Below are 72,089 nucleotides of genomic sequence, written 5' to 3' on the forward strand. Positions count from 1 at the left end.
TGGTCTGTGCCTGAGCGCCTCCAAACTGCTGTAGAGGGATTATTCTCCTGAGAGTCAGTCCTCAGTCTCCACCCAGGGAGTGATGATGTCATGTTTGCAGAGCACTTTGAACCTCCTCAGCAGAGGAGTGTGCAAACCCAAGACATTCCTCTCACACGACGTAAGACATAGCCATCATTACTTTTTTGTTTCACATATTAAAACTGTCCTTCTAGCTAGGCGAGCTCCATGGAGCCACTAGCAAAGAAAGAGATCTTCCATAAATGACCTTCATAGATTTTTCTGTGGAGTATTTTGAATAGTCTTTGTGCCAGCTAGCACTCTCTCTCTCACCTCTTTGTTCTTTCTTGTTAAAAATGTGTTTTTATTGATTTTTTTTCAGAGAGACAGGAAGGGAGAGGAAGAGAGAACGAGAGAGAGAGAGAGAGAGAGAGAGAGAGAGAGAGAGAGAGAGAGAGAGAGAGAGAGAGAAGAGGGAAACATCAACAAGAGAAACATGGATCGATCAACTGCCTCTTGCACTCCCCGGACCAGGGATTGAGCCCGCAACCTGGGCATGTGCCCTGATTGAGAATCAAACCTGCAACCGCTCAGTGCACAAGATGACACTCAACCAGCTGAGCCACACTGGCCAGGCCCTCATTGTTCTTTCCTGGAGTGACTGCCAAAGGGCAGGAAGAGAGAAATGAAGGACTATAAAGAGAAAACTAAACAATGATCCATCCTCTTCGCAGTCACTTATTCCCAGAAGGGTGCCTTTCCCACGTTCACCAAAAGAACCTGATTAAAGTTTCTGTTTGTATATTCCAATTCAATTTTACATACAGGGCCAGCCATCATCATTTTTCCCCCTCAAAGTGCTTACATCTTATAGTGGAGGCTGAGGGGAGAGTAAATTTTGATTTCAAAGGACATTGGTAATATTGGGGTGTTGCAGATAAGAAGGTAAAAAGCAAGTATTTCATTTAGAGAAGTCTCAGGTATGTCTCATTTCTCAAACTCCCTCATCTTAATCCCAATCCTTCCCCACCTCTTCATCTCTATCTATGTAAGACCTCTAATCTGTGATTCCAAATGGCCTTCCTTTACCTTCTTCCAAAAGCAAATCCTAAATAATTTAGGAACAAGGTCTGATTTGGGTCAGTAAGCATCAATTGTTCTTCCCTTTGGGCTCAATAACCATGAACTATCATTCAACTCTAGAAGGAAACCTCACCCAAAGGGTGAAGCCTTTTATTTCCCTCACATGCAAGAACCGCCATTCATAAAAATAATCAGACCTAGAAAACTACTGTGATAAACACACTTTCTGAGAAAGTCTGATTTCTCCTGGTATAGGGAAAATAATCCTTAAGATCCCAAAACAGAATTCCAGTTTCTACCAGCCGTTCAGTCTGTTGCCACCATGGTTTAGCAAAAGCACAATCTGCACTTCGTTATCCCATCAGATGATCAGCTAACGTCACTACCCCTTTATATTAAAAAACACACTTTCTCTCCCACACAACTGATTCAAGGGCTCCTTTAAGGTTTCAGTGGGAGACCCAGCTCCTGCTAAAAGTGCTTCTCCAATTACAGTGAAACTCCCTTCACTCTTTGATCTGTCTATCCATTTACTCCAGACTTCTGACTCTAGAAATCATTAAGTGGTCCTTCCTCTTTCATACGGCAAACTCTGTCATGCCTCATAATTGAGTGGGCACTCGCTAAATGAATGCTATAGTGCTCTGAGGAATAATACACTTCCTATTGGCAGCGAATCCAAGAGAAAACTTAGAAGAAAGGACTGTCAATGACCACTTAACAAGCCCGATTTTGGCTCCTATAGAAAAAGCAAACAAAGCGACAGCAACTCACTCTGCAACAGCAACCACTTGGCCATCTAGCTGTTGCCCTCCAGTCACCTGCCAGGCGGCTGGTCCCACAGAAGGTACTCCACCGGCCCTTGTTGGTAGATCGAATTGTAAAGTCATGAGATTGGTGATCTGTAATCCATCACCGATAGGCAGAGGCCAGCTGGGTTCCTAACAGTCTGGCTGTGCAGGCCTCTGACCACCCACAGCCCTTGGCTCTCTGACAGCTGAGCAATCTAGTTGGACTTCGGATGCCGGGCCAGGAGCGGGACCCACAGTGTGAGGAAGGGGAGCGCATTCTGGAACACTGGCAGGGAAGAATTCCAGTGTTGGCAGTCTTAAAAGGTCTCCTGGGAATTTTAATTTGCGGGCAGAGTGCAGAACCACTGCCTTCCGGTTTTCTAATCCTGGGCCCATATCTGTAGCTTCTTTGCTTATCTTTTATAGGGTGCCTGCTGATAATAACAACAATACTAAATGTCATTATTATTAACAATAGGAGCTAACAATTCCTGAGCCTTTATTACATGCACTTCTGATCATTTTCCAGGTGAAAAACCTGAGACATAGAGAGAGGTTAAATAACGTACCTAAAATATCAATTAGTAAGTGAGGGAACCAGGCTTTGAATCCACGAAGACTGGCTCCAGCACCTTCTCTTTCTTTTTAAAATTTTATTTTTCTATTACAGTTTACATTTAACATTGTTTTGTATTAGCTTCAGGTGTATGGCATAGTGGTTTTAGACCGGGGGTCCTCAAACTATGGTCCGCGGGCCACACACAAATACAAATATTGTATTTGTTCCCGTTTTGTTTTTTTACTTCAAAATAAGATATGAGCAGTGTGCATAGGAATTTGTTCATAGTTTTTTTTTTTAAAACTATAGGCCGGCCCTCCAACGGTCTGAGGGACAGTGAACTGGCCCCCTGTTTAAAAAGTTTGAGGACCCCTGCTTTAGACCATCATATACTTTACAAAGTGTTCCTCCAATATTTCCAGTACCCACCTGTCGCCATATATAGTTATCACATTATTGCTTATGCTGTACTTTACATCCCCGTGATTATTTTGTAACTACTAATGTGTACTTCTTATCCACTCCTCATTTTTCACCCAGCCCCCCAACCCCTCTCCCCTCTGGCAGCCATCAGTCTGTTCTCTATATCTATGAGTCTGCTTTTATTTTGTCTGTTCGTTTATTTTGTTCTTGAGACTCCACACATAAGTGAAATCATATGGTACTTGTCTTTTCCTGACTGACTCATTTCACTTATCATAATACCCTCTAGGTCCACTCACACTGTCAGAAATGGTAAGATTTCATTCTCTTTTTATGAGTAATATTCATATATATCCACATCTATTGATGAGCCCCTGGGTTGTTTCCATATCTTGGCTATTGTAAATAACACTGCAATGAACACAGGGGCAGCACTTTCTCTCCTAACCGTTAACTTACACTGCCTCTCGGCATTAATTCAATGCGCGAAGGCTTGCAGGTACCACCTGGGTGCCTTCCAGACCATGTACAAACATAATAACCTTCTCAGATAGTCATACTTACAAGTACACATATCTGATCTCACTATCTCTTGATCAAAAACTTTTGGTGGCTTAGTAACTGTTTATTAGATACAAATCCAAACTGTATTCAAATACCTTATGCACTTGTCCTCCCACCTTACGCCAATCTACCCTCCAACAATTCTGAATTACTTGCACCTCCTTCACCCCACCATTGAACCCTAAAGTCAGGCTCCAGCGTTAGGACTCTCCGCCCACTCTAGATATGACTGTTATTAGCATTGCAGCACCTCGTTAATGTGTTTCTAAAACAATTAATGGATGTGAAGACAAGACCTTCCCAAAGAGCCAGGTTAGAAGGACGCATATTCATTCATAAACTCGGCCTTTCAAGGAGTGTGAGCAATAGCGTAAGATAAAAGTAAACCATACAGTAAGTAAGAAAGCGTTAGATACATCCACTAACCACTCCCACAAAACTAAGCATTTGAAAATGGAAATTTCATAGTTAAATGATACCTACTGCATCACTCATAACTTGCAAATTCAAGTTATGTCCAAAAATGCACCTATACTTAGCTAGCCCAGTAGGGGCCACACAACCTCCATGTCCATAGAAACTCCTGTTATAAGAGTGTTTTAAATGCTCTAGCTTTCCATTCCAAAACCTCTGCAAATCACATTTATGACAAATGAGAACAATCAAGTTTTGGGCCAAAAATCATAGGGATTAATTATCAGAGTTTCTGGAAAGTAAAAGAGAATTGGTCCAGTGCTTTATTCCTCATAGAAAAACAAGCCAAACGCAACGCAACACTTTGCAAAACTAAAGGACACCAATGAGTTCACAAGGCAACCAGAATGTAGGTGTCCTCTACGGGGCTACTTCAGTTTAATTGTAAACTGTTTGTGGTTTGCTTCACATCTCCCAGGTCTGTGGATGGACCCACTGCCCTGATGCTTTTGTTGTTCAGAAAGAGACCATCTTTTTACTGGGCCATCTGAGTTCCAAACAATGTACCCCTACCCTTCTCCAGACAGAAAGCTCACACATTACGAAAATCATCTAACTTCTCATAAGTCTAGACCAGGATGTTTCAACTGTGGCAGCACTGACACTTTGGACCAAATACCTCTTTGTTGTGGGGACTTCCCTGTGCACGGTGTGATATTCAACAGCAGCCCTGGCCTCTACTGCCTAAATGCCAGGAATACCTTCCTCAAGGTACAGACACTAAAAATGTCTCAAGACATTACTAAATGTTCACTGGTGTTGTAGTAAAATATAGAAATATTTTTTAAAAGTTTTAAAATGTCTAAAAATGTTAAAAAGGTTTTTTTTTTTTTTTTTTTTTTTTTCTTTATTAAGGCTGACAAATGGTTTGTGAGCCTCTCCCTGAGCACCTGCCAGGAGCTGCTTCCTTAGTTGGGAATAGCCCCTTCATCTGGGGGGCCATTTTTTTTTTTTTTTGGATTTTTTTTTTTTTTTTTTTTTGGATAAAATATTACAAAGGGTATTACATATGTGTCCATTTTATCCCCCCGCCCTAGACAGTCCCCTAGCCTCCCCTATCCCCCAATGTCTTATGTCCACTGGTTATGCTTCTATGCATGCATACAAGTCCTTTAGTTGATCTCTTACCCCCCTACCTCCTGCCCCGCAACCCTCCCCGGCCTTCCTGCTGCAGTTTGACAATCTGTTTGAGGCAGCTCTGCCTCTGTATCTATTATTGTTCAAAAGTTTATAATGGTCTCTATTATCCATGAATGAGTGAGATCATGTGGTATTTTTCCTTCATTGACTGGCTTATTTCACTTAGCATAATGCTCTCCAGTTCCATCCATGACATTGCAAATGGTAAGAGTTCCTTCCTTTTTAGAGCAGCATAGTATTCCATCGTGTAGATGTACCACAGTTTTCTAATCCATTCATCTACTGATGGGCACTTAGGCTGTTTCCAGATCTTAGCTATGGTGAATTGTGCTGCTATGAACATAGGGGTGCATATATCCTTTCTGATTGGTGTTTCTGGTTTCTTGGGATATATTCCTAGAAGTGGGATCACAGGGTCAAATGGGAGTTCCATTTTCAGTTTTTTAAGGAAACTCCATACTGTCTTCCATAGTGGCTGCCCCAGTCTGCATTCCCACCAGCAGTGCACAAGTGTTCCTTTTTCTCCACATCCTCTCCAGCACTTGTCGTTGGTTCATTTGTTGATGATAGCCAGTCTGACAGGTGTGAGATGGTACCTCATTGTTGTTTTGATTTGCATCTCTCGGATGATTAGTGACTTTGAGCATGTTTTCATATGTCTCTTGGCTTTCTGAATGTCCTCTTTTGAAAGGTGTCTATTTAGGTCCTTTGCCCATTTTTTGATTGGATTGTTTATCTTCCTTTTGTTAAGTTGTATGAGTTCCCTATAAATTTTGGAGATTAGGCCCTTATCGGATATGACATTGGCAAATATGTTTTCCCACACAGTGGGTTTTCTCGTTGTTTTGTTGATGGTTTCTTTTGCTGTGCAGAAGCTTTTTATTTTGATGTAGTCCCATTTGTTCATTTTCTCTTTAGTTTCAAGTGCCCTAGGAGCTGTATCAGTGAAGAAATTGCTTCGGAATATGTCTGAGATTTTGTTGCCTTTGGATTCTTCTAGAATTTTTATAGTTTCCTGTCGTACATTTAAGTCCTTTATCCATTTTGAGTTTATTTTTGTGTATGGTGTAAGTTGGTGGTCTAGTTTCATTTTCTTGCATATATCTGTCCAATTTTCCCAGCACCATTTATTGAAGAGACTGTCTTGGCTCCATTGTATGTTCTTGCCTCCTTTGTCAAATATTAATTGAGCATATTGGTTTGGGCCGATTTCTGGGCTCTCTATTCTATTCCATTGATCTATATGCCTATTCTTGTGCCAGTACCAGGCAGTTTTGAGAACAGTGGCTTTGTAATACATCTTGATATCTGGTATTGAGATCCCACCTACTTTGGTCTTTTTCAGGATTGCTGCAGCTATTCGAGGTCTTTTTTTATTCCAGATGAATTTTTGGAGAGTTCGTTCTAGATCTCTGAAGTATGCCGTTGGTATTTTAATGGGAAGTGCGTTGAATTTATAGATTGCTTTGGGTAGTATGGACATTTTAATGATGTTGATTCTACCAATCCATGAACACGGTATGTTCTTCCATCTGTTTATGTCTTCCTCTATATCTTTTTTCAACGTCCTGTAGTTTTCTGAGTAGAGGTCTTTTACCTCTTTAGTTAAGTTTATTCCTAGGTAGCTTAATTTTTTTGGTGCGATGGTAAACGGGATTGTTTTTATAATCTCTCTTTCTGAAAGTTCACTATTGGTGTATAGAAATGCCTCGGATTTCTTGGGGTTAATTTTGTATCCTGCTACATTGCCAAATTCATGTATTAAGTCCAGTAGCTTTTTGATGGAGTCTCTAGGGTTTTGTATGTATAATATCATGTCGTCTGCAAATAAGGACAGTTTTACTTCCTCTTTTCCAATTTGGATGCCTTTTATTTCTTCTTCTTGCCGAATTGCAATGGCTAACACTTCCAGTACTATGTTGAACAGGAGTGGTGAGAGGGGGCATCCCTGTCTTGTTCCTGTTCTTAGGGGAAATGGTGTTAGTTTTTGTCCATTGAGTATGATGTTGGCTGTGGGCCTGTCATATATGGCTTTTATTATGTTGAGGTATGATCCTTCTACTCCCACCTTGCTGAGAGCTTTTATCAAAAATGCGTGTTGAATTTTGTCAAATGCTTTTTCTGTATCAATTGATATGACCATGTGGTTTTTTTCTTTCAATTTGTTTATGTGATGTATCACGTTTATTGATTTGCGGATATTGTACCATCCTTGCATCCCTGGGATAAATCCTACTTGGTCATGGTGTATGATCTTTCTGATGTACTGCTGGATCCGATTTGCTAAGATTTTGTTGAGGATTTTGGCATCTATGTTCATGAGGGATATTGGCCTGTAATTCTCTTTCATTGTGTTGTCTTTACCTGGTTTTAAAAATGTTAAAAAGGTTTTAAAATGTTTGAGTTAACTTTCCTGAAACCTAAAGCGTGATGTTAAGGACACATTCCCCACTGCCCTGAAGCATGTGTATCCCACAGATAAGGATTTGATCTTCGATTACTGACTTAGAGTGACTTGCTATGGTAGCCATATGTGTGAGGGATGTACTTCTCCAGATATGCACCTACGAGTGCACACCCTGATTGATAAGCACATGTAGCCCCTCTTCCTGTTAAGATTAACATGTATGCATTGACATAATTCATTGATAGCCACCTGAACTGCTGCGGGTACGAACAGGCTTTAAAAACGGGTCTTGACCAGCCAACAGTGCTCGCCTGTCCAGACAGCCACAAAGGCACATCCTTTTGACAGTCCGGCAAGCGATGTCACACTGTGCCGCTCCACGCTCCACTCCCTGCCAGATGACAGAAGAACAGCTAGTACCCTCCTGCCCCCCAATCAAGACACGACCAAGCTCTCTGGTGGGGAACGCTGGCCCCCTGCATCCCGACCGGACCAGTCCAACTGCCGGACCCCAGAGGACAGCACCACCGAGATCCCGTTAAGCCTCTACCTGCAGCATCAGGAACTTATGTGGGTAATAAAGTGCTGTGTGATTTGCAACTGCATATGTTTTATGTGGTGTAATTCCTCCGGCCGTTAGTTGAATTGTTTTGCGTATGCTTGAAACTGAAATTAAGGTTTTTGGTCTTTTCGGTCCTAGGCCTGCCCTTGGTCCTGCTTGCGTAGAGCAGCCTCTTTACTAGCAACTACTTGAATGTCCCAACACCTGCACGGTTAAAGTTTATCTCAAGGGAGGCATTGGATAAACACCCCAGATGCTTTCCCGGGATCTACTTGGGACAACTGGGGACATAACTGCTCCAGCTGGGAACCACTGGACTAACCTCATACTCAACTCATTTTGAAGTTTCACTCAAGCCATAAACTCTTTACCATATTTGACCATATTTTTCTTTCTTAAATTGCTCAAAAACAGTCTGTAAAATAGTTTTGGACTTGGGGGTTTCAAAAAACATATTCTTATTAGATCAGAGCCAGGGGTCCTCAAACTACGGCCCGCGGGCCACATGCAAATACAAATATTGTATTTGTTCCCATTTTGTTTTTTTACTTCAAAATAAGATATGTGCAGTGTGCATAGGAATCTGTTTATAGTGGTTTTTTTTTTAACTATCGTCCGGCCCTCCAAAGGTCTGAGGGACAGTGAACTGGCCCCCTGTTTAAAAAGTTTGAGGACCCCTGGATCAGACCCTCAATAAGGGTTCATTAGTAGTAAGTCCTCATTGAGCGTTTGAGTTGGGGTAGAAGTAGGAGTGAGTGTTGACCCTGCCAGCATGCAGAAGAAAGCAATTGTTTAAGACAGTCCTTACTAATACCTACATGCCTCTTCTGAATACTCTCCAGGAGGGGTCAGGCATGTTATTCCCATTGGATGGCCACATGTGTTTTGCTCAGTGCCTACAGTAAGCATATTATATCCCTCAAGAGGGCACCTGTGTCAGTTAGGAAGCAGGTAACAGAAAACTCAAACCAAACTGGCGTAAGCAACAAAAGGAATGTACTGGCTCAGGTAACTGAGAAGCTCTGCAGAATGGCAGCGTTCAGGAGACGCTAACCTGGGCTCAATTTGGATGCCATTTCTCTGATTCTCTCAGCCTCCTCTTCTCTATGAGTGAGTCAGTCTTCAAATTGGCTTCCCTCCTGGGGGCACAATGGCTACAACACTTCTGGCCTAATATCCATACACCACATTGCTTAGAAGTGCCTTTCGAATCAAGCCAAAGCCCTGAGCTTCACTGTAACTGGACCGACTTGGGTAATGTGCTAAAGGCTGAAATAGCCAATCAGTGTGCCCAGAAGACCACAGGCAGACTGATTGAGGCCCATGAATCAATCACAGTGGCTGAGGGAGGAAGTTATACTGATGGGTTTAAAAGAGTGGTTCTCAACATGTATTCCCTGACCAATGACATCAAAATCACCTGAGGACTTCTTAGAAATATAAATTCTTGGGCCCCCTTCTGGACCTGGTGAATCAGAAACTCTTGGGGTGGAGCCCAATAATCTGTGTTTTCACAAACCTTCCAGGTGATTCCTATGAAAACTGAAGTGTGTGATCCACTGGTTAGAGCATCAGGTCCTCCCTAGGGAATCCAAAGTGGGGAAAATCCCACTCATTTCACTGAGTTGCCACACAATTAGAAAATGATGACATGGAGGCCTGGGAAGTTGCCAGCAACTACTTCAGAAGGGGACATCTTCAGAAGGGGACAGTTCATTTCACTTCCTAGTTCCTATGGTGAAGCTATGGCATAGAAAACACATTAATCAGCGCTTCAAACTAACAAATTGGCTTGAAGATTGCTTCTGCTGCCCATATTTATTAGTTTATAGAACTTAAGGAGAAAAAAGCCCAACATTAACCTTAGCATTTTTTATGGAGAAATTGGACAAGTAAATATACACATATTTGAGAGAAGAAAGCTACATGGTAGTTAAAACTGCATTCAAGAAGAATTCTCTAAGAAAGTTTCTTAGTCATGGCTAACCCAAAGACTCATCTGTGGTCAGGTCACGCACACAGCTTCTTGGGCACTGCCCTCGACCCACAGAATCAGGGTCTCCAAGGGAGAACCTGGGAATCTGTGCTCTCAGCAGACATGACCAGAGATTCTTATGGATTGTGCATGTCTGGAAAACACTGTTCTAAGAGATACACCCATAGGACTGGGGAGAAAAACTCATAAAGGAGTTACATGAATATTTTTGGTTGCCAATAGCTTCTTCCCCTCCTTTCTTTATGTGTTCCCTCACCACCAGAGTCTCTATCTGTCCTTCCTCTGCTTCCCAAATAAATCACCCTTAACACCATTGACAGAGTGAACTTTATAAAACACACTGGAGGTCTGGCCTCTGATCAAATGCATCACAACAGCAGCTTCCTTCAGGGGCGAAGGGTAGGAGATGCCTATGTGGAGAAGCACCTTGGTGGATGTCTTACTGTGAATATTCCACTTCTTGGGCTCTACTAGTGGGCTCATGGATATATATATTTTTAATTTACAAAAGTAAATTAACAAATAATTAAATAAATAGAGCCATAACTGTACCAATTAAAATAATGTCAATATAATTCTGTGACTTGAGGACAAAATTAAATACATTTTTAAAAGGAAAGAAATAAAGTATGTTCATATCTCTGGGTATTGAAAGTATGCTTTTAAAATTTTATTTTTCTCTGCATTTTATAATAAATTGCATAACTTAATAAATTTTCTTATAATTAAGAAAAAAATGATCACAAGTCCTCATCATGGCCTATGGGATGAAGTCCAAAGTGTCAGCATGACATTTAAATATCCGTATCATCTAGTCCAGGGGTCCTCAAACTTTTTAAACAGGGGGCCAGTTCACTGTCCCTCAGACCATTGGAGGGCCGGACTATAGTTTAAAAAAAAAAAACTATGAACAAATTCCTATGCACACTGCACATATCTTATTTTGAAGTAAAAAAACAAAACAGGAACAAATATAATATTTGTATTTGCATGTGGCCCGCGGGCTGTAGTTTGAGGACCCCTGATCTAGTCCTTGCCTGTCTTCTGCCTCACTTCCCACCATTGAGCATACCTGAATCCCTTGCATTTTCTTTAATATTTGATGCTCTTTTGCTTCCCTTCCTCCTTCACCCCCTACATCAGTCAGGTTGATGCTAGGTCATGCTGAGGTAACAAAAACTCAATAGATGGAAAAAAAAAAGGGGGGGGTTTATTTCTCACTCATTCTGTGTTAGGGGTCAGTGAGAATTTTTTGTTTTCTCTAGAGACAAAGATGGTAAATATGTTAGAATTTGTGAGCAACACACGGTTCCTGTTGCATAGTCTTCTCTCTCGGCACAAATATATATATATTTGAGGCCACAGAGAACTTTGATATGTTGTGGTCTTCTTTTCACTTTACAGATCAAAGGCAGGCACAGAGATGCACAATGATTTTCCCAAGTTACACAGCCAATCAGAGTCAGAGTCAAAAGTTACGCTTCCCTTTGATTCAACAAAAAGCTATGGGACTGAGCATAGAGCAGCAGCTAAATTCACCAGCAGTTTATTTGTATCCCTTAGAGAGATAGAAAGCATAAGATATATTTGTCAAGTATGCCTTGTTTAACTTGTCATACACATTTGTAAACATGGGGTGGGCTGTTTTGTCAAAATGAGCTGCTGTGCAAGACCCCACCAATACATACACAGACTTAAGCCCTTTCACGGGCATTAGTCACTATGTGGATAACCTCTGGTCCTATCAAAGTGTATCCTTCTGGAATTTTCCTATCCTCTTTGTCTCCTGGACACAGTAAGTTGCTAATAAACATCCCACCTGACAACTAGCCTTGACAAATGCCCAGGAGAACCAGAACAAGGAGAATACAGCTAGGCAGTGCCCACAGCTTCCCATCTCAACAACAGAATAGAGCCAGAGCGCGGTCCTATTCAAATCAGCAGAGTTTGAGCATTCGTGATAAAAACAACTTTTTTAAAAACATAAACTCTTTATTTAAGAAGGTAAAATAGCTCAGTGTGCCCACTGTGTCCTGTTATGTCTAACAGATCACAGCAGGGGAAACTGTGTAAGAAAACTCAAGTGCCCAAAAAGCATTTCACGTGGACTCGGTACTGCCAGGCACACAAAGAATCCATCCTTTAGAGAAGTCATGCCTTTGCTCCTTTTTTCCGTCCCTGGGCCATGTAATTGAATATTACAAACTACATCAGGAAGAATAAACGTGTGTGTTTCCCCTCCCCCAAACAAGAAAAAGTTAAGCTTTTAATTACAGGCCCTCAAACTATCATTCTGTGCAATTAGCAATTAACTCTAATGTTGATGAGAGAATGCGGGGCTGCTGTGACAATTTCCCTGAGTTATTTTAGTCTGGTTCTATACAGGGGACAAGCCACAACCTGCACGCTCTCACCCACACTCTCACACACTTAAAGACACATTTAATTTTTAGCAAACATGGCATCTCGGCGTGCAATTGAGACAGACATCCCGAACCCCACATCAGGGCAGCCCGCACGTTTGGACCCCCTTCTCTTGACCACTTTCACTCACGTGGGAAGCAGAGGCCAGAGGGAGATGCTACCCACCAGCCTCACATTACCAGTCTCTCTCTGGGGCGCAGGAGAGGGTGGTAGAGAGATGGGTAGTGCCCCCTGGAAGCTGCAAGCCGCGTTAGTGGAAAGGCGGTGGCAATAGCAGCAATCGTTGCATCAGCGTTAACTGCTGCTGCTGCCCCAGCTGCTGCCGCCGCCGCTGCTGCATTTACTGTTGGCGGCTGCTGGGAGGGTACAGTCAGTAATGACTGTAGGGAGCGCACAGTTGCTGCGGCGGCAGGTTCCCTGGATCAGGAAATTAGGACAGGCATCTAGGATTGGAGGCGCGGGCTGCCGGAGAACCAACCAGCAGCCGCTCCGGGCCCCCGTGAGCTCTGGGGGACGTGCGGAGCAACCGGCCCCGGGAGCAGTCCGGGTGGCAGCGGCGGCCACGGCCAAGGCTACGGCTACGGCCACTCGCGCCCGCATGCTCACACTCGCACACACACTCACACCCCCCAGGCACAGGCACCTTAGGAGACCAGCGCATCCATGAGAAAGGAGGGCTGAATACCTCTCCCCCCGCCCCGCCGCCCTGCTGACCACTCCCCCTGCTGACCCCTCCTCGCTCCTCACCCCTAGCTCCAGCAGTGGGTGCTCGGCTGCGGGCTCCTCTCTCTTCGGTCTTCTCCTTGGTTCTCGACTCCCCACCCCCTCTTCCCTCCCTCTCCTTCTCTCCTGCACCCTCCCCTCTCCTGCAGCGCCTGCATTATTTCTGCCCACAGGCTCGGCTTGCACTGCTGCTGCAGCCCTGGGCGGTGGGTGGGTGGGAGGGTGGGTGGGCCAGCAGGTGGGGAGGAAATTGTGCAAGTTGTAGGAGAGGGGGGTGTCCTCTACTCCCCAGCTCCCTTTCCCCCCTTCTAACTCCTTCCCCTCCTCCTTTCCCCTCCTCTCTCCCTGCCCCCAACTCCTTCCTCCTTTCCGAAAGGCTGGTAACTTGTTGTGCGGAGCAAACGGCGGCGGCGGCGGCGGCAGCGGCACCATCCAGGCGGGCACCATGGGCACGTCCGCGCTCTGGGCGCTCGGGCTGCTGCTCGCGCTGTGCTGGGCGCCCGGGGAGAGCGACGCCACCGGAGCAGGTAAGTGAGGATGCACCCCTCCGCGGGCTGCCCGGACCCAGCCGCGCCCAGGGGCCCCGAGGCTCGGGTCTCCTCCTGCCCACCCCCCTCCTCGGAGGCACCTCTCCACTCTCCTCGCCTTTCCCCCCTCCCCACCCTGGTGGCGCCTCTGAGCTGTCAGCGTAGCCGCCACGGAGAGCCGGGCTTGGGGGAGAGTGGGGTTTGGGGTGTCCTAAAGCCTTGCCTGAACTAGTCTTCATTCCCTTACACTCCCTCCCACAGCTTCGCCTCCTTTTTCAGCCCCGCTTGGCGGGGGCGAGGGCATGTGGGCTTCTGAGCCGTTGAACAATGGTGCTGCCTCCCCTGCCAGGCGGAGTGTTAGCGAGGAGGCAGAGGGCCCGGAGACGTGCGCGGCAGCCCGGGCGCGCTCCGTGGACTTCAGGGAGGGGGTGGGTGAGGGTGGGCGTCTCTGGGGACACGGCACCCGGGAGAGGGGCCCGGGTGTCAGCGGGGGCTGTCAGCCCCCCGTGGCGCTGAGCAGGGCGCACGGTCCGTGGGCTGCAGCCCGTAGTCGCCCCGGAGCTGCTGGAAGTGTGCAGCCTGCGCACCCGGACTGACTCTCCCGGCGCCGGGCTGTCTCTCCCGAGTGCAGGTTAGAGGGCGAGTGAGGCTTGAAACTGGACTCCCCTCTAGGTGTTGCTCCCCTCTCCCCTGCCCACCCCGCCCGTGGCGGCGCTTGTACACCTCGTGGGTCTTCCGTTTAGCTGAACGGGGGAGGGGAGTGGAACAAAGACTTAATCAGGTTAGTTTGCTGATCCTTATTCCGGCGAGATTTCCTCCAGAGGAACTGAGTCCTGATCTAGTGACTGCAATTAGCCTTCGACTTAAACAATGGATCAAAGGGGATAGCGCGAGAGCTGGTGTGCGGCTGGGGCTTGTGCGGAGGGCAGTGGTGACCGCTGTCGGGGCCCCGGGGTCTGCCCCTCTGGGCCTGGGAGCCCTGGCTCTGCCACTCTCCCGACTGGGGACGCACAACTTTCCTGGGCAAAGACAGGAAGCCCCTCTCAGGGGACTCGATCGGAGCCCTGCGGTGATCTTGGCGGGACACCCAGGGGGCTTGCTCGCCAGCTCCAGGGGGTTGGACAGAACGCTGCCCCGTCCTCAGTGCCCATCTCAGAGTCCCCGGCTCGGGGTGCCTGGGGGCTGGGGAGACCCGCCGGCCTGCAGTCACGTGTCTCCCGAAGTGAGAGCGAACTTGAAAGTGTGTGGTCAGACAGCCTCTCTCCGGCAATACTTGGTGGTTGTAAGTCTCCGAACGCCCCCTGCCCTTTGGTTCCATTTGTCCCGGAGCGTGTGTGAAGCTGGGACGGACTTGTCTGCGCGCTGCGATTGGCTGGCCGCAGGGTCACGTTTAGGTTGGTCACATGGCTCTGCGGACTCGCAATTGAGCAGCCTGAGGAGTGTTATCTTTAAGGGAATGTAAAAACCCCACAGGCGGAGACCCACTGTTCTCGGGAATGCTTTCCCCTGCCGGGCCTCCTCGGAGAGCGCCCTGAACATGGCCCCTGACCTGTAACAAACCCGGGAGCCTGAAAAGCGCTGCTCACAAGTTTTCAGATTCCAACATTAATCATTAATGGATGAGCAGCACTACCTTATTAAGCCATTTTTCAGAATAGTGCCATGACTTGCATTACACTTTTCACACCATTTCCAGGACTAAGAAAATATACTGGAGCTTACTGATAACTGTCAGGAAGGTGGGAGAAAGCACTCATTTTTACTCCATGTTCTCTTTGCTGTGTGGAATTCTCTTAATTTAACACAGGCCTTTACATTGGAGGTTAACTTGATCCTATAAAATGCTCGGGATGTACTTACATTGTTGGGAACAGTCACCTGCAGCCATACGCTCACCTGTGTGAGGTGGGTGAGGTCACTTATGGAATGTGTGCCATGCCATGAAGAGAGGAGAAGCCCACGCAAGACTTAAATGCTTCAAAGGAAAGGAGGCACAGCCTTCCGACCTGGTGGGAAGTTGGAGTCTGCTGATGTAGGTACTGACAAACCAACCCAGACTGGCTCCTGTTTGAAGTTCAAAGTCCCAGGGCATGTAGGCTGACATCTGGCCCTGGTCTTCTACACTTTCCTCCCTGCTGCACCACCCCCCCTGCCCCAACACACACACACACACACACACACACACACACACACACACACACACTCACTCACTTGCGCACATACACTTATGGTGCTGGTCTAAAATATACTCTAGGGCAGGGAAGGTGTGCTCTAAGGCCCTGGCAAGGAACGTAAAGCAGGCTAAGGAGAGGAGTTAAAATTCAGTGGTGCAGTATACCTGCAAAATCTCTGAAATTCTACGACATTTTCCTCCAGCCTATGGAGTCAAGACTAGGATCTGGGTACCATAGACTTGTTAAGGCCAAAGCCCAGAAGAGCACAGGTTCTGTGAGAGCTATTCAGATATGGCTAGCAACAAGCAAAAGAGTACACAGCGCTTTTCCTATTGTGGGGGGGTGGGTTGGTGAAATGGCAGTGGTCATGGGCCTGGAGGGATAGGAGACTAGAGGGCAAGAAGGAAGTAACCCTGGTTCATCTGGTAGCACCAAGGGAAGGTGTGGCAATGGCCATAATTCTCATCTGGGCCAAAGCACGAGGACGTGAGCAGGGCTCTTTAAATGGGGGGGGGGGCGGGTGGGAGGGGGTCGTCAGGCAAGCCCGTATTGGCAGAGATAGCTTCTTGAGCAGCTTTGTGTCCCCAAATCGCCCCAAATTGGCCACTTCATGTGACATTCAGCCATGCACCTGTCCTGTGTCATTTTGATTCTTTGGTTTTATTGCCTGAGTCACAAGATACCTAAAGCCAAGTTCAGTGGAGCTGCCAACAGTTAAGACTTTGGGACAACAAAACTGCACATGTTAATTATGGCAGGTCTGTTAGAAGTGCTTCTGCCTTTGATACAATTGGATGGCCATAGACTCAAGTTCACTTGAGTAGTTTTTATAATTCTAGAAAATTTGAAAAGTAGTTACAAGCCCTTCTGACTCAGGAGGAGCATCACATTTAATGTAACAAGAACTCCTAGAGTAGAACATGGCTGTAAGATCAAGGGAACAGATAGCTCCCAGCCATACGGCTTTGGGTTTTGATCCAAAGACCAGAAGACTCAGAGCACAGCATAAATATATAGATACTCGTTAACTATCTAGACCATTTTCTATTTCTCACAGAATGTGAATAAAGCTGTCCTTCTCAATAGAGCAGTGGTTCTCAACCTTCCTAATGCCGCGACCCTTTAATACAGTTCCTCATGTTGTGGTGACCCCCAACCATAAAATTATTTTCGTTGCTACTTCATAACTGTAATTTTGCTACTGTTATGAATCATAATGTAAATATCTGATATGCAGGATGTATTTTCATTGTTACAAATTGAACATAATTAAAGCATAGTGATTAATCACAAAAACAATATGTAATTATATATGTGTTTTCTGATGGTCTTAGGAGACCCCTGTGAAAGGGTCGTTCGACCCCCAAAGGGGTCGCGACCCACAGGTTGAGAACCGCTGCAATAGAGGGAGTAGTGATCAAGTGTAGGCAGTCACCTATATGATTTTGAGTCATAATTAAATGTACTCTGGATGCTGACCTTTCTTTGGAAAGCTGCCTTCACATATTAGCCTGTAAGAAATTAAATGCGCCCAGCTGGTGCGGCTCAGTGAATTGAGTGTCATCCTCTGTACGAAGAGATTGCTGGTTTGATTCCTGGTGAGGGAACATGTCCGGGTTGTGGGTTCGATCCCCAGTAGGGGGTGTGCAGTAGGCAACCAATCAAAGTTTCTCTCCCAATGATGTTTCTATCTCTCCCCATCTCCCTTTCTCTCTCCCTAAAATCAATAAAGACATATTTAAAAAAGAAAAGAAATTAAGTGCCTCAGCAGGCTATGATAAGGTCTGTGATGATGCTTATAATAAATGTACCTGCCTTAGGAGAGCTTCTTGGTGGGCTGATGCACTGCTCTCCAGCTCTCCAGATGGTTAGTTGATAGCTTCAAAATTGCTTAGGATGTTCCCTTCTACTTCAAGTTAATCTCAAAACAGTACTTAGGCTACAGCACAGTGACTATTTTCAAGGCAACGAGTCCAAGAATACCTTCTGCAGAGGGGATGGATTAGATGTACTTGTTGAGCAGAGGTAAGTGGTCCAGAGGCAATTTCTTTTGCCCAGCTAAAGAGTTTTTAGCTAGGAGACCCAAGGATAGCTTTTCATAGGACTTCAAGGCTGAGTATGCCTTAGCTCTACGAAAATCTGGCTTCATAAGTGAAAATCATCTCGATTTCACTCTGTGCATTTTTCAGTTTGAATCGGCATCTCTTTGCTAAGCTCTTCTGTTGGTTTGCAATAAAAAATCTGGATATTGTTAATGCCACCTGGTTAGATCTGCTAGGTGCACTGCAGGATCTAATGAGATGGCAGGTGAAACCTTAAAGTTAGCACACTTTCCCCTTCATGTGAAGTTCCCTAGGAAAGCCTGGGCCTGATGGCTATTTGGGGCTCTAAATTAAGCAAGAGGATGCCTGCTGGGTGCTGGGGACAAAGTACACATTCTACTTTAGAAAAATGTCTTCATGTCTGCTTAGGGATCCTTTGCCCACTTTTATTTCAGAGATGCCACATGGGGGGGGGGGGTGTTATTCATGGCCTTATATTTAAGAGATACTGTTGGAGGCAGACACTAAAGATTGGACGACTGGCTAGAATGGTTCGTCTTGCCACCAACTTGGGTCATCCATGTTGGCCTTGCTGGCTAGGAGCTTTTATGTACCTAGATGTGATATGGGGGATGGAGTGAGTCTTGCAAGCTGCCAAGCAAAGGGGGTGATAAAACCTTGGCAAAAGACAACTTTTGCAAGTTACTTCATGTGTTTTAACTTAATACTTCACCCAAATACCATGAGTAAATAGGGTTCCTCTTTTACAAACTGCCTCTGATCTTTAATTCTCCTAAGAAGCCTTCCCAAGATCTGAATGATTAACTGATCTGTAGGTTTACTAAGTAGGTGGTGGAGTGATGCTGACCTTTGCACATCTGCTTGAGCCCACTTTACCTCTAATCTACTGAGCACCTACCATATGGCACCAGCCATGGAGACACTGTGACCAGGTGGTTGGTCCCTTCCTTTCTGGCATTTAATCTAGCGAGGAAGTTAACCTAAGAAATCAGTGACTCAAACACAGCGTGGAAGAGAAGCACTGGATAGAAGTGAGCAGACCAGAGCTTAAGACTTAATCATAAAAGAGGCTGCCAGCACCTAAAAGTTGCTGGAGTTCCCACATGCTGCCTGGGTTACACCTTACGAAGTTTCCCCCAAATCACCAAGAACTTAGACTCCAATGTGACAAAGCCAGAAACTCTTCCACCTCTGCAGATGATCTTACAGCGGTGATGCAACTCAAGCCCCCAATAGATTGCTGCCAACATTACCACAGAGCACTCAAACATGTCAGAAGTAAAATCTGGGCCCCACATATCCAATTTCTAACTTTACCAGTCAGCCACTGCTAACTTTCCCTGTGTGTCAAACCTTTCTCCTCACGTGGAAATGAGGCCGACATACCCACACTGGCACCCTCATTCTGACAGATCAGTTTGGAAGAAGTATACTTTTAAATGAGAAAGTGTCACAAAGATAAGGGGAAGGAACCCTCAAAGGCATAGGGAACAGTGGCCTTTATAACCTAGATTCTTTCAAAGTACTCGAGCTAGTGAAACGGCTTGTCACACTTGGTTTCAAGTTCACAAAAGTTGGGAAGAATGCTTGGGGAAAGTCTATAGTTCAAACCAGCTTTATTAATGAACTAACAAATCAACTAGCGCATCCATGAATACTCACTAGTGCTGAAAGAATCATGAGCGGTAGACACCAGGGCCCGAATTACAAAGATAAATTCCAGGCCCTATGTTAGGGGATGTCCATTGGGAGAGATGCAAACCGGTGGGTAAGAGCATCTCAGACCATGACATCTGTATGATTGGCACAGGAGACCATGGAAACACAGCCAAACCATACCTAACTGGTCAAGATAGGAACTGAGGGCCTCATTCAAGGGGTGACATCTGGACCCACTCCTGGTAGATAAATGGACAGGGGTAACACAAGCAAATCAAGACAAAGCAACAGTGAGGGTGCAGGCCTGGGAAGTGAGTGGGGCAACTTGGTGTAGCCAGAGCAGATGGCAGGGGGTAATTAATAGGAGAGAGTTGGGAGGAATATGTCATAAACTAGACTCAATTCTAGAGTCAGTAGGAAACCTGGAAGTGATACCATCCTTGGCACTAGGTTGTTTGAATCACCATCTTGATTTGGATACAGAATGTGGCAGCCTAGAGGCAGACGGACAGGAGACAAATTTAGATCAAGTGAGAGATGAGGGCTTAGACAGGCCAGGGCTTGATGCCAAAATGAGAAGAATCTGGCCTCGTTTTTGGATTACTGATGTAGAGGAAGTGATGGGGCCAATCAAAGATGGGACACATGAGAGATCAAGGCAGATTTTAGAACCACATTTTTCAGTGCATGCTGATTAAGGCATCTGGATAAAATTTCCCTACCTAATGGGCACAAAGGCTTTATGGCAGGCTGTCACCTGATATACTTTGTAAGGCTGGCATTTATCACCAATATCCATCCAGTGATGGGCAGGAGGGCTTATGGGGATGAGTACTGTAAATCCCAACCCTGAAAATGGAAGTCACTTCCATGGTCGGTAGAATCTGAGCCTTCTAACCTTCCTGCAGTGGTTTCAATGTGTGGTCAGGGACCAGGAGTGTCAGCATCATCTGGGAATTCATTACAAATGTAAATGTGGGCCCCACTCTATACCCACTGGATCAGAATTTTTAGGGGGTGGGGCCCAGCATTGTGTCTTATAAGCTCTCCAGGGGATTCTGATGCAAAGGAGAGCTTGAGAACCACCCACCGAAAACCAATAGCTTCCAAAGAGTATCAGAGGGCCTTTGCACTACTTGTCCAATATGTCCTCAGTAGGAACACCAAGCACTGTTGTCCTCCTAGGAAAGGACCCGCTGAGGATACTGGAGCATTTTTAAAAAATTAAGATGGGGACAGGAGAAAGGGCTCCATCTCCACAATAAAGCTATGTGGGATAGTGTCATTAGGACAAGTGAAAAACTACCTAATTCTGGAATAAGTTGACTCGACTGGCCAACTGGCCATTCTGGACACTCTAGAAAGAAATAGTCCTGAGTGAGGTGCTCTTGGTTGCATACATGCTCAGTAACGGAATTTGGAGCCAGACTGCCCAGGTTCAAATTCTAGTTCTTCCCAGAGTGATCTTGGGCAAGTACTTTACTTCCGTTCTCTGAACAGGTTTCCTGATACATGTATACAAGGGGAATAGTAGTTCTGACCCTGTAGCATTGAGACGTGAATGAGTTATTTGTCCATGATTCTTAAGATCATTTCAATCTGATGTAAGTGGGAAAAACTGTTTGACAATTGAATTATAACAGTGGTCGGCAAACTCAACAGAGCCAAATATCAACAGTACAACGATTGAAATTTCTTTTGAGAGCCAAATTTTTTAAACTTAAAACTATATAGGTAGGTACATTGTTATTAACTTAATTAGGGTACTCCTAAGGCTTAGGAAGAGCCACACTCAAGGGGCCAAAAAGCCGCATGTGGCTCGAGAGCCACAGTTTGCCGACCACGGAATTATAAGATTCACTCATTGCAATGAATCAGAAGGATTAACCTAAGTAGTTAACAGTTTTTAGTTGGCCCCCACCTGTGTTTCAGAGGCTGCCTTGAAGGCTAGAACACAGACTTGGTGCTTGATATCTTGGGGGCCTCTCGCTGAGTTCCTCTTACCTTCCCTGTGGGAAACGTTGCTGACTAGGATATCTGCTTGTCTAAAAACAAGCTTTCGCCTATGAATAGAAAGATTGGCATTCAAGTGCCAAGCAGAAGTGAGTCCTACTAAAAATAAATGCCCTTGGCAGCCTCAGAAGTGCCAAAACAAATGGACTGAAGAAATTCCAGTAGATGATAACACCCGCATGCTCAGGCTGAGAGGAGGGGTGTGAGCGATTGGAATACTTGGCCCTGCTAGTCCCAGCAGTGTGGCCACACGAGCCCCTCTGAGTAGTCGAAGTTCAGTCTGAGCCTGATACTCAGAAACATCTGCATATTCCAGGCATTGCTGGTGGACACTCCTGCCAAGGTGTCACTCCGAGCCCTCCAGGGACATTTGTAGCCCACTGTGAGGCTTGGTATTTATTATGAGGTCTATGCCATTTTTTACTGAAGCTTACGTATTGCTCTTCCGTGTAACCCTTGCAGGGACAATTAGACAATGGCAGGCTGACTTCTATTTGCATTGAAACCCTGAGTTTCTTGGAGCCAGTGAGCTGCCAACTTGCCTGGGCAGTCAACTATTTAGATACGCAAGGCTCCTGGGACATGGGCTCCTTGAAGTAAGTTTGCATAGTCTGATTCCATCTGTGTAAGTGACAGTATGAGTGAGTAATCTTTCGACACTTCATTCAGTACAAATTTAAATAGCCATGTGTGTGACTAGGTGCAGATGATGTGCCGACCCTGATCCAAAGGGGTAGGGATATTCAAAGTGTCAGAGCTAGAAGGAAACCTAGATCCAGTCCAACAGTTTGAATGCTTAAAGCAATAGAACCCTTTTCAAATTCTTCGATGTAACTCCAAGTCAAAAGAAAGTCATCCTGCTTCAAACCTACTTCTGCCCCACCCTGTAGAGTGCCTTGCTCCTCTACTTCACAGGTTATTTTTCCAGGCATCGCTGGCTCTAGCTGAGCCTAAGATTAAAAGAATCACAGTATGTGATTTCAAGTTCATCCTGCTCCCTCTATGAAAGTATAACCCTGAACTTGAGACTTAACTGTTCTGGGTGGAAACAGACTACAGGTCCACAAGCCTGTAATCCCCAAAGCTTCACAAACCAAAAGCATCTTAACTCGTGTGGTGCTTTTGGCTCTCCTCTGGGCAGCAGCATTCCCAGGTGAACCCCGGAGGTATAAGGCAGAATGCTTCTGAAACTCAGACAGAAAGCCCGCACGGGGTTGCAGTCAGGTGGCCGAGGTCTCAGCACTGGAGTTCGTGTCTGAGCTCTGCCGCTCTGCACGAGGCAGGGAATTAACAGAACCAGGAGTACCTCCTGCCCAGTAACAATCTCTGGAAACAAAGTACTTGGGAAACGGAGAGACGAGGCCATGAAGCTGAAGGCCTTTATGCGCCTCGCTCTCTAAAGGGTCCTTTATAAAGCCTGGCAGCCTTACCCAGCCCATCTCGCTCCTTTTGTAAACAAGCAGGGACATTTAGGAGCAGACTGTACTCCTAACCCCATGTGCCCCTCCTTCTTAATGGAGGGCTGTGCGTGTGTCATGGTAAAACACAGCTTTATGACAGCCAGGCAGAAGAAGCCTGGGGGAAGTGGAAACAGCTCAGATAAGAAAAGGTAGAAATTACACTCCTTTTCATCTTGGGCTATTGGAATAAACACTAAGAAAATGCTCATGCCTGCCCTGAGCCTGCTCAGTATGGACACGGGAAACAGCGTGGCTGGAATGGTTAATGTCTCTTGTTACTGTTGATAGCTTGTACGTTACAGCTACATTCAGAGACCCTCTTGAAGGGAACATTGGACTAAACATCAGGCTTAAGGTGTTGAGTGTCTGTATTTAATCTCAAGACAGTTTGAGTGTCTATAAAATATGTAGCTTCCAGGTGACTCATTTGTAAGGAGATTTCCAGGTACCTAACCCTGACGTGGAAAACCATCATTAGGCACCTACTTTTAAGTCCATGTCCAAGTCTGACCATACGGTTACCTTTGTGACAGTGTAGATATCAATGTCAGTGTTTTTGTCTCATTTTGACCTGGGTGACTAAAACCTTTGAAAAATTCAGAGCCTTTCAATCTGCACAGTATCCTAACTATAACCCAGCTGTTCTTTCCAAGTACATTTATATCTATGTACTCTATCAGTTGTTGTTTTTTTCTACTTTTTAAATGCAATGCTCAGCATAGATCCTTATTACTCCCACAGACCTCAAACATAGTGGGGATATAGAACTACAGCCAATGGCCCCTGGAGCAGGTACCTCAACCCCGAGCATATTGAGAATAGATTGAGACTAGACTGATGATGAGGGAGAGTTGGGAGGCAGCCAGGTACTTCTATAAAAACTAGCAGGTGATGCTTCCTGACAGCAACCTCTACTCTCCCCTGTTTTCCCTTCTAAGTCCCTGGTATCTTATACCCAACAAAATATTTGTGGAATGGATGAATAGTATGAAGTGTATGTAGGAAATGCGATCGAATCACACTGCTTTTTACCTGGATCTTAGCTTAACTAGACTCCTGGGAGCAGGTTTTAAGAAAATACATTTAGTACCTAAGAAAATAACCACACCCATACAGTGAACTTGACTTGGACCAAATTTTAATCTCCCTGGGAATTTGCCACAAAGCATAGAATCTTCCCGACAGTGGGGAGTAGCCAACAGTAGGGAGGCCAACTAGAGTATTGTGTGCATAACACAAGAGTTCCAGTCTGTGCTTGTCACTGTAGCATCTGTTCTGACGCCAGCATGTCACAGCTGCAGATGCTGAAAGGTGGCAGGAAATCGGAAGGCCTCCCTAAGTAATCTGCTTGAACTATATATGGCTCCACTGGGTTTCTCGAATATTTGCAGGATATTGGCATTAAGCAACCGGATCTTTGCCTTTTATCTCAAAGACATCATATCCTCCAGAAGGACGGACCTGCTAATGATGGGAAACACCTGGATGTTAGCTGTCTGTGCCAGGCAAAAAACGAAAACAACCCAAGTGCCCTACTTATTTACAAGAATTAGTCCATATCATTGTGTGAGTGAAATGTTTATACATTGAACATAAGAAAACTGAGGTTCGGAGGAATGGAACCCAAGTCTGTGGCTCTACCTTACTTGCTTTTCTCCTATCACTAAGTTAAAAAAGATTTTCATTTGTCTCTTAACTATACCTTCTTGATGCTTTTTACCTTATCTTGGAGTCATTGTGTAAACATGTGTTTTTTGCAATCAGACCTCAAGGTCTGAGATGAGGAACCATGGTATTAAACCTCTATGTCTCCCCTTTCCCGGCTGCTCCTTCTAAATCTCCTTCACTTTGCTTGTAATAGGAGCATCATTCATGAATAACAGTATGGAATGTGGACCAGAAATGCCATTGAAGGATTAGGATTTGGCTGTGTGGTTATAGCCACACAAGTGACTTTTAAACAAATGAGAGGAGTGAGTCCAGGGCAGATGGAAATGCCCCATGTTCTCTGGGAAATCTAGATCCCTTCTATCTTGATCTGGCTGCATTGGTCCAAGATCATTATTCCAGCCACCAGGCCCAAATTTCAGGAACCAGAAAGGAATAAAGGGAAGGAAAATAGAGGATATTTCCTAGAAGTTGTATATGCCAATCCTGCTTACAGTGCATTAACCAGAATTGATTCTCATGGTGATTCCTCATTGCAAGGGACGCTGGGAAATCTAGTCTTATCTAAACGGTGTGTGCCCAGCTAAGAACTCAGTTACTATCAGTCACTGCCCCAAGACCCACCCAAGTCTGCATCCGAGAATGTGTTAGCCTGCTGAGTCTGTAGCTGTCCTTCTCAGAGGACCCCTGTCCATAGGTTTTGGGTAACTGGAATCTCTAACTTATCACCCCTATATCCCAGGCTTAGCTAAGTGTTCCCTCCTGATTTTAGGAAGAAAAGCCAAATGTGATCCTTCCCAATTCCAGTGCACAAATGGCCGCTGTATCACACTGCTGTGGAAATGCGATGGGGACGAAGACTGTGCTGACGGCAGTGACGAAAAGAACTGTGGTGAGTCAAGAGTTTGACAGTCTCACTTGCCACCTCACTGGGACCTATGCATTTCATTGTAAAGGGGTGATGTTATCTTAGTTTCTACAAATGTATCGAGATTCTGAAAACAGAATCTACTCCTAAGACTTCCTTTGAACCAGCGTCCAAAGATTCTGTACTCCCTGGTCTAGAGGAATATAATTGACTGTTTGACACGGGGTTATCAACTTGGGTACAGAATGTTGAAGATAAAGTGGAGTCCCTTTCAAATGACAGGAGCTGGTTTATCTGAGATCAGGCAAACATTTGGTGTAGGAAGCTAGGAGAAGGGAGGGGAGGACCAGAAGTGAAGATAGACAGAAGACTGCTTAGAACAGATTTCTTTGTCCAATTTTCAAATAGCTTTGATTTCCCCCTTCCCCCCAAAAGAAAGTCACAGATGGTAAAAAGATCCCGTAAAGTTTCATGGGGTCAATTAACTCCTGGCACAGAAGCTACAAGCCAGCACAGATCAAAGATTAGATAAGAATTATTCTTTAATTCTCTGTCTACAATAGATGCTAATTCTAAAGCATTAGACAGGGTGGAAGACATCTCTCCCAAGACCACGGGGATATGCCATCGTGACAACTGATCAGCATCTATGAAAAGATCATTGTGAGGAATGCTTGTTTATGCAATGTGTATAACCTCATGTCAAGCCAGAACCGCTGAGAACTACATGTTCTCATGTAGGTACCTTGACCCCTTTGTTCTATGCTGTAAAAATAATGTTGTGTGTGAATGCCGGTGATAACATCGTCATCTGCCTTTTAAAAGATGTTACATAGAGATCTCCACTATATAAACTAGAAATACAGAAGAAAACTAGCTTAATGTAAATTTCACCAACTGCTATCTTGTTATACCATTACCTACTTATTTATGCATCATTACTAACATGTTATAGAGTGAACATTGTAGCCGACTGTCCTGTGCTTGAGCTCTCACCAACACCATGGATGTTGTCGTGCCAATCTGTGGATTAGTAGCTTATGTGGAAGCATAAGAAGTCCATTCTACAGTCTCGGGGAAGAAACTTCTCTCCAATCTCAAGACAAAAAAAATAGTTCTGGGCAACACTTTTCCATCATTTGCATTCTAACACTAAGATTTTCATATATTCTATAAGACACTCAGTTCTATGCTATTTCTGGGTTTACTTAGTTAGGTACTATAATTTCCTCAGTAACTATCCCACTCGTAAACTCACTCTTGTCAGCTGTTCTCTTGGTGTAAGTAGTAATTCTTCCTCTAGTCTAAGCGTACATGTTTGGCAAAACCCACTGTTTTTTCTTAGAAAGTAATTATTCTCTTCATGGGTGGGAAGTCTTTTACCATCTGACCAATTCTGTAATGGGAAGTCAACTAAAAGCTGACAATTTGAAAGGGACCGCTTCAAGTCAGGGGTTTAAACTTGGTCCCACTCTCAGAGTTTAGAACAGTGGTTCTCAACCTGTGGGTCGAGACCCCTTTGGCGGTCGAACGACCCTTTCACAGGGGTCGCCTAAGACCGTCCTGCATCTCAGATATTTACATGACGATTCATAACAGTAGCAACATTACAGCTATGAAGTAGCAACGAAAATAATTTTATGGTTGGGTCACAACGTGAGGAACTGTATTTAAAGGGCCAGAAAGTTGAGAACCACTGGTTTAGAGTGCCCTGAAGGAGAGGGCCACTCTGGTTTAGCCTCTGATATTGTAAAGGGGGAAATAACGATGAGAGTCAATTCCTAGTAGGAACTGACCTGGGTCCTCTTAGGGTCATCGCTGGCTTTTCCTAAAACAGTCTTTGCATAAATAACTTCTAGCCACATGGCAGGAGGGCTTGGAAGAGGTAAAGAGAAGGATGTGTATCAAGATCACACAAGATGGAAAAAATTAAATATATCTTCACTAGAATTTGTCTCCACCTCCCAGGTATGAAAGCGGGAAAGGAAAGCGCTCAGGGGGTCCCTGAATATGCTTATTTTGAGATGTTCCCAAGGGGAAAGCTACACAATTACTGGAAACTTATAAAGCCACTTTCTGTTTTTCTGGTCCAACCTCTTGATATTGAACTTGGTTACAGTTTCAGCCGGGCTCTTTCTTTCAAGTATGTCAACTAGCGTATTTAGTCAACTGCAGCTTGAACTCCACAAGCCGTGTGTTCCTGTTGGTCCCAGTACCTCATTCTTGTGTGTTAGGCTGAGCTGATTATCAGTGACTCAGATACCCTAAGGATGCAAGGAGTAGCTCTCCTGCCCTGTGGCACATCGAACTTTCTATCCATCTCAAGGCTCAGTTCAAGTAGCCTCTTACCCTCCCAGTCTATGCTCAGAATGGAGAGAGATGAACTCTAGCAATCTGTCTGTCGCTATTTATCTTTTTCTCAAACACTAGGTAATACAGCCAGTCTTTCCTATTCCTGTAATATTTTCTGCTTCTTAAAGGCATGTGGTTTCTTTACAACCAGCCATCTCCTACTCCCTCTTTTACAACTTCTAAGGAATATCACAGGTTGAATTACAGCAAGTGGCTTTGTAAACTCCCCCACTCCCATCCACCCCAACCCCACTACATGCTCAGGAGAACATGGGCCTAGGATATCACTTAAGCATTAACACTGGGGGGTTGGTATTTTCAGTGATTTTAGAAATAGGTGTGAATCGAAGAGCTAATGTGGCCTTTCGTGTTTCCTTGGCTACACAATTCAAGGAGATAAATAACCCTTTTCGAATCATTATAATTCCTCATCTTGAGTTCTAGAAATTGACTCTAATCACTGTCTCCCCCCTTTATAATATCAGAGGGTAAACCAGAGTGGCCCTCTCAGTTAGGATACTCTAAGCTCTGAGTCTTGTACCTAGTTTAAACCCCTGTCGTGAAGCGGTTCCTTTCAAATTTTCAGCAAATCATCAGCTTTTAGTTGACTTACCATTACATAATATTTGTTGGAGAAGAATGTTTAAAACTAGAAATTACGATGGAAGGTATAGACACATGGGTAAGGAAGAATATAGTCTGAGAAGGACGAGCCTAGAATATCCTATGTGGCTACTTTTTAACACTCTTCTTGCCCTCTGACTTCCTCGTGGGTAGGGGGACCAAGCTGCCTGGTTTAGGATAGTCTTGGTTTATGCTTATCTTCTTGGTACAACAAACAGTGCCCCCTTTCTACTGAGATTGTTCCAATTTGGACAATAAATTGCATGGTCACCCTAACTACAGGAGAAAAGGCCTGCCCTAGTAAGAATAGCAAAATGGATACCTTGCAGGCCATCAGTTATGGGTATTGGCAACTGCAATCACTTCAAGCTGGATTCTGGCACCTCTCCTGTTTTTGGATTCAAGCTCCGTTTATTTCTTACTGAGTGGGTTCCTCTCCCCAATAGACCTGTAGGGGTGACAGTATTCAGTACTGAGGCTTCATCTGTCTCTATACCAGCCGTGGGCAAACTACGGCCCACGGGCCGGATCCGGCCGTTTGAAATGAATAAAACTATTGGGGGAAAAAAGACCGTACCCTTTTATGTAATGATGTTTACTTTGAATTTATATTAGTTCACACAAACACTCTATCCATGCTTTTGTTCCGGCCCTCCAGTCCAGTTTAAGAACCCATTGTGGCCCTCGAGTCAAAAAGTTTGCCCACTCCTGCTCTATACCATGTGTTGTTAAGGTATGTCCCTAGAGCAATTATAGTATGATCCAGTCATAGGATGGAATGTTTGGCTATTCAATTTACAAAGAACTTGAAAGAGTTGGAAGAAATGCATGAAGAGCATGAAACTATTACTTAATCTCAACATTATAAAACAGACAAGCGTTGTAAGGAATCCCTGGGGTGTAAGATAATTAGAAACCTTTGTCTTATCTTGACCTCAGTATCCTCCAAGTTTCTTAAGTGAGTGACTTTGGCCTCTGGGGAGGGTGGGGTTTTTCATAGTTCTCCTGGATATTGGCAGTTGGGTGCTAACTGATTCAGCTTTCTTTTACAAGTGAAATACATCAAAATGCAGTTTTACCCCCATGGGATTATAGGGCTCTTGGGTAAGGGACGCCAACTTTAACCCTGCAAATAAACGTTTGTAGAGAAGAAGACATGTGCCGAGTCTGACTTTGTGTGCAACAACGGCCAGTGTGTCCCCAGCCGATGGCTGTGCGATGGGGATCCCGACTGTGAAGATGGCTCTGATGACAGCCCAGAACAGTGCCGTGAGTGTGCCTTGTTTTAGACTTGAACTTTTCTAAGCCGTTCTGTCTCTCATATCTCTACGTATTGTTTAATCCAATACTTGGTGTTAATTTCCTTTGACTCCCTTGAAGTGTAGGCCAATTGACTCCAAAGTCAGTCAAGTCATGAACAGTTGATCAGTAGCCTCTAAAGAATGTTCTCCTTAGTTTAACAAGACTGACATTCTCTTGGGTAGCTTCACTATTGCACATTTAAGACTGAAGCCAGCAGACTTCATTGAGAACTCCTTGACTAGGTGCACAGATTTCAAATGTTTGATAATGATGAATATGAGCAGATGGTACTCTGGAAGCTAAGTCAAGATGTAAGGCTCACCTGTAGGCCAAAATATAAGCTTTTAGATACACAGCTTCTCCTTTTATGGAAAAAAAAATCTGTTACTGAAGAGGTAGAATGGCTAGAAGTAGGGTGATATCGTTATTTTGAATAAACATGTAATCTAAAGTTATTAAAGTAGGAAACTTACAGCTTGTTCTTAAATAAGAGAAATTTCATAGTTAAGCAAATGTATATCTGAGTTCTTAGGCTGATATTCGGAAAAAGCCTATGAGGTGATAGAGGAGGAGGATTTGCAATTATTTGAATGTCAAGATGAAGAAAGTCTAGGAGTTCATTTTCAGGCAATAGAGACCTATTGTGGAGGAACAATGAACCAAGTTTTAGTTGGGAGAATGGTTACAAAAGCAAATCAAGCAGAAAGGAAAATAAGTGTGTGATATCAGTTTTCTAGGCAGGAAGCGAGGGCAGTAATAAGAATCTTGGTTAAGGCATGTAAGCTAGTACATGTCAAGACTGGTTCCATAAAGATTCAGCCCCACATTTTAGTAGAGGATGACCCAGTAAAGTCAAAATGTATGGGATGTCACTACTTTGCAAAATATAAATCTAAAGGAGATTGTGAAGGAGGCCTGTAAAGGAACTAGAAGGAAGACTTCATGTGTCTTAGACCATCTGGCCTTTAATGAAATTGGGATTGTGTGTACCACTTGATAGCCAACAGATAAACAATGGTCCAGGAGCAGGCCAGCCAGTAAACCTAACTAGGCCAAGTAAAACAAAAGCCAGAACTGGGCACTCCACGGAACCTTGAAGGAGTAACACGGTCAAGGCTCTCAGGTGTACTGCCAGGTAGCATAGGTTGGCATGGCTTCTAAGCAACGGAGTTGGCAAAGGATCTACCCAGGCTTCAACTAGTTAAGTCCAATTTCACCAGCATGCCAGGCCACTGAGTCAATAGGTGTACCACCTCCAAGCAGCACAGGAGCAGCGACTTTGCACTGATGAGTCTGGAGGCTCTTTTGAGACTGTATATCATCAACAGATATGAGAACATGCCGCACAAATGAAATCAGCTGTGGCGCCCATTCTACTCAGTGTATCCCAGAGTCCTGGAGATGTGATGGTGAAAATGATTGTGACAATGGAGAAGATGAAGAAAACTGTGGTAAGAAGATCAGTGTTGAGTGGCTTATCCCAAGGATCCTTTTGCTCAAAGAAGGGTGGGCAGGGGAAGCTAACTTAAGCATGAAGAGGCAATTACGTTGGCTCGCTTTCCAGTGACTTTACTATCTGCTCAACTACTTGCCCTTCCTAACTGCCCCAAAAAGTCTGAAAGAAGTTCACATGGTCATTGACCACGGCTTGCTTTGGTGTTTCTTCTAGACAAATAGAAATAAAAAGGTAAGTCATTCAAGGCACTTACATTTAGAAGTAGCCCAGTCAAGCACCAAGTGGGTGGGCTTTTGTCTCTGTGAGGACAGTAATTCATGGGCCTTCCTCACTTTGGCGCCATCCCAGGAGGGGAATAGGGCCAGCAAACACATTCCTCGGTCTAAATTGGATCTCCCGATGGAAATAAATTACTTAAGTATCATACCAGCATGTCTTAGCTCCAACACCAGATTCTATTTTAACCCTTCCAGAAGTTAAACTGGCACTGACGTGTTCGTGAACATCGTTAGCAGATACCCAAAGAAAAACTACCCAACTGGTGGTAATTTTGTCTTCTGTCAGTTTCTACCTGTAAAAGCCAACTCTGTTTCCTTCCCTTTCATGCTTCTGTTCTTGGACAGTGTGTAATAAATGCTACACCTTAAAGGTGAGGCCCTGGGAAAATCTCAAGGTTGAACAAACATTGTTTTGAACGCTCTTTCAAGCTACCGCCCTTTTTATAGGGCCTCTGTAACTACAGCTGCCCAGGAGCACGGGCCTCCTAGTGCAGTAGTGTGCCAGTGAGCTGAGGACGCTTGCAGCTGAAACACATCCTCCGTGTAGAAATTAGCTTTGGAGGTCAATACCACTGCACCTAGTCCAATGAGTTTTGGTGTTTAATCCTAGAATTGAGCTGTGTGTTGGTAAACCCTGGAGCTGCCTAGTGTTTCCCTCTTAAATCTAGACTTTGCTTCCCAAGAGAGTCGTGGTCTCTACCATAATTACCACCAAATGGTGACTGAATCCATTTGGCCCGAATCTGAATCAAAGTACAAACTGCCTTATCTTTGACTCTGACTAGCTTATCATTATTAGCATACCTGGCTGCTAGACTGTCATGCTAGCCCTCGAACTGACTTTCTGAAACTTTTAAGTATTTACAACCTGTTAATCCTGATCCTCATTTGAGGGATGTAAAGAGAAGGAGCCATGCATGATGGTATAACATAATGGCTCCTTTCGGGTGATCGTGTGATAGTGCTTACGATGAGTGTACATTTGCCTGAATACCTGATGCATGATCGTCTCAGCTAATAATGTGGTCTGGCCTGATAAGCACTATGTCCATTTAAAGATAACTCAGTCTCTGCCTTCCAGAAAGGAATTCCTTGTTTAAGTTATTGATCACTTCCTGTAAGACTTCACTGTGGCTCTCATCTCAAATTAATTTCTGGTCTTCAACTCTTCTCTTGGTCCTTTATTTCTGTTCTTATTCAAGTGCCCCTGCATCTTTTATGTGGTGAGACTGTTCCTGGTATTCCAGGAACTTGGATATTGAGATAATTACACTTTAGCTTTTAAGTTAAGCTAGAAAGCTAGGATTCATGACCAAAGATCTGCAGGTTAGATTTCCAGACAAAAGTCCTAAAAGGACCAGTCCTGATGCACTTTCAATGGGGCTTCCTCTCTCTTAATAGTCAACGTAACATGCAGCTCTGATGAGTTCACTTGCTCCAGCGGCCGCTGCATCTCCAGGAATTTTGTGTGCAATGGCCAGGATGACTGTAACGATGGCAGTGATGAGCTGAACTGTGCCCCGCCGTCCTGTGGTGCCCACGAGTTCCAGTGCAGCGCCTCCTCCTGCATCCCCCTCAGCTGGGTGTGTGACGATGATGCCGACTGCTCGGACCAGTCTGATGAGTCCCTGGAGCAGTGTGGCCGCCAGCCAGTGATGCACACCAAGTGCCCAGCCAGCGAGATCCAGTGTGGCTCTGGCGAGTGCATCCACAAGAAGTGGCGCTGTGACAGCGAGCCGGACTGCAGGGATGGCAGCGATGAGGTCAACTGTCGTACGTAGCATTCTCATCAGTGTGGCATGTTCGGTTCTCTTCCATGGATCTACTGGGGACAACTTGGCTGGCCTCATCCCATGGTGTTTCCTCCCTTTGTAGCTTCTCTAACCTGCCGACCAGACCAGTTTGAATGTGAGGATGGTAGCTGCATCCATGGCAGCAGGCAGTGTAATGGCATCCGAGACTGTGTGGACGGTTCTGATGAAGTCAACTGCAAAAATGGTAAGGGCCTCTTCGTGTGGGTTTGTCAAGGGACTACCCTGATCGGACCCACTCAGGGAGTCTCTCTTCTGTGTTTCTCTTTGCAGTCAATCAGTGCTTGGGTCCCGGAAAGTTCAAGTGCAGAAGCGGGGAATGCATAGACATCATTAAAGTATGTAACCAGGAGCAGGACTGCAGGGACTGGAGTGACGAGCCCCTGAAAGAATGTCGTAAGTGAAGGGGTTGCTTGGGGACAGAGCTGGGATGGCTCGTTCAATCTAGCATGGCTAATGCATAATGCCTGGCTTCACTTTTAATGAACTAAGTTCAATTGTTGGACTTAAGAGTGAATTTTTATGTCTCAAGAGCCCATGCAGTGACAAACTAGTTCATAATTTACCTCCTTAAAGATAACTAACCAGTAATAGAGAAGCTTGATCAAATCCTGCTTAACCAACTGACCAGGGAGATGGACTCCATTTTCCCCCAGTACACTCTAAGATACATATTTATAAGAAAAATTATTAGAGCTTGGAAAAATCATAGATTTGAGCAGACTAAGTAGATAAGTTATTGCAGAGAGCCTGGATTTTTAATGTTACTAGGACAAATATCAATTTGGAATAAGTTGTCAAGTAACTCGACGACATTTTTATTTCAGATGTAAATGAATGCTTGGTTAACAATGGTGGATGCTCCCATATCTGCAGAGACTTGGTTATAGGCTACGAATGTGACTGTGCGGCTGGGTTTGAGCTGATAGACAGGAAAACCTGTGGAGGTGAGTCAAAGAAGAGGCCCTCAGCCCTGGGGGTGGCGGGAAAGGACAGTGAATCTCTGTAGGTTACCCAGGAACAGCAAGACTAATTCTAACTTCCCTCCTAGATATTGACGAATGCCAAAACCCGGGAATCTGCAGTCAGATCTGTATCAACTTAAAGGGCGGTTACAAGTGTGAATGTAGTCGTGGCTACCAAATGGATCTTGCCACTGGCGTGTGCAAGGCTGTAGGTAAATGGACTGGGACTGGTGTTGCTCTGATATCTTTAAGAGTTAAGTGCTTAGGAAAGGTACAGCCTGTGATGGCAATAGCCAAATTGAAGATGAAACTAAAATAGTACTTGAGAGCAATGCTACTAACTAAGATCACAGCGCATTCTCTATCACAGGTTAAACAGTGATCATTTCCCCAGATTCATGCCTTGGTCTATTCCTTTTGCACATGATACCATGAATACCTGCCAGCTTTGCTTACTTTCTGCTTCCAATACTTGAGTGCAATGCAAATAAATAACTTACTCGCCAGCGGCCCTGTTGTTGAATGCTAAGACCTCAGAACTGCCTTCGTAAGTAGTGGGAAGCACTTGCAGGTCTCTGGGGCACGGCCTCTGGCACAAGTATTCCTGAGGTGTTCAGCAATGGCTTCACTTTTTTTTTTTCAATCCTCACCCAAGGATATTTTTCCATTGATTTCTTAGAGAATATAAGGGAGTGAGGGAGGAGGAGAGTGGGAGGGCGAGAGAAACATCAATGTGAGAGAGACACATCAATTGGTTGCCTCCCCCACACACCCAAAATGGGTTGGGGATGTGGTATGTGCCCAGGTATGTGCCCTTGACCAGGAACCAGACCTGAGACCCTTTGGAGCATGGCTGATGCTCTAACCACTGCCCACACTGGCTGGGGCGGTGGCTTCACTTTTTAAGTGCTGCTTTCTTGGGAGGAGATAACTGAGAAGGACCTTACCTTCTTGCAGCAAAACTAAATACACCGGACTCCTGTCTTGCAGGGAAAGAGCCAAGTCTAATCTTCACCAATCGCAGAGACATCAGGAAGATTGGCTTAGAGAGGAAGGAATATATCCAACTAGTGGAGCAGCTAAGAAACACTGTGGCTCTCGATGCCGACATTGCTGCCCAGAAACTGTTCTGGGCTGATCTGAGCCAAAAGGCCATCTTCAGGTAACTCTCAGTTCCATTTTGGTGTCTTGGTCTGAATCGCTTGGCCTTTGGGAAGCTTGGAAGGAATTTCTCTTGTCTCAATCTAGCATCTCGTTAGCTGGAGATAGTGACTCTAAACACCATCCTTTAACTTTTCCATGACTATCAGTTCCTCGTTAGAAATGAACAGTCACCTATGAAATAAAAAGTGTATACAGCTAAAAGATGATCCCAGCTGACATCTTAATGTCTCCTATTTTCTCCCCTTAACTGTTAATTGAGAACCGTTTATGGTGGCTACACATAGAAATGGAAGTGCAGTTTTTCCTTAATGGGAACTAGAGGAACTCAGATGATGGCTACTGAAACAAATAGCTCCACTTAGAAGCGTGTGTGTGTCTGGCATATGGAACACATACGGCAACTAGTTAGCCTCCTGTTAATGCGGTGCCCGTGAGCAGCCCGGTTCAGTCATTGGAGCGGTGAGCGGTGTTACTAGAGTTCTCTCCGAACAAGGCTGCGGACCATTTTGTAAGCAGAAAGTCTGTTCTCCAGGCTCCGATGGCGTCAACCTCTGAAATTTCTTGTGACCTACTCTGTTTCAGCGCCTCCCTGGATGACAAGGTTGGTAGACATGTTAAAATGATCGACAATGTCTATAATCCTGCAGCCATTGCTGTTGATTGGGTGTACAAGACCGTCTACTGGACTGACGCGGCTTCTAAGACTATTTCAGTGGCTACCCTGGACGGAACCAAAAGGAAGCTCCTGTTTAACTCGGACCTGAGAGAGCCGGCCTCCATAGCCGTGGACCCCCTGTCCGGGTGTGTATTCTGTGTTCTGCATCCCGTAGCCTTTTGGGTGCCGTCTGCATAGGCCAGGAGCCCTCCTCATGCCTGAAGTAGAACTGAAATATCAAGACCTATCAGCTGCCCACAAGAAAGAATTGTCTGATTCAACATGTCATGGTCCCACCTGTGTGCCAGGCCTTCCTGGGGCAGCCTGACTGCTGGTGGAAGTTAAGGAAACAACGCTTCTGATTTGATGTGCAACAGAGGGTGGATCTGAACCCTCGTACCCACCCAGCTTCTACACAAGGGACTCTGCATTTTTGTCGGAATGCTTTGTCAGGTTAGCTCTGGATGATCAAACCTAAGTCTTAGCATGAGTTGTGAGGATTTGGGTAACTACATTATCTCAAGGCTTATCCAAAAGTCCAGTTGAAATTGACAGACCTCGCTAGAAACATTTCAGGGAGAGGTTTCCTAAATTGCCACTAAATAACAAACAGAACAGCTAAGGAAGCTAAGCCTGCAATCATCAGAAATGGGCCCTGTAACCTCACCAGCACACGATCAGCTACCCCTGCTATACAACTTAACAGTTACTCTTCTCCACTCCTCAGAAAGAATCAGCCTTTTAAAAATGAAACATAGCTCTTCCGGTTTGGCTCAGTTGTGAGGGCATTGGCCCTCGGACTGAAGAGTCCCGGGTTTGATTCCAATGTACGTGTCTCTCTCACAATGATGGTTTTCTCTGTCTCTCCCCCTCCCTTCCAGTCTCTCTAAAAATCAATGGAAAAAAATATCCTCCTCAGGTGAGGATTAACAAAAAAATTAAAAATAGAAATAAAAACGGAACATATAATATGTGACTTTTGGCTGACTCAAATACATTAATATAGTGAATGAGCTTGTAGGTTCTTAGTGTTTTGTTTACGCAGAACATAAGTTATAGTCTGAAGTGTTACTATTTGTCGTAATCAATCCCTAGAATTTTTCTGTTCACTCTTTGAACGTTTGTCCTAAGCTACAACTTTATTCGTTCTAAAACCACTGAGGCTTATTTCTAACTTCATTCTTCCCAGATTTGTTTACTGGTCAGACTGGGGTGAGCCAGCTAAAATAGAAAAAGCAGGAATGAATGGATTTGATAGACGGCCGCTGGTGGCAGTGGATATCCAATGGCCTAACGGAATTACACTTGGTACGTATGTTCTTCCTATGTTGACCACCAATTCAACAGCCTTCACCTGGCTTTAACTGATCTCCATTGTTAACTCTAGACTACAGCAGACAGCGCTAGAGCAGTGGCTTTGGATGGAAATAACTGAGCAATACCAATGGAATGGGGAATTTAAATTACATACTGCGTAATTACTAGCTAGTCCATGGGGGCCTAATATCTGACACAAATTGAGTGAATGGTGGGTCTCGGGAACTCTCACCCTAAATACTCCTGGCCCAGGTGCCTTAGCATTTCCTGAATTGCCAGCTTATAACAGTTTTTCTGGCTCAGAAGGAGAGAACCACAAAATGCTAGCCACTTTTAAAACTTCTATCATGTGAGTAACATTTCTTAAGTCAGTTACTTTGAGAACCATAGGTACCCCTTGAGTTTCCTGAAATGGCATGCCATTTCATAAGATTTGCCGGATCCCATTAAGAATCCCTGCTGGAGCCCTAACCGGTTTGGCTCAGTGGATAGAGCGTCAGCCTGCAGACTGAAGGGTCCCAGGTTCGATTCTGGTCAAGGGCATGTACTTTGGTTATGGGCACATCCCCAGTAGGGGGCGTGCAGGAGGCAGCTGATCAATGTTTCTCTCTCATGGATGTTTCTAACTCTCTATCCCTCTCCCTTCCTCTCTGTAAAAAAGTCAATAAAATATATTTAAAAAAAAAAAAAAGAATCCCTGCTGGAGCAGGAATCATAAAAGTCAAATATCGGATTCCTTAGAGATTTTAAATGGAAGCCAGAGCCATACTGACTTACCACGCAACAAAATTCTTTTCCTGCCTAGACCTCATAAAGAGCCGTCTCTATTGGCTTGATTCCAAGTTGCACATGTTATCCAGTGTGGACTTGAATGGCCAAGATCGGAGGATAGTGCTCAAGTCTCTGGAGTTCCTCGCCCATCCTCTCGCACTAACGATATTTGAGGTAAGACGCCTGCCTCACGTCCAAGTGTATACCTTTGAGTTACTATAGCACGTTGGGGAGAAGGAACAGGCATGGGGGGAGGAGGGGAGAGCAGAGGGCATGACTTGAAAAGCTGCTGTCACTTAAAACCTGGGGCAAGTTAGATACTCTTTGATTCTTTGTAGCACTTTAAGAAACCTGAACTTGCTCTCTTACAGTTTCTCATCCAGTATCCCAGACCAGCCTTAAATAAACTTGGTCCATTAATTTGCCAGTAAATAATAATGACCTTAGTTAGACAGTGATATGTGTTAATCCTACATACACGTGCTAATTTGGGGGTTCTGTTTTAGGATCGTGTCTACTGGATAGACGGGGAAAATGAAGCCGTCTATGGTGCCAATAAATTCACTGGGTCGGAGCTGGCCACTCTAGTTAACAACCTTAATGATGCCCAAGACATCATTGTCTATCATGAACTCGTCCAGCCATCAGGTAACCGGGGAAGCAGGACCCTTCATGGCCACTTTAAGGGCAGGAGCATGACACAGTACCTGCTGAGTATCAGTGGCTTGTTAGCAATTCAACTTGCTCTAAAATGGAGCTTTTCCCTTCTATACCAAACACTTCAAACCTGGAGTTTGGGATATTTTATTTCTGGCTTCCTAGTAAAAGAGCTTCAGGACTTGAGCTCTCCTATTCCCTCCCAACCTTCCATGTTCAGTCTTTTATTTCAGTCTTTTCCACATCCCCTCTTGCTAAGACTATGGCACTAGCCTCCGAAGTAGCCACAAACTTTCCCTTCCTCCACCCCCCATGACGCATCTTGTATCGGATTGTGTAGATGCTCAGACACATCTGGTCATATTGTCTCCTCAAAAGACTTGATTGGTTCTATCTAAATGCAACTTTTAATATCAACCTAAAGAGTTTTTGTGCAGCAAAGGAAACTACCAACAAAATGAAAAGACAACCTACTGAATAGAAGAAAACATTCGCAAATTATACATCTAATAAGGGGTTAATATCCAATATATATAAAGAACTCATACAATGTAGCACCAAAAAACACACAACAACCCAACTGAAAAATGGGCAGAGGGCCCTGGCCAGCTTGGCTCAGTGGATAGAGCGTGAGCCTGTGGACCAAAGGATCCTGGGTTCGATTCCAGTCAAGGGCATGTATGTTGGTTGCGGGCTCCTCCCCGGCCCAGGCCCTGGCTGGGGCACATGCAGGAGGCAACCAATTGATGTGTTTCTCTCACATTGATGTTTCTCTCTGTCTTTCCCTCTCTCTTCAATTCTCCCTAAAAATCAATGGGAAAATATCTTGGCAAGGATTAAAACAACAACAAAATGGGCAGAGGACCTGCCTGAATTGATATTTCTCCCAAGACAACATACAAATGGCAAACAGACATATGAAAAGATGCTCAATGTCACTAATCATCAGGGAAATGCAAATAAAAATCACAATGAGTTATCACCTCACACCTGTCAGATGGCTATCACCAATAAATCAACAAACAACAAGTGTTGGTGACGATGTTCTCAAAAGGGAACCCTCATGCACTGTTGGTGGGATTGTAAATTAGTACAGCCATATGGAAAACAATATGGAGATTCCTCAAAAAAATTAAAAATAGAACTTTCATATGATCCAGAATTCCATTTCTGAGTATTTACCTGAAGAAAACAATTCTAGTTCAAATTCTAATTCAAAAATATATATGCACCCCTATGTTCATTGCAGCATTACTAGTAATAGCCAAAATATGGAAGCAGCCTAGATGTCCATCAATGAATGGACATCAATGGAATATTATTGAGTAATAAATAAGAATGAAATTTTGCTGTTTGCAACAATATGGATGGACCTAGAGGGTATTATGCTAAATGAAGTAAGTCAGACAGAGAAAGACAAATACCATATTATTTCACTTATACATATGTGGAATCTAAAAAACAAAATAAATGAATAAACAGAAACAGACCCAGAGATACAGAAGAGAACAAGCTTAGTTGCCAAAGGGGAGGGGCTATGAAATGGGAATAATTTTTTAAAAATCTATTGGGTGACAGGTACAGTTCTAGGCCCTGGAGATATAAGGTTGAAAAAGACTAAGCTTTAGAATCCATAGAATAAAATGCTCCCAGTTTCTCAAGTGACCCTATGCACATTCACTTAAAAAAAGAGAGAGAACTTAGGAGTAAATCTTCATGTCCTTGAGTTAATGGTTTCTAATATATGATGCCAAAAGCACAAGTGACAGAAGAAATAGATAAATAGAATTTCATCAGAATTTTTAAAAATTTAGTGATTCCCAGTATACTATCAAAAAAGTGAAAAGGCAACCCCAGAATGGGAGAAAATATTTGCAAACCATAAAGCCAATAAAAATCTATTACCCAGAATACATAAAGGACTCTTACAACTCAAAAATAAAAAAGCAAATATCCGAGGTAGCATGGAGGGACCTGGAGAGTATTATGCTAGGCCAAATAAGCAAGTCAGAAAAAGACAGGTATCACATGATCTCTCTTAAATATGGAATCTAATGCACAAAATAAAATGATGAATAAAATAGATCCAGAGACATAAAAGCATGGAACAGACTGACAAATCTCAGAGGGAAAGGGGAAGTTGGGGAGGGGGGAGAGTAATCAAAAAACTTACATGCATATATGCATAATCCATGGAAAGACAATAGTGCAGAGAAGGGGGTAAATGAGGGTAAAAGGGGAAAATAATATAAAAAATTAAAAATGGACAAATTATTTGAATAGGCATTTCTCCAAAGAAGCTCTACATGTCCAATAAGTACATGAAAAGATGTTCAAAACCCTTAGTCATTAGGGAAATACAATGACTAAGCTATAATAAGGTACACTTCATAACTCTTAATATTGATAAATGAAAGAAGAGAGTTTGAAAAGAACAGATACTGTGTAACTACATTTATATGACACCTTGAAGAAGGGGAAACTATCCTATATAATATAATAAAAGGCTAATATACAAATCGACCAAATGGCCGAATCACTGGTTGCTATGGTGCACACTGACCACCAGGGGACAGATACTCAATGCAGAAGCTGCCCCCTGGTGGTCAGTGCGCTCCTACAGGGGGCACACCACTCAGCCAGAAGCCAGGCTCATGGCTGGTGAGCGCAGCAGCAGTGGTGGTAGCCTCTCTTGCCTCTGCGGCAGTCGGACATCCCCCGAGGGCTCCCGGACTGCAAGAGGTCATAGGCCAGACTGAGGGACCGCCCCCCCCCCCAGTGCACTAATTTCATGCACCAGGCCTCTAGTACAAATAATAAACAGATTAGTGGTTACCAGGAGCTTGAGAGAGGAAGGCTGATTAGGTGAACTGTGTGTGTATGTTGTGTGTGTATGTGTGGAGGGGTGTTATATACATAAAAATGAATGAACGAAACTCTTAAACGTCCATGTAGTTGGGTGCCTTCCACTTTGTGGGAACAAGGCATGATAAAGCCAGGAGAACATGCTTATCTCCTTCCTTGAAGCCTTCACTATGAGCTTTGGACCAGTAATTAGTGCCACTTCCTGGTCACTCACCTCCATTCTCCACCTACTCCCTCACCATCCATCTGTTTAAGGCATAACTCTTGTTCTACTTCCAAGAAGTTTCTTTGGGTCTCTGGTGTCCTTAGAGCATGCTGTCTGTACTCCTATATTTAGTCTTCACTGGTATTGGTTTAACTGAAAGGTTAGGCTGAGTAGACAAGTTTAAACTCCTTGGGGCCAAGGATGCATGTCTTCAGCACCTAGAACAGGACTTTGTGTATGTAACAGGCCCTGGCGTACTTCTTTTAAAGGATTTTTGTGTCTGAACAGGTAAAAATTGGTGTGAAGAAGACATGGAGAATGGAGGATGTGAATACCTATGTCTACCAGCACCACAGATTAATGATCACTCCCCAAAATACACGTGTTCCTGTCCCAATGGGTTCAACCTACGAGCAAATGGCCGGGAGTGCCAAAGTAAGACTTTTTACTTTTCATCCACTAGCCAGACATACAACAGGCTATAGAATAAGACACTAGCTATGAAAACTAGCCTGGATTTTAAGAATTCTGTTTTAACTAACTCTAGGAATAGCTTTGAGAACCTGCCTGGTACTATTGCCTACCAGGTACTCATGGCTTTACTTCAGAGTTGACTTTTAACTCATTTCAACATCAGATGAGTCTATAAGTGACACTTTTGTCAAAGTATTAATAGGCCTCTTACTGATTAGTCCCATAACAACTCTGAGCTAGGCAACGTGCAGATAACAGAACAAAGCCTTAACATTTCCTCTGAAGAGAGAGGCCAGAAATTATGCACAAAGAAGGTTATGGTTACAGGAAACCTCATAGCCCCAGTGCATGACACTATCTTAAACTCACACTTAAACTTACATTTTTAGTCTTCTCTTCTTAGATTTTGGTTAAGCAGCAAATTCAACTCACATGTTGTAAGCAAGGAGCTCATACAGTGAGGTTTTTATTAGTTTAATCCTGAGTCCCTGCAGGGACTAGCTTCATTTACTGAGAAAGTAGTTGCAAGACAATCTGGGGTAAGACTAGTATTCCTGGTCATCTGTTTTCAAGAGCATTTCTTTTTTTTTAATATATTTTTATTGATTTCAGAGAGGAAGGGAGAGGGAGAGAGAGAGAGAACTATCAATGATGAAAGAGAATCATTGATTGGCTGCCTCCTGCATGCCCCCTACTGGGGTATCAAACCCACAACCCAGGCATGTGCCCTGACTGGGAATCGAACAGTGACCTCCTGGTTCAACCACTGAACCACTGCCGCCGGGCTCATAGGCTTTTTTTGTAACTTTCAGGAGCCTGGACATTGCTTAGAGGGGTCATGAAGTGTGGCTGTGTGTCTTTTTGAATTGTCAAATTTCAAATGCTTGCTCTTCTGCCTAAAGTCTCATGTGTCTGGTTTTGTCCGAAGACTGCTGTTTCTCCCAGTTTTGATACATCCACCGTGCAACTTAGTTCAGCAGTGATTTGTCTGTTTCTGTGGTATTAAAATAGCCTAGCCAGGGCTCATCTGGACTAAACAACTAGACACTCTGGAACCTTGGCATTAACCAGGTTCTTGGTTTTTATAATTCAGGTACTGCAACTGCTATGGCTTACAGTGAGACAAAAGATACCAACACAACAGAAATTTCACCAACTAGTGGACTAGTTCCTGGAGGTATTGGGTTCAGTACTGCAAACTGTTAATCTCAACTAACAGCCACACTTTGTATCTATTACTTAAATAATTAATACAGCCTTTAACTACTAGCTCTGCCCCGATTGGTAACCTACTTTTAAACTGCAAAGACTAAGAAGCTTCGAGTCTTAGTCTGACCTGACTTATTAAGGTCTGTGTTAGAGAAATGTTAATGAGATGGCTATAACAGCATGTGACTCTCAAATACTTCTAGATCAGTTGTTGCTGCTATACAATCATAGTAGATACTGAGCATCGTGATGGATGCAAGGGTATGAGGCTCTCCACGAGATGGGTGCGTTTCCAAGTCTGAGTTCAGATTCTTCTAAACTGGTTCTTTTTATCCGCCTATAGGGATCAACGTGACCACAGCAGTATCGGAGGTCAGTGTTCCCCCAAAAGGGACTTCTGCTGCGTGGGCCATCCTTCCCCTCTGTAAGTCGATTCTTTATATATGTGGAGCCCATGAACTTCTTAGATACCAGATGGGCATTTATAGTTCATCTAGAGACATACTTCCCGTGGCCCCCCTTGTACTTTCATAGCTCTCATGATACTGAATGACATTTCACTCCCTCCCCAACATGGCACACTGAGTTGAGAGTCCATGCCTTTCCCTTCAGTGGTATCCTTCCCACAGTGACTGGCAGTGATAAATGTTCAGCTATTACATGAAGGGTGCTTATAGCTTTCTACTTCAGAGTGGTTAGTCTGGCGTACTCCCTTTCACAGTAAGTCCCTTCAAGTAAAGAAAACTGTTCTAATTCTCTTGGAAATATATATAGTATTTCACACAGAGGAGATACAATGCTCAAATGCTTTCTTGAAGAATTAGGACGTATAGGGAGTAAATTAAAAAGTTAAGAATTTTCAAACCCAGGGAGATGGACCTCTAAAGCTACTATTGAGTATGTGAATGCTAAGGCACTATACTATAATGGCCTCTTTATCCTAAATTACTGGATTGCAAGCTTAGCGAACACACTAGACTAGGAGGACCCCTTGAAGAGCTCTCCAGAAGCTTCCGTAATTTCAATTCGTTCTGCCTGGGAAGGGGCCCTAGACACTAGGTTTGCCCAGTCTAGAGAATAACACTTAACCATTGTTCTGACCTTGTTTCAAGCTCCTGCCCATTTAGATTCTAACTTCTGGTTATTCAGCATCATAGAACATGAAACTTTTAGGAATGTCGCTTATGGATTCATGAACATGATCTTTTTTCTGTGTTTTGAGACTAGACCTTGCTTAGTTGCCTTCTAACTTTTTTCAGTGCTCTTAGCAATGGCAGCAGTTGGTGGCTACTTGATGTGGCGGAACTGGCAACACAAGAACATGAAAAGCATGAACTTTGACAATCCTGTGTACTTGAAGACCACTGAAGAGGACCTGTCTATAGACATTGGTAGACACAGTGCTTCGGTTGGACACACGTACCCAGCAGTAAGTCAGCTTTGTGTCCTCTATGCCATTGCTTGCAGTAAGACTTTTTGGTAAGGAGACTTCAAACTTAAGCTATGACTGTCTGGGCTAGGAAGAGCCAGTAGGATCATGGACCCACCAAATACTTCATTTACCAGAGATTACACAGCCTAGCCTGTTAGAACATAAGTCAGTCAGTTGACCAGCACCTGCCCCGTACAGGATGACAAGTAAGTCAACTTCAGGTCATCACTATACTATTGGAGGTATTTTGGGTTATAGAAACTACATGTAAATATTTGCATGAACCAAGTAGCTCCTTTTTGAACTGTTAAATAAGTAAATTAGCCTATCATATATAGGAGAGTTAGCTTCAAGTCAGTATATTGAGCAAGATTCTTTGGGCCAAAATTACCAAATGCTTGGAAGTGTCCTGTCCCACCTGGTACAGCGAGATAGTTTTTCACTCACTCATTCTTTAGTTGAAACCCAAATGGAATATTTGGCCTTCGTTTAGGGACCAATCTGAACAAAACAAGTGCTGAGCACTCCCTCTCCAACATTCTGGTAAAACAAAGAATGGTAGCCAATTCATGGCACACATGTGTCTGTCTATTCATATTTTTCTCCAGGACTTAAGATCATTAAGTAGAAGATGCAGAATTAGTCACATTATTTCCTCTCTCTACCAAGTAGATGCAGCTAAATTAAGTTAAACTGCATTAGTGACACAACTCAATACTATTTTGGACCTGACTTCCCTTCTATGTACCTTTGAGTTCTGAATGGCCAACTCAAAAGCAAGGTCCATTTTAGTGACTAGAAGTGCTACCAATGAGTGATCAAGCTCACTCCATATTTTTTTCTTTTCCACAGATATCAATTGTAAGCACAGATGATGATCTAGCTTGACTTCTGAGACAAGTCTCAACCTTTGAGATCCAAACCAATAATTCCCCTATTTGGAATGGTAACCGAGCCAGCAGCTGAAGTCTCTTTCTTCCTCCAGCCTGGAAGAACATCAAGATATCTGCGTGGATCAAGCTTGTGTACTTGACCGTTTTTATATGACTTTCATAAATATTCCTGTCCACACTCTGCTTCAGCTTTGGATGTGGTTCCCTATAACCCTTGAATTTCTAGACAGTATTGCCACCTCTGGCCAAATATGCACTTTCCCTAGAAAGCCATATTCCAGCAATGAAACTTGTGCTATAGTGTATACCACCTGTACATACATTGTATAGGCCACCTGTAAATATCCCAGAGAACAATCACTATTCTTAAGCACTTTGAAAATATTTCTATGTAAATTATTGTAAACTTTTTCAATGGTTGGGACAATGGCAATAGGATAAAACGGGTTACTAAGATGAAATTGCCAAAAAATTTGTAAACTAATTTTGTACCTATGAATGAAATCTTTGACCTCAATGGAGGTTTGCAAAGACTGAGTGTTCAAACTACTGTACATTTTTTTTTCCAAGTGCTAAAAAATTAAACTAAGCAGCTTAACCATGGTTTATGCCTATTCCTCTAGGATAAACTATAAACAGTCTAAATAGTATCAAATGTTCTAACTAAATATATGAGCTATAGGTCTTGAGGTTGTATAATTAAGTCTATAATATTACTATTTTTTAATAACCAAACGCAAAAAGGACAAGGTACTACTAAATATTTCCTCTGCAATAATTTATTTTCTAAAAAAAAAAAAAAGAAAAGAAAAGAAAAAAAAAGCTAAGGTAGCATGTACCTTGAATTTTTCTTGCTTAGAGGAAACTTTCTTTTCTCATTAATTTGTTTCCTGATCTAGAAACATATGCTAAGATTTCTATCAATTCGGCTTCTTCACATTAAATTCATTTTTCCATGTTCTATAATTATATATATAGTTCAAGAACCAGTGCCTTCTAAGCCATGGGAAAGGACTTTCTTCCTTTTTGAGTCTACCAGTCTACCATGAAGAGCGCTAAGAAGAATAACCAGTAGTACCATTCTTGAACAATCTAAAGTAGCGGTTCTCAGTGAGGTTAAGGTTAGCATCTCTGTTACCTGGGAACTTGCTAAAAATGCTAGGTCAGAAGCTCTGGAGGTGGGGTCCAGGAATATGTGTTTTCACAAGCCCTTCAGGTGATGATGTAAACTAATGTTTGAAAATCACTGTTCTCATGTTATTTCGTGAAGAACCTGTAACATCTCCTAATTTTTCAGTCTAGCTCACATAGGATGGATTCCTTCTATGGACAACTTCTAAAACATTTATTATGAAAAGCAGATTTTAGGTAGAAGAAGAAGCTTAATGATACCAGTGTTACAAGTATTATATAGTATTAGTCAACTATAAGGCCCAAAGTCATCATTTTTAAGAACAAAGTATTATTCTCCATTATCGTCTCTTGGATTCAAGTCCCTAGTGTGTTCCTTCAGGTGCTAAGTTCCATTTTTCAACCTTCAAAGAGTCAAAAACATCTCATTCTTTTATCTTGCCCTCCTCAGTAAGTAGCCAAGGACAGAAACTTTAACTTAAGAGGAACAAACTCATTTGAAGAAAATAAATAACCAGGTATTTCTATTGAACTAAGGAGAGTTATATATTCCCAGTCAATTCAGCATGTAATAGTCATTGATGAGGGACCAGAGCCTTGGGCTTCCATATCCAAACGAGAACATCAAGAATCCTCTGTGAGATGTATTGGGGTCAGTTTGCTATGTCTCTAGAATTTATTGTAGAAGATGAAAATTAAGAGGTAAAATTGAATCTTTGTAAACACTAAAGGAGGATGCTTGGAGTTAAATCAGCCTGTCACACAAATTCACCGAAAGTGGGTCCTCCAGACACTAAGAATTTCTATTAAGATTGATGAAAGGAATAAACAATTTTGTGGCCCCTGGCAAAGAAATTCAGTCAAGTCCCTGAATGCAAATGTTTACGTGGCCTTTGCAAGCTATCTATTTGGTGAGAAATAATCCCAGCTGTTCAACCAGCTCCCTGAAAACATTCTTATAGCTATTTTAAAGTTTTGTATAACTTTCAAGCCTTTTTTCTGTTCTTGATAGGAACACAAGGAAATAGTAGAAGTAGTAGTAGTAGTAGTAGTAGTAGTAGTAGTAGTAGTAGAAGTAGAAGTAGTAGTAGAAGTAGCAGTAGTAGCAGTGGTAGTAAGGCTTCCACTTTGGCTCTCACTTCTGTTCCTTTTATCCAAGTCAGATAGTTCTCAAAAAAAAAAAAAAAAAAAAAGAAGAAGAAGAAGAAGAAGACAGGCTTTAAATAGAAAAACTATAGGACATTTCAAGGACTAACTCTTCAGTTCACACTTAGAAATGGGAGACTTTAAAGCATAATGTTTTAACTATCTTCACCCCAACCAAAAAATTCTGGTGGGATGTACTCCTGTTCCAGGTAGTCTCTATAGAGTGGTTTCCTAGAATTCTTACCTAGGGAAGCAGCTTATTATTTTGTATCCAAGGAAACTAGAATCCTTATAATGGTGGGGAAACTCACAAAACAAATAAAAATCATATACACTGAATTTGAGCCCTTCAGTTACATAATCAAGTGTTTTCAGCCTTATTCTTTGGGAAAACTGAGAATGGTATGTCCCTGTTTTAGGCATATCATGAATCTCATTGTAGAAGTTTAGGAATACATAAAAGTAGTAAAAGTCTGCAAAGGGTTCTTATTTCCAAATACAGGGGGAGTGTATATAAAGATTGAACAAGGGCTTATTTTGGGGGCTCATTTCTCTCAAATCAAGCATAGAAGCTTTTCAGCTTCATGTGAAAGGTCATCGACCTTCTTTGCACATTCCTCAAGCCCGTGTACTTTCACACAAGAAAGGCTGAATGTGAGTTAGCAGAGAGGTCCTGTCTGAAATTTGGGGGTCCACAGATAAGCTACTAAGAAACAGATTACAGTCATGGTCCATCTCTCTATCATCTCCTGAATCTGTTTCACGTTTTTGAGGCTGGCTCACCAGGGAAACAGGAACAAACTGGGACCACTGGCTGACAATCCCCCATAAACCTCCTTCCATCTGTGCTCACTGAGGCTGAGGGTAGGGGTGCCAGCTCTGCAGGTGACGCTGTGACACATCATAGATGTTTTTTCTTCACTGTGCTCAAGGGAAAAGTGAGGAGATTGGCAGCACTGACTTCTGCATCAGCGTGGCAGGGGGTACCTCAGGGAAGTTACTAATTTTCTCTCTAAATAGAGATGATGGGACTGTCTTCTGCGACAGGGTCAGGATTAAGTGAGAATGCACACAAAGTGCTCAGCGCAGCCTCTGTCATTTAGTAGGTGCAGGGCAGATATCACTGCTAGCCATCACTTTCAATGATATGCCTCCCTTTGCATGTGTTGTGACACAGTCTAGAAACTGAGAAGCGCCTTTACCAGTGAGAAATATAGGTAATGAATCAATATAGAGGGTAACACGCATTACACCTTCACCCAAGTGTTTTCCACTACACCTGTCCAATGAGATCGAAGTCTGAAATGCAAGTGTGATATCACTTTTGTGTAGTTAGAAAGGCTTAAAGGACTGCGTGGTTTTAACCCCAGAAACAGCTGGGATGGTTCTGCCTCAGCCTTTTGACTTTACTGCCTGAGACATGGAAACAAATATTTGCAGTCTCCCTAAACTTTTTACCATATGCTTAACAACTAAATAAATGCTCTTGTGTCTTTTATTTGATCTTCACAACACCCCGAGTCGGTAAGTATTATTCCAATGTGAAAACTGAGGCTACAAATAACATGTGACTTCATCCCCTCTGTGCTTATCGCCATCTGCTCTCAGGAAAAGGGGCAGGACTGCGTCAAGGGGAAGTTGGATGTCACACTGTCTGTTTGCTGAGTCCTTGTTGCTGCTGACCTTGGGGGGCTTCGGCACTTCCTCGGGTGTCTCTGGGCCCTTACGGCTGGCTTCCACTGCGCAGTGCACTGAGCGTACAAGGCAAGCGCTCTTCACCAGGTCAGCACAGAGTAACTCTGTTGGTTACCTGTCAACAAGAGGCCAGAAGTTCCACAGTTCTTTTCCTTTGCCATCTGTGTGAAGCAGAAGTAGAATACTAGATTGCAGAGTAGAAAAGAAAGCCCTAGCCGGTTTGGCTCAGTGGATAGAGTGTCGGCCTATGGATCAAAGAGTCCCGGGTTTTTTCTCTCACAGCGATGTTTCTCCCTGTCTTTCCCTCCCTCTTTCTTCCACTCTCCCTAAAAATCAATGGAAAAAATATCCTAGGGTGAGGATTAACAAAGTAGAAAAGAAGGAGTCCCTACAGGAATTTGTAGGCATGCGACATCATTCCTGTGTGTAAAATATCGGGGAAAACAAGCTGTAAGAGAGCAAACCTTAAATGTTAGGACTTTCATAAAGAGAGTCTTGCCCAAGAAGACGGAAGAACTGTGACTGTGGCAGTGAGTGATGGTGCTGTAACGCCAGGGCTTGGCTTTAGATATTATGGAATCTACCCCCAGAGACCTCGGTATTTCTCTGTTTACACAGGGAGAAAAGAATTCTTTGAACATGATGACTGGCTTTGGAGAAACTATCGTGCCCTTTTAAAAATTGCACTTAATACCAAAATGTGCTGTACGTGCAACCCAACTGTCACGCTCTGGAGCTTCAGAAGTCCAGAGGTACATGTTGGAGTGCACCCAGGCCTGGTGGCCTGTGGATAAATGTTGTTCTTTCATCAATGAACTATACATTTAACTTAAATAAAAGTTTATTTTTGAGATACTTATTGCAAGCTTTTTCTAAAACGTTTTCACTCAGATCTTTCTCCTTTTCTCAACTGAATCACTGAAAATGGCTCCGTCATCCCTTTCTGGGAAAGGACTGAAACCGCCCAATTGAAAGAATGAGAGATGTCCCCTGGTCGTGCTTAGTGGTACAGTTAGTGCCTTACCATAGGCAGCCACTGTGCTCCCCTCTCAAACCCACCTTTCCTCTCCTGCCAGGAAAGAAACGAAAATCAAAGCTGCTCTGACCTTAGGCCAGAGCTCCCTCCCTTGGATTGAGAACAAGTGGCACCTGGCACAAGGGAGGATGCCCCAGGGCAGCAGGACAAGATGGGCCTCAGGAAGCAAGGACAATCATTTCCACCTTCTTCTCATCAGCTCGGAAGGAGTCTGTGTTGAAATTTATTTACAACAAAGCTAAATTTTTGAGACCCTTAGGGATATTCCATGTGAAACTTTTTCCAGTCAATGGCCCCCAATATAATTATTTGAATTATATTGGGCGCTAAACCTTAAAATTGGCTCAGGGAACCCAAAAAAGTAGTGAACAGAAATTAAGTAAATTGAGGGCAAGAGAAACTGCCCAAAAAATCTTTAAAATCTCAATAGTCCTTAATGAATTCAAGGATTTATTTAATGATTAAATGTTGAGTGAATACCAACTTTGCAGTGAATTGGATATAACTCTGGATGTTTCCTCTATTACTTAACTAGCTGTGGCATAGGTAAGTTGCTTACCATCCAAATTTCTGTCTGCCTCTGAAAATTATAACACCCAACTAAATAGGAGTCTCATAAGAGAGAAAGGCAACACACATAACGTGTTTTTACTCAAAGGACAGCTGCTAGTTCCCTCTCTAGTGCCAAGAAGAAAAAAATCATGATTCATTACCAAAAAATGTAGTTAAAATTCTTTATGTGTGCCCTGGCTGGGTGGCTCAGGAGCATCATCCCGTACACCAAAAGGTTGCAGGCTCAATTCCAGGTCAGGGCACATACGTAGGTTGCAGGTTCAATCTCCAGTCAGGGAGCATATGGGAAGCAATCTCTCTCTCTCTCTCTCTCTCTCTCTCTCTCTCTCTCTCTCTCTCTCTCTCTCTCTCTCTCGTCCCCTCTCTCTAAAGTCAATAAAATACATCCTCGGGTGAGGATTAAAAAGAAATTCTTTCCTTCTGTCCATTTGGAGATCTGATTTGGGTCTGCACCCATTAAATCCCATTTGTAAGTGTTCCTTCTTGGGTCTCCCCTTGAAATGCTAGCACTTGGTGATTTTTTTTTACTCCAAGAAATCAAGATTAATCCTTCTGCATCTTTAAGCTTTGCAGAAAGCCCCCTGTGTGTGACCCTCTGCAGATTAAAGAGCACAGGTGTCTGGTTCCATTCCCCAATTACATAGAGAGGTCTGTTTAATCAGTGGGGGAGATGCCCCCAATCTTGGTAGCACTCCAGCAGGTTGAGGTTAAAATTCTCTTTGAATTTATTGTGCTCAGCAAATGTGATGGGCCCAGAATTTAGGAAATTTGAAGAATGCTCAATTTCGGTTCTGAACATTTAATGAACCCTGGAGCCTCTAGTTCAGAGGCATTTTTGCCTACTGGTGCATTAAGGACAGAGCATGTTTTAAACCCATAGTCATTTATCTTTCCTTAAATTCCCCTACTTACATGTGAAATTTACCGAGGATTAGTTCTTTAAAACTAAAAATAAGTTTGCCTTTTACCTGACCCCAAGCAAACAGCGTGATTTCCCGAGAAGGGCCTAGAAATGCTGGAGGATGGTTTTAGGTAACAACTGGCATTGCTTCTCGGGCCTCAGGGGACTTAAAGTGGCAGTTTCTAAAAGGTTCTAGGACAGCTTTGTAATTGGCAGATCCTAGTGTGAACATCAGTTGGGGGAAATGCAAAAAGTTCTTGAGCGTTTAGTAAAATTGAGGAAGGATGTTTATGGATCAGCCCCTTCAAAGGTACCTCCCCTACACACACACACACACACACACACACACACACACACGCACGCACGCACTCACGCACACGCACATGCTGTCTTTATTTCATTCATTTGTTCAACAGCTCCTATGTGCCAAGCTTGGTTCTGGATTCTGGATTCTAAGAAACCAGTGGGGAACAAGACAGGCCAAAGCTCCATCCTTCATGGGCGCATTCTAGCTGCAAGTCAGGCACAACACAGCCATTTAACATGTCAGGTAGTGATAAGAGCTTCAGATAAAAACAAACAGGCAAAAAGAATGAGAGAATGCGTTACTTTGCAGTGGTTCTCAACCTGCCTAATGCCGCGACCCTTTCATACAGTTCCTCATGTTGTGGTGACCCCCAATTTCATTGTTACAAATTGAACATAATTAAAGCATAGTGATTAATCACAAAAACAATATGTAATTATATATGTGTTTTCCGATGGTCTCAGGTGACCCCTGTGAAAGGGTCGTTCCACCCCTAAAGGGGTCGCGACCCACAGGTTGAGAACCGCTGCCTTAGAGCGTAGTCAAGGTAGTCCTCCAAGGAGGTGGCCTGAGCAAAGAACCGGAGGAAGTGTGGGAGTGAGCCTGCTGGGGACACAGCAGAGGCAGAATCCTAAGGCAGGCGCGGCTAGATTCAACAACAAAGCAAGGCGGCCATGTAGCTGGAGGTGGCCAAGGCAAAGAGAGAGAAGTGAAGGAGCGGCAAAGACCAAGGAATGTAGACTTTGAGGCCTATGGTTAGATTCTAGGATTTTCTTTCTTTCTTCTTTCTTTTAATGTTTACTTAAAAAAAAATAAAGATTTAAAAGAAGGCCCCAGGCCTTCACCACCCTACTGTCAGTGTCCATGGGTTATGCATATATGCATACAAGTCCTTTGGTTGATCTCTTCCCACCCACCCGCCCTTTTTTCAGTGATGGAACAACCTGAGAGGGTTTGGGGACAGCAGAGTGACACTCATTTTGAAAGGATCACTCTGGCTGATCTGTTGCGAATAGACTGCAGGGAGGCAGAGGCAAAAACAGGGAGCTACATTAGGAGACTGCGGAAGGAGGGCAGGTAGATGGCCATGGCTTGGGCAGGGCTGGTGAGGACGGAAGAAAGCTCTACCCTACCTCCAGCCTGCCGTGTGAAGGGGCTGTGTGCACAGGCTGTCTCCCTGAAGTGGAGAAAGTGTCTTGACAGACGGTCCCCACATCTGGGAAAACCTAGCTGGTTCCTCTCTCGGCTGTGCCCTCTGCCTGTGGGATATCTATTTGGCTGCGTCCTGACTGGGCCGGGATGACAGGCACCAGCCCAGCACTGGTGGGAAGACTCAACAAAGCTGCATGGAAGCGGGAAGGAGAGCTGGATTCCTCCTCCCTAACAAAGGAAGTCTGAATCCAGAAGAAAAGAAGAGCCTGGAACAGACGTCCAGTCCACGGAAGTGAAGTGTTTCACCCATTCAAAGGGAGTCCTTGCCTGCCTTTAAGGTAAAGCCCTTCCAGGCACACCTGTCGGCAGGGTCATTTCAGTAGAGCTCTGTGCTAGTTCTTGCGTTAACGGCCTCTAAAAGCATGCTTCCTATGGGTGGCACAATTTTTTTAATATAATGGCTGTAGACAGAGTTCAGCATTTTCCATCTATCCACCCTCTGTATGTTTCCCCTGTTACCTGCCTGGTCTCCTAACGGCATTGGAGCATCATCAAAACTACTCTACTCAGGACATTTTAGGATCCTGGTATTTCTGAGCTAAAACAAACCCCAAGGCCACTGAGTCCTTGTCTGATAGAGTTGATCACAGGTGCCCGTTGGGGAAGCAAAAACTGTCTGCCTAAAGTTACCCAGCAAGCTCACCCCCTTACCAGGTGATGCCTTAAGTCACCCACAGCCTAGCAATTACTCTCATAAAAAGCCCAGAAATTCAACAACAGCTTTGGTACAAAAATAAAATTAAAATAATAATTAAAAACAAAACAAAACAAAAAAACAGAAAATGACACTGTTTTGAAAAAACAAGAGCCTCCTAGAACCCAAAACTTCAGGAAAGGATTTCTTTTTTTTTTTTTTTTTTTTTTTACTGCATTAAGAATGAGGTAAGTCTCTGAAGGGCATCCATGCAGGTCATTGAATAGAAGCCAAATATTGACAAACAGCTTTGAAACAGGAAACAGCCTCTTCCCAGATGTCCGCCCAGGACCTGTTTCCATTCAGAAAAGAAAACCAACCTCCTCTGTCACAGGATCCTGTAACCCCCAGAGAGGACAAGGCTGAGAACAGAGAGGGGGCACGTGCTGCCGTCCCTGGCTGCTCCCTCCCCTGCAGCAGCCACTGTGCTCCCAGCACTCTGTGAGCCTGGCCATTACGACACAGAGAAGATTTCAATGGGGCCAGTTCTCCAAAAGTGGCACATCAGTCTGCACCAATCCAGGACTTTGGGGTGGGAAAAAGATTATTTAAAAACAAAACTAGCTGTTGGCAGGAGGACTGGGAACGTCCAGAGAAATGAAATTTCTATCCTGCCTCAAGAGAAGGAAAATCTATTGATTTGCCAGAGGAGGTCCGAGGCTGGCTTTGGGGAGTTGGCTATAGGTTGCTGAATCCTCTGCATTCTGCAAGGAGAGGGCTCAGGCTGGGGGCAGAGGGATGGTGGGGCGGGGTGTGAGGCAGCAAAGGGGAGAAGAAGGTGAAGCAACGTGGGGTGCAAGGACTTTTTGGGCTGTGCGTGGAGCTCAAGGCTGACAACAACAGTATCGGATATGTAGTTTTGGACTGCTTCCATTTTCTTCACTGCAAACTCTTTCGCGCACCCAGTCCTTCAGTAAAGTGTATGGCACTCACCACACCTTGTGTGAGTGGCTTTAGATGAAAGTCATAGAAAGAAGCCAGCCCCAGCCAGTTTGGCTCAGTGGATAGAGTGTCAGCCTGTGGACTGAAGGGTCCCGGATTCAATTCCAGTCAAGGGCACCTGCCCGGGTTGTAGGCTCGACAGCCAATCAATGATTCTCTGTCATCACTGATGCTTCCATCTCTTTCTCCCTCTCTCTTCCTCTCTAAGATCAATAAAAACATATTATTAAAAAGAAGAAGGAGGAGGAGGTGGAGGAGGAGGAAGAGGAGGAGGAGGAGGAGGAGGAGGAGGAGGAGGAGGAGGAGGAGGAGGAGGAGGAGGAGGAGGAGGAGGAGGAGGAGGAGCCCAGTCCTAGATCTGGGTTCACATGGCAGCAGAACAGGGCCTTACTGAAGAATAATCCATTGACTGAACTGAACTCAGTAGCTGCACCAGGGGTGGGCAAACTTTTTGACTCGAGGGCCACAATGGGTTCTTAAACTGGACCCGAGGGCCGGAACAAAAGCATGGATGGAGTGTTTGTGTGAACTAATATAAATTCAAAGTAAACATCATTACATAAAAGAGTACGGTTTTTTGTTTGTTTGTTTTATTCATTTCAAACGGGCCGGATCCGGCCCGCGGGCCATAGTTTGCCCACGGCTGGCTTAGACCCAGGCAGCATAAGCACCCCAGGGACTCAGAACTCTTTAGCTGGGTCGGCAGCTTTCTACAGGCTGTGGAACTGGAAATCCAAGCCCATATTAGCTGGAGCTTGAGGGGCAGAGTGACTCCACATGACGTCACAAATCATTCAATTTATTAGGTAGAATCTGATGACTTTATGATGGTAGGAACCCAGCATTTTGCTAGTTAGTCAGTATATAGAATTTATTATCGCGATGGACTCTAGGAGCTGGGGGTATTTCAAACTGTGGTGTAGTTAAAAATCAAAGGCAAACAGAGACCAGCCTTGACGCTTCCAGTTTAGTGATTAATTTAGCTCAATTACCAGTCACTGAAGGCACTGCTTTCTCACTGTATAAATACAGCATAACCCTGCACCTCACTCCATGTTTTGGTTTGAGCACTCCCAGTTTGCAAACAGTGTTTCCGGTGTGTGCACAATACGTTTTTTTCAATGACTACTTCAGTGAGTCATCGGTTTTACGTTGGCTCTTTCTGAACCTTTAACAGAATCACGTTTTCAAAGTGCAAATGTAACTGCGTCACTCCCATCTTAGATGACTTCTTGTTGCTCACAGAATGAAAGCTCGGGTCCTTAGGCTCAGGCTCAAGACCACCTTCACCTGATCACTTGACGTCACAGACTCTGGTTAACAATGAAAATCACTGTGCAGGATGTGTGAGAAGGGCCCCGCCCACACTGACAAGGCCAAGCCATTCCCTAATCTGTTGGATTTTCCATTGATGTCAACTGTGTCACCCTCCCAACTGCACTTTGTTATATGAGAAAGGCGTGCTGGCTTTGCTAAAACACAGGCATTGAGCTGCAGTACAGAAGAAAATGTGGAAAGATATTCCATAAAATTTACAGTTTGGGACGTATTTTCACCCGTGAGCGGAGATGAGCTGAGAAGGACTTGCACTATACGGTGGTTTCAGTTTGAAAACAAATCCCCGGTGTTATTTGTGCAGTTTGAGCTACTAGGCCTTTTGGTTGGCACGGGCCTCTCCTTCCAGAGAGCTGATGCAATAAAGTGAAACTCATTCAAAGTGGCTGCTGCAATCAGATGGTCAAATTGCAATATTGTTCTTAAAAAATAATACACAATGTAGAAGGGATTATGAAGAATTCTATGCCCAGGATAGGAAAGCGTGCTTATTCAAAATGACAAATCTTCACTTGTGGGGAGGCAGCAACTTCACAGAGTTGTGTTATAAGCAAGTCCTAAAGATTTGTGTTTCTTTTATGGCCCTTTAACCTGTACAGAAAAGAAAACCTCAAATGATAACTTTCCTTTTAAAAAAATTCCAGTCACTTAAACATGCTGCAATCTAACACTGGTGTTGGCACGTCATAAATCAAGTGGCAAACCAGGCTGCATCTATTCAGCTGAACTAGAGACCCTGGGCACCAAGAGTAGTTTTTCAGTGATGACAGTTGCAACCCCCCTTAGCTTCTCGATAAAAAGCATCTTTCAGCCTATAAGTGGTTATCATTAAATGGGGTCACTTTCCTTTCTGTGTGGGGAATTCCTTCAAGCCTATGAAAGATTGAGCAAGGTTTTATCTGTAGGGGTTTTGGAAATTAGAATATAATGTTTTTCCTGGTGCTTCTCTCTGGGCCCCCACAGTCAGTACATATCCTCCTCACATCGGCCAGATTCATCTTCCCAAAACACACTTTGCAGACATCTTTTACCATGGGAACCAAGGAAGGTTTCAGAGCAAAGGCCAAGCTCTTGAGCCTGGCATTCAAGGCCCTCCAGATGGATTTTCTAGTGAATTCTAGAAGGCTTTTAAGAAAAAAAATACCACTTGTACCTAATGTCTTCAAGAAAATTGAAAAGAAAGAAATCTTTTCCAACTCATTTCAAGAAACTGATACCAAAACCAGACAAAAACACTACAAGAAAGGAAATAAGTCAATACTCTTGTCTCATGAACACTGATGCAAGAGTTCTTAGCAAAATATTAGCAAATCAAACCCAACAGTATATAAAAATAATAATACATCATGACTATCTGGGGTTTATTTTAAAGATGCATGGTTGGTTTAACATTTGAAAATAAATCAACATCATTCATTATATTAATAGGTTATTTAAACATATGATCATCTCAACAGATACAGAAATAGCATTTGACAAATTACAACATCTACTCTGATGTAAAAAGAACTCACAGCAAACTAAAAATAGAAGAGAGCTCCCTAGACCTCACAAAGAGCATTTCGAAATGCTCATAGTTGACATCACACTTAATAATGAAAGACTGAACACTTTCCCCTAAATCAGGAACAAGACAGGAAGTTTTCTCTCACCAATTCTATTCAACATTGTATTGGAGATTTTAACCAGTGCAATAAGGCAATAAAAAAAAAGAATACATCAATATTGGAAAGAAAGAAGTAAACGTTTATGATCATCTGTGTCAAAAGTTCTATTAAATCAATCCCCAAAAACTATTAAAATAAATGTGTATCTAACTGGTTGCAGGATACCAATGCAATATACAAATATTGTCTTTCTAGTCACTAGCAACAATGGAAGTTGAAATTTAAAACAATAATATTTTTTACATCATAAAAATATGAAATACTTAGGGACAAATCTGATAAAAGATAGGAAGACCTAAATACAAGAACATAGATAGCTCAAAAAATGTAACATGTGCACTTAAAAGAAATGGTGTTCTGCTGCTGTGAGGTGGAGTGTTCCATGATGCCAGTAGGTCAAATTGGTTGATAGTACTGTTCATATTTTCTACATCTATGCAGATTTTCTGTTTACTTTTTAAAATCAATGATTGAAAGAGAAGTATTGAAAGCTATAGCAATTTGAGTTACTAAGCTTTTTGGTTGGCAGAGTGACTCTGCATGACGTCACAAATTATTCAAAAATAAACATGAATTTGTCTATCTCTTCTTGCAGTTATAACTGTTTCTATCCATGTATTTGATGCTATGATCTTAGTTAGAATAATCCTGTTTCACACTGGACAATGATGATTTGTATGCATGCCCACAAATACACACTTACCTCTGTAGATCATCGTCACTTATAAGTACAATTTTTAAAAAATCCCAAATTTAAAAAAAAACCCAGATCAAATGCTAGTCAATCAAATTCAATATCAAATTCAATAGCATAACCAACCATGATCAAGTCATAATTCTCAAGCTATGCTAGAATAATTTAGTATCAAGTATATTGAATATGACATATCAATTGATCGTGTAAGACAAGTCTTATAATAAAAAAGTCCAAAAGGCATTTTGTAAAATTCATTAAACATTTTTAATTGGACATATACATGCAAAAAAAACACAACCAAAAACTAGACCACCATCTTACACCACATGTCAGAATAAATTCAACATGGATTAAAAACTATTATAAGACTTGAAACCATGAACTCCTAGAAGAGCTCCTAGGTAGTTAAGATCTTAAACACTTGTTAGCACTATTTCCCCCCTCAGGCAAGGGAAGCAAAAGAACAAAATAAACAAATGGGAGTATATCAAACTAAACAGCTTTTGCACCACAAAGGAAACCATCAGCAAAATGAAAAGACGACCCCCTGTTGGCAAGGATGTGGAGAAAAAGGAGCCCTCATGCTCTGATGGTAGGAATACAGATTGGTACAGCCACTATGGGAAACAGTATGGATATTCCTCAAAAAAATTGAAAATGGAACTGACTTATGCCCCTATGATTTCATTTCTGGGTATATTTCTGAAGAAACCCAAAACACTAATTTAAAAAAATATATGCACTCCTATGTCCATTGCAGCGTTATTTACAATAGCCAAGATGTGGAAGCAACCCAGTTACCCATCAATAGATGAGTGGATAAAAAAGTAGTGGTATGATATATACAATGGAATACTACTTGGCCATAATAAAGAATGAAATCTTAGCATTTGCAACAGCCTGGATGGACCTAGAGGGTATTATGCTAAGTAAAATAAATCAGTCAAAGAAAGACAAATAACATGATTTTACTTATATGTGAGATATGAAAAATAATATAAATGAACAAACAAAACAGAAACAGACTTGTAGATACAGAGAACAGACTGATGGTTGCCAGAAGAGAGGCGGACTGGAGAACTAATGGAAAAGGTAAAGGGATTGAGAAGTACAGATCAGTAGTTACAAAATAGACACAAGGATGTAAAGTACAGCATAGGGAGTATAGTCAATAATCCTATCTAAAAAAACCCTAATATGCAAATTGATTGAACGGCAGAACAACCAGTCACTATGATGCACACTGACCACCAGGGGGCAGACGCTCAATGCAGGAGCTGCCCCCTGGTGGTCAGTGCACTCCCATAGGGGGAGCACCGCTCAGCCAGAAGCCAGGTTCACGGCTGGTGAGCACAGCAGTGGTGGAGGGAGCCTCTGCAGCAGCACTAAGGACCCCTTGGGGGATGTCTGACTGCTGGCTTAGGCAGGGAATGGGCCTAAGCCAGCAGTCAGACATCCCTCAAGGGGTCCCGGACTGTGAGAAGGTGCAGAACGGACTGAGGGACCCCCTGCCCAGTGTACAAATGTCGTGCACCAGGCCTCTAGTATTATAATAACTATGTGTGGTGCCAGGTGGGTACTGGAAATATTGGAGGAAATACTTTGCAAAGTACATGACTGTCTAACCCAGCCGTGGGGCGGGCTGAATCCGGCCCGTTTGAAATGAATAAAACTAAAAAAAAAAAAAAAAAGACCGTACCCTTTTATGTAATGATGTTTACTTTGAATTTATATTAGCTCACACAAACACTCCATCCATGCTTTTGTTCCAGCCCTCCGGTCCAGTTTAAGAACCCATTGTGGCCCTCGAGTCAAAAAGTTTGCCCATCCCTGGTCTAACCACTATGTTGTACACCTGAATCTAATACAAAATAATATTGAGTATAAACTAATTGAAAATAAAATAAACTTCAAAAATTAATTAAAAGTCATTAAGCATTATTTTAAATAAAAATTCTTTGAAAATCAGGATTGGAAAGCTACTTCTTTAAAATGATAAAAATATATAGCAATCTTGAGCCAATAGTTATTTTCATACTTAATGATGAGAGAAGCATTCCTTTTGAGATCAGGAATAAGACAAAAATGCTGTTTTTTCCAAATACATTTGCAGCCTGCTCATTCTTACTCTTCATTTAATACGCCTCCTGGCCCCAGGGTCCTTGGGTTCTCTGTGACTGTGCCAGAGGCAGCTGCTACAGAGGACCGGATAGCTGACGCCGCCGGCCTTTACCCCACGTCCTAATTAGGCCAAGTAATCATGCAAAGCACCTATGAGCCACACAGATTTAAAAATTAGAAGTAGAAAATAAATAGCCAAAATAATTGGAAAAACTATTTCTTTACAGCTGTATTAGATGGGACACAAACTTCTTGAAAATACAACTTTTTCGTTTTATTTTTAAAGAACTCTATCCCATAAATTAACTTAACACATCTCTTGTCTTACTGCTGAAATATTTATAGAGATAGTGGGTATTCAGTGAGGAAGTTTGGGGTTTTGTTTTAATAAAAACACTATCATATTATACCTATCTTCTAGCCCGCATTTTTTCACTTAGCCATACGTTATGACCATGTCCCTATGTAATACGTTTGTCTACATCATGATTTTAGAGGCTATATGTCAAGATGTGGCTATGCCATAAGTTATCTAATCTTGTCCCTATTGAGGAGCATTTATTTAACATCCAAGTTTTCTACAGTTGGCATCTTGAAGAATATTCATATCTCCTCCCACCCATACAACAAATAGGAAAACCGTAGATTTTTCTCATAGCCTAGATGACTTTCTCCCTAATCCTGACAGAAATCTGCAAGTTTACATTGTTGAAAAAATAAACCTGAAGGATTTTAGATAAAAATAGAAAAAAAAAATTGGGGAGTCAATATTTTCCATTTTAAGAACCCAGCCCTGTTAGTTCCCAAAATGATTCAGCCAGATTTATTCTCCTGTGTACACACACACACACACACACACACACACACACACACACACACTATGACACATCACAACACTTTAGAAAAATGGGCAAAGTGAAGGTCATAAATACTTCCAGAATAAAAATGTAGGTCACAAATAAAAGATCTGACATCAGAATATCACTGGACTTCTCAACAATGCCAGATACTAGTAAAATGTAATGATGGCTTTAATATTCTAAAAAATGTATTAGTTTAACCTAGAATCCTATATGTAAGCTATTAATCAAATGTGTGAATAAAATAAACACATTTTCAGACATGCAAAGTCTTTAAATGACTTACCAAGATAAATAGATAAAGAAGATACGGTATATACATACAATGGAATATTATTCAGCATAAAGAAGAATGAAATCTTGCCATTTGACAACGTGGGTGGACCTAGCCTAGAGGGTATTATGTTAGGTAAAACTAGTCAGATAGAGAAGGATAAATAATGTATCGTTTCACTTATATGTGGAATCTAAAAAAATAAAACAGCAATAAATGAGCAAATAAAACAAACCAGACAGACTCATAGAGAACAAATTGATGGTTGCCAGAGGGAATGTAGTGCAGAGATGGGTGAAAAAGGTGAAGGGGAATAGAGGTAAAAATATCCACTTATAAAATAAATGCCATGGGGGTGTAATGTACAGCACAGGGAATATCGTCAATAACATCATAATAGCCGAAACCGGTTTGGCTCATTGGATAGAGCGTCGGCCTGCCGACTGAGAGGTCCCGGGTTCGATTCCGGTCAAGGGCATGTACCTGGGTTGCGGGCATATCCCCAGTAGGAGATGTGCAGGAGGCAGCTGATCGATGATTCTCTCTCATCGATGTTTCTAACTCTCTATCTCTCTCCCTTCCTCTCTGTAAAAAATCAATAAAATATATTTTAAAAAATAAATAAATAAATAACATCATAATAACTTTGCATGATGAGAGATGACTACTGGACATACTGGTGGTGATCACTATGTGTACACCTGAAACTAATATGACATGGTATGTCAAGTATACTTTAATAAAAAATTTTAATGAAAAAAATATTTACCAAACAAAAAGTTAAATGATTATTATTTCCAAGGAAATAAAACATAGTTCTACAAGAAAAAATAATAAAAAGACTACAGTTCAAAATAAAATATATTCTAAAACTATAAAACCAGCTGTTAACATAATCTAAAATTGTGAAATGAAAGCATGTAGAGAGGGAAAATATTGAGATAGAGACTTGGGAAAGATTTTTAAGTGATAAAAGTTTCATCTTTGCCAAAACCGGTTTGGCTCAGTGGATAGAGCGTCAGCCTGCGGACTGAAAGGTCCCAGGTTCGATTCGGGTCAAGGGCATGTACCTTGGTTGTAGGCACATCTCCAGTGGGTGATGTGCAGGAGGCAGCTGATCGATGTTTCTCTCTCATCGATGTTTCTAACTCTCTATCTCTCTCCCTTCCTCTCTGTAAAAAATCAATAAAATATATTTTTTAAAAAAAGTTTCATCTTTTATTGTGATAAGTCAATGGATAATATCTAGCTCAAGGAAAATCTACAGCAATGAAGTTTTACCATTTAGAAAGTGGAGTGAAAGATTAGCAATAAGAACAGTAGCAGTTAATGGTACCTGTCTCTGGATGGCTGGGATCAGTGGTGAGGAAAGAAATCACTGTTTCATTATAATCAATGTAGAACTTTTTGATTTTTAAAACTAAACCTATATAATCTTTTAATAAAAATAACTGTAAAATATAGGATGAAGCAAGGGCTGCAATGGCATCGACCCCTAGGGCTGAGGGAAGTTCCTTTATGCTTTGGTGTAAGGGAGATAGGATGATGTTCCAAGAAACAGGTTGGACTCTGAAATCCATGATTCATTGAGGAATGTGTAGGCTGAGTCAGCAATGCCAGAGGCACAACAAAAGGAACATGAGCCCTCGTTGAAATAGCTGCACAGAAAGTTTTCAAAACACGTACTGGACCAGGGACTGCTTTCTCTTTGGCAACTCTTCCCCGACCCCCGCCAGGGAGAGGACCATCTGTTAGAGAGCCACCCCCTGGATCAGGAAACCAAATTTGGCAAAATGGGAGACAAAATTAAAAAGATGAAAGAGGATGCTGGGAAGAGTGGTCAGAATATAGGGATGGGGAGAGCGTGGGAGAGATATGAATCGGCCATTTATTGCCTGCCTTCCATGTGTCAGGCACTGTGCTAAAGCATTTTATATCCATGATAATATTTTTATTCTCACATCACAATAATCTATCATCGTAGTAATTTCTATTATCTCCTTTTGACCAAAGAGAAAACTGGAACTTAGAGATTAACTGGTTTGATCAAGACCACACCATTTGTGGAGGGGCTTGGATTAAGCCATTTTTGTCTGATGCGAGTGCTCTGCAGCATGGCAGAGGGAAAGAGAACAAAGAGGGAGCTTCCTTGGCTTCCTGGGCATATTAAATATTAGATTTTATGGTTGTTTGTTTGTTTTTAAATTGTGGCAAAATATACATACAACAAAATTTACCACTGTCACCATCTCTCCGTGTACAAAATAGTGGCACTGAGTACATTTTACTATCGATTCCCAGAACTTTTTCGTCATTCCAAATAGAAACTATACTCATCAAACAATTCCCCATTTCTCTCTTCCCAGCCCTTGGCAGCCTCTGTTTTTGCTGTCTGTCTATGAATTTGTCTGCTCAACCTCATATAAGTGGAATCGTACAATCTGTTGTTTTGTTTAAAGCTCATTTCACTTACATAATGTTTTCAAGATTCATCCGTGTTGTGCCATATGTCAGAAATTCATTCTTTTTAAAGGCTGATTTTCCATTGTATGTATATGATATATTTTGTTTATTCATTCATTGGTTGATGGACATCTGAGTTGCTTCCATCTTTTTGCTACTGTAAAACTGCTACTATGAACATTGGTGTAATAAGTATGTCTTCAAGTCCCTGCTTTTAATTCTTTAAGATATATACTATTCGTTTACTTTTAAGCCTTGCCTTCTCCTTTGACCTTGTTCTCTCAAAATTCCAAGTTTTCTGAGACTTCTCTCTAATTCTTCCAACCCCACACAATGCTTCAAACCTCTTCAGCCCATAATGGTAGAACAGAGGAAAGTCTACTTTTTCAATAGCTCCTTCTACTCTCCAGAACTGCTTAATTAATGACCAACACACTTGCATCTTTAGTCATTCGTTCTTATAGTATTCAATACATATTTTGAGCACTTACCCTGTGCCTGACATTGTTCTAAGTGCTTGGGAACTTCAATTAACATAACAAACATCTCTGCCATCATTAAGCTGCCATTCTATCTGTAGGGCTTTTTGACTCAAGTTTATCAGAGCATTTCCCAATCACCAGAATGATTTGTATAGCACAGGAGAAGATAAGGAATGTTAATCATACAAGAATGCAATTCACAAATATGAGGGAATTGATGGAAGACATCTGGATCCCTTCAGAAGAAGCAGAGTGATTATTGCACATACACACAACACACACACACACACACACACACACACACACACACACACACACACACCCCATCCTAAGAATTGGTGAAAGCAGAAAAGCAGGAAGAGAAAGAAGAGCATGAAGCAAGAGTCCTAGTTCCTTCTAGCAGTGGCACCTTTCCCTTTGATAAGTCTCATTCCCAGAGCAGGCTATACAGGTGTACAGGTCCTTTCATCACAACCTTTGAAAGTTTAGATCCCCCAAGTGGTTTTACTGGATCACTTAGCACACGGCAGGCAATACTTTCTGCTGAACTCAAAGTCCACTAAGGAAGTTTTCCTTCTCTAACAAATAGGAAAAAATGTCTTCTTGAAATCTGCTCCATGTAAAGGCACAGCCTGGAACGTTATTTTTTATATTTTTAAAAGAAGTTTCTAGCATCATTATATGTAGTATGCACAAACTATTAATAAAGAGCCCTGTCTTCCTCGGCTCTGAAGTAATGTGGAAAGTATCAGCGCCGCTGCACGCTAGAGCATTAGGTTCCCCCAAAAGGCATGGGTTTAGGGTGGAGTCAACCCAAGTGCAAGTCTTGGATGAGTACAGCGCCAGCTGGTCTGTGGGCACCACACGTCAGGGGTTCCTTGCCCTTCTCAGGGCACCAGCTAGAACTCAGTGCACTTGAGTATTTCCAGGTTGAAATCAAGATGGCAACAGTGTATGAGAGAGAAAGGGAGACAGAGACAGAGGTGCTGTGCTGAGGCGTGAACGTTAGATGCATGTGCTACCCAGCAATTAACAAATATTGACAGGTCTAATAATAGTTTGTCCTCAGCTAATCCTGTAATTTGGTCCTATAATACTATAGCTAATCGTGCAGAGGCCTGGACTTCCAGCAAGCTTGCCTCAGCATCCAACTTCCTACTCTGAATGGGATTCGGAGACACTGAATTGGCATGCCTCTATTTTAAAGATGCTGACATAGCTCTGTGTGCTTTGCCTGTATTTTATTGATTCGGTTATTAATGGCAGCATCTTGTTCTTGCCATGCATTTCACATAAAATGTGGAACAAATAGCTTTTGCCTAAAACCTTAAAAAAAATCAAAGCCAAATAAATCTATGTAACCAATTACAAATGTTACCCCATTTTAAAGTAGAAATATTCTGCTACATCTATTCCCACAAATCATTTTTAAATGCCCAGATCTGTAATATCTCTACATGATTTATAAAACTATAATGAATATGCCTTTTTAAAAATTAATACTAGACTCTTCCCTATTTTAGTAATTTTGCTTATGATTTTCCATAGCATGAGAAAGAATAAGAAAAATTCATCTTTATTTTCTACCCATTAAGCTCCAAGTTACAGCAATAAAGACTCTAATGTTCAGCAAAGTCATCTGCATAATAACTATAAAAGTGACATATTAGGATGATTTGGGCTACAAGCAATACAAATCTTGACTGTCTAAATCATTTTAAAAAAAAAAGTGTCCTTTCATGCCCAGCCGGTGTGGTTCAGTGGTTGAGCATAGACCTATGAACCAGGTCACGGTTAGATTCCTCTTCAGGGCACATGCCCAGATTGCAGGCTCGATCCCCAGTGTGGGGTGTGCAAGAGGCAGCCGACCAATGATTCTCCCTCATCATTGATGTTTCTATCTCTCTCTCCCTCTCCCTTCCCCTCTCTAAAATCAATAAAAATGTGGGGTTTTTTTAAATTGTCCTTTCACTTAATACAAAATCCACAAGAAGGCATTGAGACTCAAATTCAGTGGCCTGGAAAAAATCAAAAGGGAGAATGAGTAAAACCAAAAATCATGAGGGAAAGGAAAAGAGGCCTGGACAAGAAACCCAGGAAACTAGCATGTGGATAACAGGAGCCCTAGAAGACAAGAGGAAATAAGGAAAGAGATAGAGAAGAAACAAAATTTTAAAAACTTCCCTAAAAAAATTTTTGAGTTTCAGCTCAAGAGAGCCTAATGGATTTCAGGCAAAATTATTGAAAGAAGAAGAGCTTTTACCCATATTTTGGCAAAATTCCCAAGCTCCAGACAAAGGTAAAGAGAAAATCTTGAAAGTTTCTAAGTAGAAAGAACAGTTATTATTTTAAAAGGGAAGAAAGCCTATAGCTTGAAAAAAAATCTTTATTCTAGTGCTATTGAAAACAGAAAAAGAAAAAAAATTACATATTTTCCACAGTAAAAATGTAACTAAGAAAATGGTAAGTTTATGCAAAATGTTATATAGCCATTAAAAACCATCATTAAAATGATTCTGCGGTTACTGGAAAAGCACAGATGTAAGGTGAGACTGTACATTATAAAGTGAAAGAGCAGCTTATGAAACTCTGTGCAGTATGATTAAATATGTTTTAAAATGTACATAAAAAATGGAAAAAATAAAAGAGGACAATAGTTGGGTTAGACTGATAAGAACTATGAGACTTTTTCCTCTTTGTTTTATAAACTTTGTATAATAATAGTATATTGATACTTTCTGAGTTAATGGTTAATGTAAAGTTCAGTTTTTAAAAGGAGTTATATTTTTAATAAGTAACAAAAAAAAATCATGGTTATAATCTTGCAGCCAGAGCAGATGATTCAGGGTTGCAGCATCAATGTGCCAATATTAATTTTTAAGATTGATACTGCCTAGGGCAGGGCTTTCCCTAAAACTTTTTTTGGGGGGGGAGTGTTAAATTATTTTGTTGTTATATGGAATAAAGGAGGCCCCAATTCCCTCATTTTCCTGCAAATTTTAACAGATTCAAGCCAAAGTTTTAAGAAAAAATCTTATCCCTTCTTGAAGGCATTCCTTCCCTCACCCCCACCCCCAATTTAGTGGGGCCCCGTCCTGATGCTCCTCGAGCACTACATTGTGGAAAAGAGAAATCGGCTCTGACAGCAGGGAGCTGGCCGGGCACTAGCAAGCCAGTCTTGATGTCGCTAGGAGGCAATGTCAGACAAGGTCACTCGATTACTGTGATAAAGTGAGATAAAAATAGCCCCACTCCATAATCATATCTGACAAAAACAAGGTGTGAATACCACCAACGTAACCAAATATCCATCTCTCTCAGTTTATAAGCAAGGTTGCCACTTCTTACCAATCACAGCGTTAGCTATGCTTCAGTCCCCCATATCCTGGTTAAAAATTAAGAGACCCAACCAAAGAATTGCCCCCAATATAGCACCCAATCAAGAGCAAACTCCTGCTTCCTTGACCGCTCCCCAAAAATCACCTAACATGAACTCAAATCCTGTAACACGAACCTCCTGGTATCTTTTTACCGAGACTCCCCACAGTGCCTTCCCTTTGGTGCATGGTCTCCCTCAACAGCCAGCAAACCCACCTCAGTTGGCCTGGTGGTCCTTAGCTTTTGAACATGGACAAATGAAATAGTATCTTTCTTCCTGGTTTTGGTCAATTCCAGGGCAAGCAACTGAAATTAAGTTAGCAACCCAGAACGGGTGTGGCCATTGTACACAAACTGAATTAACCGCTCCCTGCTGTCCAGCCTTCATCAAGGCTCAGTTGAGAGAAAGAGCATGACGGACTTCCAGAAGCACATGGAAACCCTCTCCTTCTCTAAGACCTCTGGGACCGATCCCTAAACTCCAGGAGCCCCATCAAGCACTCTACCTGAATCCCACTGTTCAGCATCCCTAGAACTACTGTTATGAATTCAATTTGGGTGTCAAGTTGTGAGGGCTTTCCTACAACCTCATCACTTGGCCACTGTCAAGACGCCAAAGATGGCATTCATCGCACAAAGCAGTGTAACAACTCTCAGGAGAAATCTCTTTCTTTTGATAACACCAGGAACAGTTGTACTTCTGAGCCACTGGTTTGTTTCCATTTGACATACAGTGAGAACTGTGTAACTGTTAAGTTTCTATTTTTCAAGTGGGTTTCTTGAAAAGTGAGCCAAATCTGTAGCAAGACTAGTCTGCTTTCTGGTGTTTGTCTCATTCCTGGCTCCCTTTTATAACTCTGCCGCTGTTTTCCTGTTGCCCCATGCCAAATGCATGTGTGTTTTGGTATCTTGCTGAATTTTATGCACCTGTGTCAGCTCCCTGAAATACTTCTATTAAAAAATCGGGTAGGCTGTACAATACAGAGAAAGGGGGATCAAGCCTGAACAGTGTGGCACAAATGATAACGCAGGGGAGGTATTTGAAGATGAGCCCCTTGGAGGGACAGTCAAAGGGCGTTGAAGGCTGGACAGGTGGAGGCTCTGGACACATTCCAAGCTGGATGTGAAGCACACACTTCTAACAGCTGAGCCCACAGAGCAGGTGTGGGAGGTGGGGCGAATGAGACAGTAAGCAGACTTGTCCAACTGTCCTGTAAAGTTCACTCTGGAAGGTACGCCTTGGGATGCAGAACAGGTGGGGAAGATTGTAGAGTTGGAATACGGGAGCAGGTGTTTAGGCTCGATGGAGGCCACATCTGTCCTTCTTTTGTGGGTGCCTAACAAATACAATCGTTCTAGTCACCACACTCAAGTGAGGATTAAAAGAAAAAGAAGACCCTATCTCCAAATACAGTCATATTCTAAGGTGCTGGGGGTTAGGACTTCAACATGTGAATTGGAGGAGGGGACACAATTCAGTCCACGACAGGTGTCTAGAGTAGCTTCTAAAGAAGACTCAAAGCATATGGCAGCTAAAACGCGAGGGTCAACATGTAAAATGCAATTTGTCTCTTGTTTACAAGTAAACAAGTAAAATGGCTACTTGTCCCTGATGAAAGGAAGCTGTGACAAGTAGATGTTCTGACCTGCTGCACACCCACCTTGGCCCTCTGCAAACCAAGTAGGGTTCATCTTTTCCAGGTGCCTCTAATCAATGACATCAAAAGGATTTTGCTGACAATGACTATGGTGAAAACTGTGGACAATGTACGATTCATTCCTAAACACAATGAGTGATAAAGGACATACAGGGACTCAGGATGGCGATGGTGAGTCTCTTGTCAGTAAGCAGGTGGTAGAATACAACTAGTTTGACTTCGACTAATCATTTCTGGTCCTACCTACACTCTCTTCCATAGACACCATACTGTCTGGCTGAGATGGTCAATTAATTCTGCCTTCTTTGTGACTTATCAGAGGAAGGCGTTCATATGTTTTGCTAACATACCACTTCAATGTCTTTCATTGAGAAGGCATCAGTAGAGTTCTGTGAAAGTAAGGCATCGCAGAACTTGTTTTCAATGTTCTTTGCAAAAAGATGCCTGGCTGTTTTGCACCTGATCCCAGTTAACCTTGGGCTAGCCTGTGGCCTCTCGGCTTCTCTAATCTGAGCTTTAGGTTAGCTTTAGCGGCTGTGTGTTCTTTGTAGAAACAGAATTTTCTCGTGGAAATATCATCCTGTTGGCAAAAGCACCAAACTCCTTTCAAAAAGAATGATTTACTTCCAGCTGTGGTCCCACTGACAAATGAATCCTTCATTAGAAAAAAACAGAGCCCATGACATTTTCTATGTTAACAACTAAATATCCTCTTCTCAATAATAACTCCTGGTATTATAATGTAATTACCTCAATCCTGGGATTGTTAGATTAGCAAGCAAATTCTTTTCTGCCTTTATTGCAATCCCTTCATGGTAATTTTGCCTTCAGTGCTGCCCCATACGTCCAACAGAGTAGGACAAACGCCATTGAGAAAAAATGACATAAGCAAAGTTTTGAGCTAGAAAACTTTAAGACCATGTAGCCCAAACTGCTTAAAAGTGTCTGCACACTGAAAATTTCCAGCACTTAATAGGTGTCTAATGAATGTTTGTACAACTGAATTGGACTGAATAGATAAACCACAAGGGAACAATAAAAGGATGCTGCTGTCTTGTCCTATGACAGTTTTTGACCCATGTATCAGGGCCTCACAATCAGAGGGGATATAAAGAATATTTGTTGTTGATGAGGCAACTCAGTGGTTCATTTGATTTCCTTCCAGATTTAGGCTATTTTTTTAAAAGCTGACTTTTTTTATGTGCAGTTTTACTATCTTGAACAACTGGAGCCAATGGGAAATGGGTGTTTGGGGGGCCATCTGTAATGAAGGAAATGGCAGTAAAAGGTACAAGAGGCAGATTCACAGAGAACGTATTACTTAATCCCCAGCGGGGGAAACTGAAAAATGAAAATAAGCATTAATTGGATCCACCTTTCATTTTTAAGGTTGCATGGAGTCTATATAGGAATGAACACGATAATTAGGTAATTTAAATTACACTGCATTTAAATTCAGAACATAGAGCATAAAATTTATGCCACAAATATATAACTTCTAGGAGTGTA

General features: G+C 42.8%; 1 protein-coding gene across 2 annotated transcripts; it reads left to right on the forward strand.

Moving 5' to 3' along the window:
- The first annotated feature begins 13,461 nt into the window (after positions 1-13,461).
- On the forward strand, positions 13,462-46,746 carry VLDLR (very low density lipoprotein receptor). 2 transcript variants are annotated; one of them, XM_036330964.1, is made up of 19 exons: positions 13,462-13,673; positions 25,483-25,602; positions 29,701-29,823; positions 31,185-31,307; positions 32,992-33,363; positions 33,466-33,588; positions 33,675-33,797; positions 34,229-34,348; positions 34,453-34,578; positions 35,357-35,528; positions 36,113-36,331; positions 37,375-37,493; positions 38,308-38,447; positions 38,780-38,921; positions 42,289-42,435; positions 43,568-43,651; positions 44,027-44,107; positions 44,943-45,112; positions 45,968-46,746. In XM_036330964.1, the coding sequence occupies exons 1-19, from the start codon at positions 13,592-13,594 to the stop codon at positions 46,001-46,003; spliced, it is 2,622 nt and encodes an 873-aa protein (XP_036186857.1). In that variant the 5' UTR covers positions 13,462-13,591; the 3' UTR covers positions 46,004-46,746. The 2 variants fall into 2 exon arrangements, with proteins under 2 accessions (XP_036186857.1, XP_036186859.1); XM_036330966.1 differs by lacking the exon at positions 43,568-43,651.
- The last annotated feature ends 25,343 nt before the right edge of the window (positions 46,747-72,089 follow it).

The sequence above is a fragment of the Myotis myotis genome, unplaced genomic scaffold (genome assembly GCF_014108235.1).
Source record: "Myotis myotis isolate mMyoMyo1 unplaced genomic scaffold, mMyoMyo1.p scaffold_m19_p_12, whole genome shotgun sequence".
In the NCBI taxonomy this organism is placed as follows: Eukaryota; Metazoa; Chordata; class Mammalia; order Chiroptera; family Vespertilionidae; genus Myotis; species Myotis myotis.

Coding starts and splice junctions, on each gene's coding strand:
- VLDLR (XM_036330964.1), top strand. CDS start 13,592: ATGGGCACGTCCGCGCTCTGGGCGCTCGGGCTGCTGCTCGCGCTGTGC. Junction 29,824..31,184: donor TGACAGCCCAGAACAGTGCC/GTGAGTGTGCCT, acceptor TATCATCAACAG/ATATGAGAACATGCCGCACA. Junction 42,436..43,567: donor AAATGGCCGGGAGTGCCAAA/GTAAGACTTTTT, acceptor TTTATAATTCAG/GTACTGCAACTGCTATGGCT.